General features: G+C 39.8%; 5 protein-coding genes across 10 annotated transcripts in view; 4 read left to right on the top strand and 1 right to left on the bottom strand.

Moving 5' to 3' along the window:
- The window catches only part of MISP3 (MISP family member 3), a 14,983-nt gene extending 8,170 nt beyond the window's left edge, over window positions 1–6,813 (top strand). For 2 of the 4 annotated variants that reach the window (XM_034434419.3, XM_034434420.3), the window contains exons 3-4: window positions 694–776; window positions 4,758–6,813. In XM_034434419.3, the coding sequence (XP_034290310.2) occupies window positions 694–776; window positions 4,758–4,853 (179 nt within the window). In that variant the 3' untranslated portion in view covers window positions 4,854–6,813. Of the gene's footprint in view, window positions 1–693; window positions 777–3,218; window positions 4,610–4,757 lie in introns of those variants that run through there. The other 2 variants (XM_087888594.1, XM_087888595.1) reach the window with 2 other exon arrangements.
- A 5,710-nt stretch (window positions 6,814–12,523) lies between these two features.
- LOC148115279 (uncharacterized) lies at window positions 12,524–22,818 on the bottom strand. Its single transcript, XM_087888593.1, has 4 exons — window positions 22,748–22,818; window positions 18,129–18,214; window positions 13,873–13,946; window positions 12,524–13,724 (listed from the first exon to the last, which is right to left on the bottom strand). Exons 2-4 carry the CDS (start codon window positions 18,163–18,165, stop codon window positions 13,440–13,442), a joined length of 396 nt encoding a protein of 131 aa, XP_087744719.1. The 5' UTR covers window positions 18,166–18,214; window positions 22,748–22,818; the 3' UTR covers window positions 12,524–13,439.
- Window positions 22,819–22,868: 50 nt separating this feature from the next.
- Window positions 22,869–30,098, top strand: CLPP (caseinolytic mitochondrial matrix peptidase proteolytic subunit). Its single transcript, XM_034434424.3, has 7 exons — window positions 22,869–22,938; window positions 24,320–24,421; window positions 25,418–25,489; window positions 26,034–26,130; window positions 27,289–27,476; window positions 28,556–28,661; window positions 29,652–30,098. Exons 1-7 carry the CDS (start codon window positions 22,921–22,923, stop codon window positions 29,819–29,821), a joined length of 753 nt encoding a protein of 250 aa, XP_034290315.1. The 5' UTR covers window positions 22,869–22,920; the 3' UTR covers window positions 29,822–30,098.
- A 2,326-nt stretch (window positions 30,099–32,424) lies between these two features.
- On the top strand, window positions 32,425–58,950 carry LOC117675602 (afadin- and alpha-actinin-binding protein A-like). 2 transcript variants are annotated; one of them, XM_034434427.3, is made up of 14 exons: window positions 32,425–32,501; window positions 34,108–34,182; window positions 35,388–35,563; window positions 38,329–38,544; window positions 40,958–41,068; window positions 43,856–43,991; window positions 46,379–46,454; window positions 47,559–47,709; window positions 48,123–48,207; window positions 50,577–50,716; window positions 51,605–51,778; window positions 53,034–53,160; window positions 57,166–57,337; window positions 58,414–58,950. In XM_034434427.3, exons 2-14 carry the CDS (start codon window positions 34,116–34,118, stop codon window positions 58,571–58,573), a joined length of 1,791 nt encoding a protein of 596 aa, XP_034290318.2. In that variant the 5' UTR covers window positions 32,425–32,501; window positions 34,108–34,115; the 3' UTR covers window positions 58,574–58,950. The 2 variants fall into 2 exon arrangements, with proteins under 2 accessions (XP_034290318.2, XP_034290317.2); XM_034434426.3 differs by having other exon boundaries at window positions 43,853–43,991.
- Window positions 58,951–59,526: 576 nt separating this feature from the next.
- ALKBH7 (alkB homolog 7, RNA demethylase) lies at window positions 59,527–70,368 on the top strand. 2 transcript variants are annotated; one of them, XR_004594249.2, is made up of 5 exons: window positions 59,527–60,642; window positions 63,385–63,558; window positions 67,803–67,927; window positions 68,994–69,265; window positions 69,355–70,368. XR_004594249.2 is itself a non-coding variant. In XM_034434428.2 (4 exons), the coding sequence occupies exons 1-4, from the start codon at window positions 60,367–60,369 to the stop codon at window positions 69,127–69,129; spliced, it is 711 nt and encodes a 236-aa protein (XP_034290319.1). In that variant the 5' UTR covers window positions 59,527–60,366; the 3' UTR covers window positions 69,130–70,368. The 2 variants fall into 2 exon arrangements, 1 of the variants encoding a protein (XP_034290319.1); XM_034434428.2 differs by having other exon boundaries at window positions 68,994–70,368.
- Window positions 70,369–70,902: the final 534 nt, after the last annotated feature.

Genomic DNA, 70,902 nt, shown 5'->3' with positions numbered 1-70,902 from the left:
AGGTTTCTAGGGTGTTATAGCAAACACTGGGTTGAACTTTAACAGAGGCAAGACTGAAAGGGAAAGCTGGGTGTGAATGTTTATGGCTCTGAGTATATTCTCAAAAGAGGTGTGGAACCCATAGAAGAAATGTGGCAGAAACACACGGAGGAAGAAGAATCCATTTCTGATTTGTCTGTGGCAGTGCTCAGGCCATGCTGAGCTCATTCTTATATTATGGCTAGACATAAAGTAGCTTGGAATTAAATGTATTACGCAAACCCAACCATCATGGCTTGTAATCTGTAGTTTTTTTTAACATGATGTACAGTATGGAGCCTGCAAGTTGTAAATCATTTCTTTAACCAAGTTTAAATGTACGTGTGAACCCAGATACTTGCTGAATTTAAAGCCCTTCCCTGTTATTGGTTCCTTTGTCTAGCCATGTCAAGCCCTTCCAAAGACCTGGGATAGGCAGATCTGGATGTTTGATAGTGTTACAGATATCATCTCAGGATGTAAGCTGTTCCAAGTAAAGCTGCAATTAACTGATGTTGTTGTTGTTGTTGTGTTATTTTGGCATAATGATGGACGAATGACTCTAGAGGTGGCTACAAGCTGCTAGTTGGGGGGAATGACCACAGAAGCATTCCCTTGCTAACAAGACTGTGTAGCTCCTAAGACTGATTTGGCTTCCTTTTTCTTTCTTTGCAGAGAGACCTTCCTGCAAGAAACTGGAGGTCACTTGGCCCCCTCCAAGCACTTCAGAGAACATTCAGGTGAATGGCCTCCACCAGGTAACAAGCAGGGTAGCCGCAATTATAGTCACAGCTGTGACATGTCTATGGAACAAAGCTAGATATAATATGCTCTTAGCAGTCCCAAATATGTCTCTCTGTGTGTGTGAACAGAGAGAGAGAGAGAGAGAAAGAGAGAGAGAGAGAGAGAGAGAGAGAGAACTATGATCCTGTAAGAGTGTGGGGCACAATCCTCCTGTCTCATTCATGAATTTATTTTAGAACGTCCAGATAACTTTTTCTTGTTTCTTTTTCAAACCTTCCCATGTTTTCCCACCATCTTTGTTTGTCACGTTTTTTAAAAAATCCCATTACTGTGGGTAGTACTCATCATTCTTAAAGCACTTAAAGTAGTAAGAGGCAGGTTAAAAAGGGAGAAAACTTGCAGGAGATGTTAACCACGGTTCACCATATTCCATCTGGTTCTTCACAATTATTTCATACTGAAGCTCTTAGTTCTCCTCTAAAGAATATAAGTGATTATCTTGCTACAGATCAAAATTCAGGTTCCTAGAGCCTTTCTCCATTCTCAATCTGCCCCTTCCTCAGTCGATGGCCTGGAACAAGGGTCCAAAAATACAAAGTATTCAATTCAACATTCCAACTTTCATTCTGTGGCCTCAGAGCAAGACCAAGGTTTTTAGCTTTTTTCCACAGTTTTTGCAATTCTCCAACCCAATCCAAAATGATTTAGAGAAATTATTTTGGTAGTGATCAGTCTGATCCCATCCACTTTCACTATATGGATCATGCTGTGTTGTAGAAAAACCAATACAGCCCTGAAACCAATAGAAATCTCTAAACTATAGGCTTTCTATAATCTCTAATTTATCACTCCCTCCAATTCCAAACAGCACAGTGGTATTGTCAGGGGTAATGGGCTTTGCAATCAACATATACCTAGGAATATTAAAGTTGAAAGATGAGGCTGCTGTACTCTATAGCAAGTTTTCCTGACTGCACTTGGAGATGCTGGGGATTGAACCTGGAATTATCTGATTGCAAAGTATATAAATACTATGAATGCAAAACCATTCCCTTGTTTTGCCTCCTATTTGTTCCTTCTCTTTGCCATCTTCCTCATTGTTAACACTGTGGTTCATTATTCCTTGGAGAAAAGAAACTTTGTTGTTCTTGTAACTTATTCTGCTGTTTCAAAGCTTTAAAATAACAGTAAGGCCCTGCTCACTATTTATCACTAGTAGCTTTGATTTGCTTTTGCAGTCATCATCTCCCCATGGTCTTTCTCCATAACCCAGAACTTTATTGCATCCAATAGAAGCAGTTGCAGGATTGTAGTTTTGATAAGAATCTGTTCCTTTGCAAAGATCAGATTCTGAAATTTACTTTGAAATATATGAAGCGTTTGCTAAGGATGTCTATGGTTAGCCAAGTCCCATTTTATGTCATGGTGTGATAAGTATGGATGGAGCTTGAATGAATTTATCTTTGTATGTTTGCATGAATGAATGAATGAATGAATGAATGAATGATCAATTGGCATGGGAGTCTAAGAGTGGCATGCAACCCTGGTTGGTGGCTTAGGGTATTCCCTCCATATTTTTTTTAACTTTTGTAATTCTTAACTTTTAACATTTTTAAACTCTATCTTTAATACTGTTTTAATTATGTCTCTTTTTATTTGCAAACCTCCTAAAGTCACTTATGTGAGGTGAGTGGTGTAGACATTGATAAATAAAATAAATATAGAGGGTGACAGAGAAAACTGAGCTCCTTACCTTTTATGTGGTAAAATGCAGCTAGGAGTGTACATGCTTAAAGTGAGGCGCCTGCAAATTCAGCTCTTCAATGATATGTCTGAATATGCACTATTCAGGTCCTTCTGTTGCATGTGCCTCTTTAAAAGAGACAAGAATGGTACGGTACCTAACTCATGTCTACTCATAGCTATAGTTTATCATACAAAAAGTGGCTCAACTTTGTCATACTCTTATCTTTTGCAGAGAGAGTTGTACAAGATAATGTCTTGCACAAACCATTCTCACAAAATGGACCTGCGTGCATTTCTGCAGAACACAAAACCCTTGCTGCTATTTAAAACAGTGGGGAAAAATGCTGATCCCCCCCACCTTTTTTTTAAAAAAAACAAAACATAACTCTTTCAATGGACTCATTGTACTGCAATACATTTACATTTGTTTCCTTTGTCCTTGATAGCAGCAGGAAAATAATTAAACTGTAATAGTAGTGCTGAGCTATTATTCTTACAAGTTTTCATATCTAATCTCATGTGGTTGCAGATATTGAATATTCACATGCTTCAGTTTCTTTTTGTCCTTTATTGAGAGAGTCTAAAAACAACAGCAGATTTTTCTGTCTGAAGTTCCAGTGGGAAGCAATTGACCTGTTACAAGACTGAAGGAGCTTCTATGGGGTTTACTTGTGTTTCTTTTTCATGCCTGGACTTCTCCCCTTTCCTAGAAGAGGACCCTGGAAGTGCCCTAAATGGCCAACATGCTGGTACCACCACTAAAGGACAAGATTGCAAGTTGTGCCTTTGCTGGAACGATTTGGAATTTATTTATTTATTGTTTGTTTATTTATTTATTTAACATATTTCTATCCTGTTTGATTTCAGTCAAGCCAACAGAGATACATGTTAAAAATACAAAAGAGCAACCATATAATTAAAACAATCACAGATTTTATAAAACTTCAGGGTTTTTTTTTACACCGGGGCTGTTAGAAATGCTGTCAAATGAAATAACACACAAGTCTTTAGACTGTACAGCTGCAGTCCTTAAACAAATCCATTCTATATTTTTCAGTGACATATCTGGAGCAGTGGATGATTTCTTGAGTTAAAAATAAGTTTTTAACTTCTTCTTAAAACAAGAGAATGAAGTAGTTCTAATTCTAGAAGGAGGGAATTGTGCAAGGTTGGTGCTGTCACCAAGAAAGCCTTACACCTAGTCAATTCTTGGTAAGCCTCCCTCTGGGTTAGTTCCTATAGTCAGCACTTCCAGGAAAGTTAGAAAAGTCAACTGGCAACAAATCTCTGTGCATCTTAAATTTGACTAAAATTTCAGGAATCTGGTGTAGCTTTGCCAGAGCAGGTGACCCATGATCTTGTCAGGAAATAACTCTGAGAAGTTTCATCATCAAAAATTAGGTGAACTGTGGTCCGTTGGCAGATTACAATCTAGCTTTAGTCCATAACTGCTGTACATCATGGCATAAAATTGAATGGGGCTCAGATTGTCATTCATCCATCAATCACCATGCCAGTCTCCACTTTGAATAGCTTGCCTAAGAGCGTGTAAATGTAAAGGAACAAGCTTACTTGGTCTCAAGCGTGTGATCTTTTTTGTGTAATATGAGAAAGCATGACATACCCAGCTCCCATTTGCATTAGAAAGAGAAGCAGATTCTGTCTGTGTTTTCTGCTAAGGCAGTAATCCTGATGCATTTACTGTGATGTGCATCCACTGAATCTAGCCATACTCTGGATATATTTATTTGTTTGTTTGTTTCCTGCCCTTAATATATTTGCAAATAACTCAAGGCAGTAATGCATTGCATAGACTTGTGAACTGGCAAATAGAAACCACAATTCCCAAACTACAGTAGCATTTGAGGTGGAAATTTTTCCTTTTAAGAGCAGATCTAGGAAAAAACTTAATTTTCAATAAAGCATACAAAGGGTATATTAGACATGTGATTAAGTTTTATGAATTAATTTTTTTTAGAATTTTTGAATTATGTTAGGATCATAATAATTGCCCATTAAAGGCAACTACTGATGTTGACAGTGCAATCAAATTGTATTCTTTGGAGGTTGGGAAAAATAAATATTAGCTTAATAGGAAAAATGATGCTGAGTGCTTTTCTTTGTTCTGAACTAGTCATGGCAGCATACTTGAACTTAGTTTGCACGCTTCCTTTTTTCATGTGTTTTTGAACCTCACAAACTATTGCTTCCCGTTTCCCACTTTTACCCCTCCCCATTCAATCCCACAGGTGGAGAGAAGTCCTCGAATTCTGCGTCGCCAGAGGAGTGCCTTAATCCAACGTTGGGAGTCTGGAGCTATTGGCAATGTGGAGACCCAGGATTAGTGGCTGCCACAGCCTGAAGAAGCAATGGGTTGACCTCCTTTCATAAGATACACCGGGATTTCTCAAGGAGTGCCCCGCACAAGCATAAGTGCCGTGTGCAAGCATCTCTCTGGAGCCCATCATGCACTCTTTCTATTCAGCCTTTTGATTTGACAGAAATGTTCCAAAGCCTGCCTGCGTTATCAGTGTGATCATAAGCAGAAAGGATGTTTATGGTTGGTTGCCTTCTTCTGAGAGTTAAATTGGAGCGAGAAGGAAAGACTATGGTTAGACTATGAGCTGTTCTGAGGGCTTATATAAGCAGAAAGATGGGGTGTCATTTTAGTAATCAATAAATCAAATTAAGCTCCAAATCCAAAGTACTGCAACTATTAGTTTGTATTTATGTAGGGACACCTGGATGGACACCAATGTCTCTTTTAAATCACTTTCCATTCATAACTTTTTTCCTACATTTTATAGCTTTGATCCACAGGGTCCCACCACGTGCAATTTTTTCAACTAGATCCATGGATGTGCAGGTACACTCCGAGCAAAGCTGGCTACTTTGAGGAGGTCTAGGTACACAAGACAGAGGATTACCTTTCAGTTTGGGAGCTTGGCAATTAACTGGTTGGCTCTCTGGGCTGATTATGTCTCTGGATACATATCCTCAGGAAAGAAAGATATTAGATTACCAGCTCCTGTGTGACTGATTTTGTCCTCAGGTTTGCTCTTATTTAACATGTTGCATGTGGATTTTGCCCTTGGGTATTTATATAGCACAAAAACATATGGTAGGAGTAAGCCCTTCATATTACTCCAATTCATAGGGGAAAAAACCATAACAAAATACTTATACCTTTACAAAGCTCCCTTCTGTTGCTCGTTTTACAGGAGATGCTGGCTTCTGTTCATTTTTTAAAAATTAAAGATTATTTTGTGTAGGAGTAACCTCAAATTGCTGGCTTTTATAAATGCAGCAAGAATCCTGATCTTTAAAATTATTTCTTTGGCCCTTAAAAAGAATTGTTGTCTGAGATTTTTTTCCTCACTGAGAAAATAAAGGACTGTCATTTTTCCTAAAAGCCATTTAAGGGAAAGAATGAACTTGCTTAATTAACTATTATTTAAAAGGCTAAATCTATAATAGCATTTCCTTTTGTAAGTAAATGGGATTTATTGAATTAACAGGGCATTTAATGCACAATAAAAGCTAACTGGCAAAGGAGCTCTCTGCCTTGACTATTATGCCTAGGCTATGTTTCCGCTTTGTGGCAACAGAGAAATGATTATGTCAACATCTTTAGCTTAAAAAGGTGGGGAAGGATCCTATTTCATCTGGCTGGAGTGAGAGTCCTCCACAAAGGCTTGGTTTGCTGAGGTGACTTTACTTGTCTGACTCATAAAACCACATTTTATGAGGAAGCAACAGGTGGCTGAGAAATATGTACAAGCTGATCTCATAGAAACGGAGTTTTGGTCACAGGTTCAACACTCACCAGATTCTTCATTTGCCACACCTTTTGCTCACTTCTGATGCCTTTCTGGGATCTGAGTAAGAGGCAGTATTTGATCAAGTAAAAAAACAAATGACCCCCTCCCACCCCAAAGCTATACTTTCAACCAGTAGATTTATTCCTAGCAGTGCCAAATCCAATGCTGTAAATTTTTCTTAAGAATTTACCCTACCATTTATGACCCTTCTTAAAATCAATGTGAAAGAATAGCCTTTATTAGTGCCACTTGTGTAACGCTTATTTGGTATCAGGACAGCTCAGTAGCCACACCCAAACTTTTTAAAGCACTCCTTCCTAAACTCCTTCCTTTTGGAAACATTTTTTTTTTACTACTTTTAAATGAATAAAACAATGTCTGTATGATCTCTGTATGTTTTGCAAACCACTCTTTGATAGTTGGCATTCTGTAAGTGTTTAAATAAATAAATAAAAGGACATTCTGCAATGTAGAACTGAAAAAAGCCTTTTCCAGCCTGAAATGAATTAACAGGTTGGAGTTGGGATCCTTAAACTCTAGAATTTTTTTTAAAAAATTTGATTTATATGTCACCCTTCTCCGGAGACTCAGGGCGGCTTACAATGCGTTAAGCAATAGCCTTCATACTTTTGTATATTTTATACAAAGTCAGCTTATTGCCCCCACAATCCGGGTCCTCATTTTACCTACCTTAGAAAGGATGGAAGGCTGAGTCAACCTTGAGCCTGGTGAGATTTGAACTTGCAGTAATTGCAGGCAGCTGATGTTAATAACAGTGCTTTAGTCTGCTGCACTACCAAGGCTCTTGGTAGCTACCAAGGCTACCATTGCCACTCTTTCTGTTTTTTTTAGTTTTTTGGGAAATCATAACCAAGTGTAATCTTTAATACTAATAATGAATCTCCCAGCCTTTTCTCTCTACCCCCACACCCATCCCCTTCCTGGGTTTTCTGTGCATGCATGTTCTGGAGAGAGAGCCAAGAATAGCACTGGGAGTTAAAGCTGGAGAACAGTTTCTTGAAATGTTTACTAGAGTGTATCAATCATGGGAGTTATAGCTACCATGGGGAAGAGAGTGATCCTCTCATAAAATGATGGCAGTAATGAATGAGAGGGGCCCCAAAGCAAAATGTGGAACAGAGAGCCAACTGGGTAGTATGCCAGCCTTAGAAGCAGAGCAAGTAGGTGACTGAGAAGGGAGGGAGCAATGCTGTATGTAGGGAACCAGAAGAAAAAAAATGCCACCCAGGCAGGGGTGGACTTCAAAAATTTTAGCAAGGAGTTCTCTGCCCAGTTGCTGGGTCGGTGTGGACATGGTGGGCGTGGCCTAGTCGGCTTCCTGCACCATGACAGGGGGGTGTTTTTGCCCTCCCTGGGCTCCGGGGGCTTTCCTTGAGCCTCTGGGAGGGCGAAAACAGCCTCCCAGCAGTGGTGGGTTGCCCCCGATTCGCACCGGTTCTATAGAATCAGTAATAAACCTGGCGGGAGGCTCTGCCCACTAACCCTGACATCATCAAAATGCTTCTGCACTTGTGCAGAAGAGCATGCGCGCGGCTCTGTTGCAAACTGGTAGCAAAGGTAAGTAGAACCCACCCTGACCCCCAGGCTCTGGAGGCCCTCTGGAGGCCAGAAATGGGGCTGTTTCCGGACTTCCCGAACTTCCAGTAGGCCCGTTTTTTTGCCCTCCCCAAGCCTCTGTGCACGCCCTGCACTTACCTGCATCCAAAACGGGCTGCGTGGGACTCCTGGGAGGGGAAGGTTGGGTGGGTGGGGCCAGCCAGGAGTGGGATTTGGGGGTTCTCCAAACTGCACAGAATCTTAGCTAGAGGTTCTCCCGAACCCTTGCGAACCCCCAGCAGCCCACCCCTGCACCCAGGTCATCTTTACAAACTTCATTTTATGTAAAGTATGTAATTTCAGACACAAATTATACATTTGCAATATATCATGGCATTGTGACATATGTGATACTAATCTCACTAGATGCTTATGGGTGGGACTATGTCCTTTCCTCTCTTACGTACGGTATGTATGTTATTGTTTAGTCATGTCCATCTCTTGGTGACTTTATAGGCAAGTGCTCTTCATGCTATTCTGTTAAGCACAATTTCTTTCAGTTGTTGGAAGTTCATCTTGTATCAGTTTTGATATCATCAAGCCAGCATGTTCTTTGTTTGCCCCTTCTTCTTTGTCTACTAACCATTCATTGACTTCTCCAATTAATTTGCATGCATGACATGGCCAAAGTAAACCAGACATAATGTTCTGGTAGGTGTTTCTTCACAAAACAGGAAATAAAAATGTGCAGTAAGCCTCTACTAGGCCTAATCCACTTATTTTACTATTAAAATAAAATAAGGTAACTTATTTTACTATTAAAATTGGCAAAAGAGAAGGAGAAGGTTTTGACCAAATAGCTAAAAAGATAAGAAAAAAAAAATAACCAGGGACAGGGACAGGTGGAGGGAATTGTCAGTGCTACAAGCAGTATAAAGTTTATTTGGCCTAAATAAACTAACACAAAGGGAAAGAAGACCAGTTTATTACAACACAAGAGGATAACAGGACTGGTAATGTTTAGGATGTTCATGTTCTCTCTGATATAGAAAAATCATGCCTTCTACCATGATAATTGTAATCATGGTGATTTTCATGGCTGATGGACAGGCAGAGATAAGATTGTGGGTCTTTTTTCTTGGTGTTTCCCCCCCTCTAATTATCTAGATTTGGACTTAAGTGCCTTCTCAGATCAATTCCCAATGAATTTTGGATTGTCATTGAAAATTAAAAAAATTCCACCATCATTATATCGTACTTTTCTGCTGAATCTGCACAGGTTCTGCAGGCCACAGAAAAGAGCTTTAGCAATTCCATTCTTGTTGGTGTGTATGTATGTATGGAACTAACATTGGAAAGCACACACAGCCTTTTTCATGAGTGAGTAGTGTGAGGGCCAAGATATTAGGATTTAATAGCAATGCTTTTAACATGGCAAACAAAAAATTGTCAGCGTATGTCTAGTTTAAGGAAGAGAAAGGCTAAGGTGACATGATAGCAGTCTTCCCATATTTGATGAGGTGTCAGAGAGAAGACAGGGTCCACCTATTCTCCAAAAGACCTGAGGGCAGAATAACAACTACGATAAATGGATGGAGGCTTATCAAAAAGAGATCCAATCTAAAACTAAGGAGAAATTTCCCAACAATGAGAACAATTAATCAGTAGGCACTCTATCGCTGGAGGTTTTAAGATCTTGGGCAGCCGTTTGTTCAGAATAGTACAGGGTCTCCGGCTTCAGCAGTGGGCTGGATTAGAAGACCTACAAGGTCCCTTCCAACTCTAATTGTGTAATTCTGTCATTCTTTTCAGACATTTTTATACCTGCAGTTATAGTACTAAGCCAAAATGGTGTGTTTCTTTTCTTTCTGAGACAAAGTTAGGTCATAGACTATGACTCACTAGGAATTTGGGTAATAAATATACCCAAATAATACCCAAGAGGGGGGCAGAGGTCGACCCCGAGGCCCCTAGTCTGTGGGGTGCCACAAGGGTCGGTCCTCTCGCCCCTCCTGTTCAACATTTATGTGAAGCCGCTGGGCGAGATCATCCGTGGTTTTGGAGTGGATTTCCATCAGTACGCTGATGATACTCAGCTGTACATTTCCACCCCGGGCCATCCCAATGATGCCCTTGACATGATGACCCGGTGCCTGGAGGCCGTACGGATCTGGATGGGGAGAAACAAACTCAGACTCAACCCCTCCAAGACCGAGTGGCTGTGGTTGCCGGCGTCCCGTCATAGTCAGCTAGTCCCATAGCTGACTATTGGGGGAGAGACCTTGACCCCCTCAGAGAGGGTTCGCAACTTGGGTGTCCTCCTGGACTCGCAGCTAGCCCTAGAAGACCATTTGATGGCTGTGGCCAGGGGGGCTTTTTATCAGGTTCGCCTGATCTACCAGTTGCGTCCCTTTCTGGACCGGGACTCCTTGCGCACAGTCACTCATGCCCTCGTCACCTCCCGCCTGGACTACTGTAACGCTCTCTACTTGGGGCTCCCCTTGAAGAGCACCCGGAGGCTCCAGCTGGTCCAGAATGCAGCCGCGTGGGTGATTGTCGGAGCGACTCGACGCTCCCATGTAACACTGCTCCTGCGCGAGCTGCACTGGCTCCCGGTGGTCTTCCGGGTGCGATTCAAGGTGTTGATTGCCATCTTTAAAACGCTCCATGGCTTAGGACCTGGGTATTTACGAGACCGCCTTCTGCCACCGATAGCCTCGCATCGACCAGTACGCTCCCACAGGGAGGGACTCCTCAGGGTGCCGTCGGTCAAACAATGTCGACTGGCAACCCCCAGGGGGAGAGCCTTCTCTTGGGGGCACCTGCCCTCTAGAATGAGCTGCCCCCGAGATTCGTAGGATCCCCGACCTGCGCACCTTTCGCCGCGCCCTCAAAACGCTATTGTTTCACCAAGCAGGGCTGGCCTAAATGCTATTTTAATGGGTGGTTTCTATTTTAGCTCTTTTGGCCAAATTATTTAATATTTTTAAATTGTCTTTTAACTTTCATATAGTTGTGGGTTTTATTTTTGGCTGTACACCGCCCTGAGTCCTTCGAGAGAAGGGCGGTATAAAAATTTAATAAAATAAATGAATAAATAAATAAAATATTGAACAAACAGCCTGACCATACAAATGCCAGAATGTAAGGCAAAGCTGAATATACTCCTCTAACCAATCACCCTGATTATATTCTTCAGACAAAGCAGGGAAAGGAAGAATTCTTGGAGTCAATAGGTTTCTGGATATTATTCATATTCTTGAACAGTTTTCTCAATCTGGCTGGATGTTGCAGTTGGAGTCCAACATACTTGGAGGCAATTAGGTTGGAGAAAAATGGCCTTTTTATAAGAATGGAGTTATGAAGACAAGTCATCACTTGCCAAATACTATTAAGGTTGGTTTAAGACAATTTGCTACTTCTCTACTTTGTAATGAGTCACCAGGATAAGTCTCTTGCAGAACAATTTTACCAGAGATGATGGAGCAGAGGTGAAATGCTCCCAGTTCGGACCGGATCGCCTGATCCGGTAGCGATGGTGGTGGGTGGTTTGGAGAACTGGTAGCAAAAATCCCTGCCCCCCACTTGCCCAGCTGAACTGCGCGATCATCAGAGGCTTTTTTTTTTACTTTTAAAAGCATTTTTTCTACAACCTGAGAAAATGCTTTTAAAAGTTAAAAAAAAAAGCCTCTGATGATCGTGCAGCTCAGCTGGGATCGTCAGAGGCTTTTAAAAGCATTTTTTCTACGACGTCTTAAGGTTGTAGAAAAAAATGCTTTTAAAAGCCTCTAACGATCCCAGCTGAGTTGCCTGATCGTCAGAGACTTTTAAAAGCATTTTTTTTCTGCAACCTCTTAAGGTTGTAGAAAAAATGCTTTTAAAAGTAAAAAAAAAAAAGTTGGCCACGCCCACCCAGTCACATTAACCCCCCACTAAGCCACGCCCACAGAACCAGTAGTAACAAATTTTACATTTTACCACTGTGATGGAGTCTACACCTTCATCCTCCAAGCTCTATAGGCAGTTCTCAACATATAACTACAACTGGAAACAGAACTTCCAGAAAAAAGGGATACTGTTGTTAAGTGAGTAGTGCCCAATTTTACACTCTTTTCACTATATCCATTAAATAAATCCAGCTTCCCCCATTGACCTTGCTCATCTAAACCCAGCTGGGAAGGTTGCAAATGGCCTTCATATGACCTCAGGATGCTGCAACCGTTGTAAATACATGCTGATTGCCAAGCATTCAAATCACAATGATGTGACCGTAAGGGATACCGTGATGGTTATAAGTGTGAGAACAAGTTATAAGTCAGTTCTTTCAATGCTGTGAAACTTCAAATGGTTGCTAAACAAATTGTCGTAAGCTAAGGACTACCTATATTGGTGCTGAAGAAGGGCTGTCTTATACTTTTTGAGGTGCTTGTTTGGGACAAGGTTCTACGTTACCCAAAGCTGATATTCTTCTTGGACACAAAATCCAATCTCCCTCAGCCAGCGCTGTCAGTTCTAATGTGGGCTGATGGGAGATTCACTCCAACACTTTAAGAGGGCACCATCTTGATGAGATATAGTAAAAAATGGACAGTCATCATTGGACAGCTTCATAATTTTATACAACTTCATACACAACATTTTAAAAATCCAGATTTATTTATCATTGTTTTAATAATTTCCAGCAGTTACATTAGTCAGGGGCAGTGGCAGTGCAGCAAAGCAACAACAAAATATTGATGGTATCTCCTATTATTGGGTCTGATCCATGGATTCTGTCACAATATGGTAGCAGAGGATGGTTGTATGACCCAATAACTCCAGATCACGCAACGAGGACACTTCACTACCTGCGAGATGGCGACACCTCCAAGGCAACGAGACAGCAACCCAACGGGATCGCCAGGGAAGGTAGAAACCTCAATCGCCCCCAAAGCCACCGCAACAGAAGAGAAGGGGGAGATCAAGAAAGGAAAAGTAGCAGACCATGACGACCGGGAGGAAGAAAAGCTGCGACTCAACGTCCTACGTTTACTAAAGGAGCGAGCCAGCGACAAGAACCTCCTCGCAGACCTGCGGAGCTTCATAATGGACCGCGAGGTGGCGAGAAGCGAGGAAGACTCAGATCCGGAGCTCGAGGAGCTGGACTCGGTGAGTGGATCGCCCCAAAAGGACCCCTCAACAGTCACCGAGCCCCGAAGCCCCGCTCAAAATTTGAAACGGCGGCCATCTTTGACCACGTGGTTGGACAAGATGACCGACCCCCATCCAATCGGCAGCCAGAATTCAAAATGGCCGGCGCACGAAAAATGCCCGACCATGAGTGATGAAGAAAGCGACCGGGGTGAGGGGACAGAATCCGATTCGGGCCCCGATTACACCCCGACCGAGCGGCAAGTCGATAAGGCCATGAAGACCCTTGCCGCCGCCTTCGGCCCAGGCCTCAAAATCTCTAAAGGGAAACCGGAGGGACCAAAACGAAAGGGGAAGCGAGGAGAGGGGCACCGGAATACCCACCCAAGGGCCACGGATGCCCACACCAGCGCGCCATCCCCCCTATGCACCCCAAGAACGCCGCGCCTCCGATCGCCCAGGCCGCGCACCCCGGAACGCAGGGACTGGGGCAGCTACCTGCATTCGTCGCCGGGGCCCCAACGCCACCAGGACCTTCACTTCGGAGAAGCCGCTGCGGGACGACACCTTCCGGAGCACACCTGGACCCCCAAGACCGAAGCCGAGGCCTACCCAACCGACAGAGGCCTCTACGCCGGAGCCGCGATGAACAGGTCCTTCCACGACGACGGCAGAGCTGAAATGGACCTCGCACATGCACTCTTTCACCTAGAAGAAGAAAAAAGAAAAAAATTACAAAGCGGGACTTTTAAACTACTGGCAAGCGTTCCCATGCCGTTTTGCTGCTATAGGCACATAAAGAACCATGGACAGCAGCCTGCAGTAAGTAATTTTACAACTAATGCTGGGAACTTACCAAGTGACTTTCCAAAGTTGAGGATGGATGGGGGCAATATCCTAGAGTGGTCACAGCAGCTTCAGGTGGTGTTCCTAAAAGAAAACATGTCACATTTTATTAATGACCCCCCAGAGAGACCATGGACTTTAGAGTTGGACTGTATGCACCATAGGGCATTTTACCTTTTAATCTCTAGCATATCTCCCACTATTTACCATAGCATTGGTCACAATCTTACCGTGTCAGAAATCATACAAAAAATGTTTGGGTTATTTTACAGTGAAAGTGTGGCAACCACTACACAGATTTCCAAAGACTTCTTCTCTGCCAGAGTTAAACCAGGGACCCCCATAAGTGAGCATCTGGTGTCCCTAAATGCTACCAGGGCAGAACTACATCTTAGGGGGGAAGTCATATCAGACCAGATCATGAAGAGTGTAATAATTAACTCTTTAGATCACTCATGGGACAGCTTCTTAGCACACTTAGATACCGTTAGTCTAGGTCTCCTATCCATTGAGAAGCTGTCTAACAAACTGATCGCTGAAGACAATTTGAAAAGGAGCCGCTCTGGCTCCTCCAGGGAACATAAACACGAAAAGAAAGTAGCCTTCCAAGACAGGCAGCATAGTATAACAGAGTGCTATAGCTGCGGGTCAAGGGGACATCTCAAGAGAGACTGCCCCAAAAACTACAGAGAGAGAAGTAGACCAGAACATAGGTTCAGACAGACAGAGAGGCACACTTCTGAGGAGAGGTACAGACGCAGGGACTCTCCCAACCCCAGAGACAGGAGAGGGAACAGGGATAGTTCACGGGACAGCAGAACAGGATCACTATATGGGATAGGGGAGCGCACCCACATAACATGTCAGGATAGGGAGACCAACTCGTGGCTCCTGGACTCTGGGGCCTCCCATCACACGACCTATAACCAAAGCCTACTCTCCTCATTCACGGAGGAGAATTTTTCAATCAAGGTCGCAAACCAAAGCGAGGTTAAGGTAACAGGCAGGGGGGTGGTTACACTGCCAGGCATAGGGAAAATAGAGGGGGTACTACTGGTTCCAGAGATACCCCACAACATATTGGCTGCGTTAAAACTCAGTGCAGAATCAGGGATCAAGGTAACCTTCGCAGAAGGGAAGGCTCACGTTAGCAAGGGTAGAGAAAGTGTAGGTAGAGTGACAGTCAAGCAAGGACTACCATACATAACATTCCATGAGAGCAACACACCCAGCATATACACCAACTCAGAATGCACAAAGGACACTGACCAGAACAAAGAGGGGGAAGAACAGGCGAATGAGGGAGAGACAGAGAGCGAGGAGAACATGACACATGAGACACACACCACCGAACACACCCAGGGAAGACCATCGATAGGCAAACTCATGCATGATGGCTGCGCTCACTTACTACACCGGGGACTAGGGCACGCCAGTTTCCCCGTAGTCCAAAAAATGGCCAACTGTACCGAGGGCATCAAAATAAAGAGTTGTGAAAATTACCTCGAGTGCTCGGTGTGCAAATGTTCTAAGTTAAAGGTCAAGCCCAGACCTAAGAAATCCTCATGCGCCTCCAAACAAGTGTTCAATTTAGTCCATATGGACCTTGTGGGGCCCCTAAGGCCGTCCATCAAATACCAGAAAAGATACTTCGTCACCATCGTAGACGACTACAGTTGTTATGGCTTCGTCTACACACTAAAACAAAAGGATGAGGCCTTCCAAAAATTCAAAGAGTTCTACAAAAGGGTAGAGACTCAAAACAACACCCAAATCAAACAAATCATGACAGACAGAGGATCAGAGTTTCTGTCTAAAGATTTCGCTCATTGGCTCAGATCCAAAGGCGTGCTTCACTTTACGTCATCCCCGTTCTCAGCCTTTCAGAACGGCGTGGTAGAACGACGGAACTCCACGCTACAGACCATGATCAGATGCGCCTTAGAGGACGCGGGAATTGGTCAACATTTTTGGTCTGAGGCCTTAGTCTACTCAAACTACACGTTAAACCGAACCTGGTCCAGCGTAATAGACAAAACGCCATATGAGCTCATGTACAACAAATAGCACACCTACATGTATTCGGCGTAACCGCTGATGTTCATATACCCAAACAGCTGCGCAAGAAAGGGGACAAGGTATCCAGGAGACTGAGATTCATGGGGTACGAGCCAGGTACCAAGGGGTTCAGATTTGTGGACAGTGACGATAGATTCGTGGTCTCTAGGACAGCGGTATTCCATGAACAGGCTAACTGGTCCAGGATACACCTCAACGAGGTATCCACCAGGCGGGAGGCTAGGCCCGATGAGCAAGTGCAGGACAAACACGAAACGGCAGATAGGCAGGTAAGGAAGGAACACAAACCTAAGCTCCAAGGCATCAAGGTTGAGGAATGGAAAGGGAATCACCCCAAGATAAGTGTAGACTCATTAACACAAAAGGAAGCCAGGTACTTACATGACACCGAACAGACGACAGATAGGCCAGTCAGGTCAACCAGAAACCAATTACCAAGAAGGTTAAATGACTACGTGATGCACATACACACGAACCATATCACACCTAACTCATACGATGAGGTATTGAGATTACCACTTGAAGAGAGGTCAAAATGGGAATCGGCCATGGCCAAGGAAATGGACAGTCTGAGAAAGCTAGAAGTTTACACTCCAGCCGAGGTTCCAGAGGGCAAAAATGCGATAGGCACCAGGTGGATCTTCAAAATCAAGAACCTGGAGGGTGGTCAGAACCTGTACAAGGCTAGACTGGTTGCCCAGGGATTTGCCCAGAGGTTCCCAGAAGACTACACTGACACTTACTCGCCAACCGTGAGAACTGAAAGTGTCAAGAGTGCCCTGGTCATCGCTTCCCTGCTGGGACTAGAGGTACATCAGTTCGACGTACAGACAGCTTACCTGCACGCCAACCTAGATAAGGAAATATACGTTAGGGCACCACACAGTAAAGAGACCAACAGGAGGGACACCTGGCTACTTCACAAAAGCCTATATGGACTGAAGCAATCCGGCAAACGCTGGTATGAGTGCCTGGTTGAGGTCCTGAAGTCAATGGGATTTACAGCAACCGTAGCTGACAACTGCTTTTTCACTAGGAGAGAGGGGGATTCACCAGAATACATCCTAGTCTACGTGGACGACATACTTTACATCAGTAAACACGAAGGGAACCGTAATGCTTTCACCAGTAAACTAAGTGAACACTTCACATTAAAGAACCTAGGGAAAATAAACAGATACCTAGGCGTGCAGGTCAACGAAACACCTAAGGGCTTTCAACTGTCCCAGAAAGAAAAGATAGAAGAAATACTACACAAATGCAACATGGCAGATGCCAAGGGATGTGAATCACCTATGCAGCCGGACTTCCTAAAAAACACGCATAGTGAATCACCCGAGTTTGAACACAACACACTGTACAGGTCAGTCATAGGCTCTCTCTTATATATTGCCAACTGGACCAGGCCAGACATTGCATTATCAGTTAATCTATTGTCCAGGCACGTGGGCAAACCCACCACGTATCACTGGGACGCTGTAAAGAGGGTGCTGAGGTACCTGAAGCAAAGTGCCGACGCATGCCTAGTCCTAGAGCCAGAGCCGTCCAACGAGCCCGTCCTCTCTTGCTTTGCTGATGCTGACTGGGCCGGTGACACCAAAAGCCGGAAGAGCACATCAGGATACGTATTCTACCTGAACAATAGTCCGGTGCATTGGTACACGGGTAAGCAAAACTTAGTGGCCACTTCAACCACAGAGGCGGAATACATATGCCTATCCAAGGCCGCAAACAACCTCATCTGGTTCGACGACCTACTCGCCAGCGTGTGGTGCGAACCTGCGTATCCGATAAACATCTACGAAGACAACAAGGCCGCTATAGAAATCTCCATGGCCGATGCGGTAGGGCAGAGATCCAGGCATATTGACATAAAGTACAAACATGTGAGACAGCTCTCTAAAATCGGATTTGTAAAGGCCATACATTGCGACACAGAAGAACAGACTGCAGACATACTCACGAAACCACTGCAGGGCAGGCAACACACATACCTGGTATCCAAACTCAATATTCGCCCTTGGGCAACATCCAAACAGTCAGGCACACAACCACAGGTCAGGCATTTAGAGGGGGATTTGTCAGGAATAAATGCCTTACCCATGCCAGGGGTTAACAGGGACACAGAAGTGCAAGGGTTAATTACAATGCTCACTTGGTCAGTACCACCCACTGACCACCCCTTACCTGAATCTCCGCCCACAAGCATAAAAGGCAGACACATCCTCCCTCGAAGCTCACTTCCAGATGTAGCATGCAATGTAATGATGAACCTGTAAATAAAAGAGACTTATTCAAATGATTGACTCGTGCCAGTTATTGGGTCTGATCCATGGATTCTGTCACAATATGCATTCATTCATTCATTCATTCATTCATTCATTCATTCATTCATTCATTCATTTTTCTTAACTTTTGTCCCACTTGGTAGTAAGGTCTGTTCTTTTGCACTGCACTTGTCTACTTCGTACAACAAAGCCATCAATGCACGATGCATAGAAAATTTTGTTTGTCAGCTGTCTTGTTGCAGAACCTGACCTGCTTAAGAGAATGATTGGCCCAAGCTCACCCATTGGCTTCCATGCCCAAGGGAGAGTAGAACCACAGTCTCAATGCTCCATGGCCAACATCTTAACTGCTACATCACACACAGACAGGTTCTCAAAGCCTTTTCTTTAGTTTGTAATGATTCAAGCAGTTTCTTGGACTTTGAGTGATGTGCATTTCCCTGCTCCTCCTAGGACTTAATTAATACTATAAGGTTGTTTACTGTGAAGCTTTACAAGGGTCTGCTCAAAGTCTACCCTGACTATTGAAGATTGCCAAGTCTTTAATCGCAGCATCAGCTGCATGCAGACATTGATTTTGCATGACATACTGTATCAGAAACTTGCCAAGCACATTTTAGTCTATTTTGTATGCACAGTCTGTACTGGATTCCTGTTTTACACTTCAGCATGTCTTGTAAAACCTAGAAAGTTGGGTTAACTAAGTAACTGGCTACATGTGTTATGGGAATGTAGTTATTAAGAGGCAAACATGTTTATTCATAATTTATACAATCTGGTGCACTCTGGAATTATTGGAATTCAATGTTCATAATCTACAGGTTTCATAAGAGAATTAGCGACTGAGGGTTAAATGCACTGAAACCCAATTAATTCATAAGGCACCAGCTTGTGGGAAGCTGCACTAGCTGGCTTTTGCATATCTTTATTTTTGTGGGATTGAATGTAACTAGAGAGGAAGAGAGAACAAAAAGGCACATGGTTCCCAGAGTAAAGTTCCATATATATTGTATCTTGTTTTATTTTTTGTTCCTCTCCAGGAGGCTAATACCATAAAACAGGGGCATGAAATTCTTTATTACGATGTTAGCATTCTTCCTTCCCATTGGCAATATCTTGTTTGAAAGATAAGATTGTTGCCTGTGTTTGAACAGTAGGTATGTTTATAACTGCAAGTCAAAAGGGAATTTTTATTACTAGTGTATTGGAAAGCCTTCTTCCTTGTGAAGGCAGCATAAAGCACAGTAGCAACAGCCTTCTGTATAGCTCATGAATACAGGCTATGGCAGCAAGCTTTGAATAAATTATTATATGTGGCAGAACAGCATTTCAGAGGTTGGAAATTTCCCTTTATCATTCATTGCTGGGATGGATGTATTGAGATGTGAATTATGGGGTGAGAACAGGTTTCTAAGACAGAAGCCTATCTGTGAAATGTAGGAGGGCATATTCTGACCTTGATTAGAGACCTAATTATGAATTATCACTCTGTTCTATGTCTGGACTGAATGTATGACAAACAGGAATTGTTGCAGAGCAAGAGCTTTTCTGTTGCTGTAATACATGGAATTGTTACATGAGGAGCAGATTGCACCATAATGTTATTTCCTTTGTCTTGGATTTGCAGTCAAAGAAAACTTTGACAAGCATCAAGAATATCCCAGGCTTTTTGGCCTTGACAACAAGGATGAGAACTGAAAAATGAATTCAACCAGGAACAAGAGCTTTACAATATGAGGAATGATTGTTGGTAAGAGCCCAGCGCCCTCAGGGAAACCTTTAGAATATAGAATATATAGAATAACAGAGTTGGAAGAAACTTTGGAGGTCTTCTACTCCAACCCCCTGTTCAGGCAGGAAATCCTATACCATTTCATTCAAATGTTGTCCAATCTCTTCTTAAAAACTTCCAGTGTTGGAGCATTCACAACTTCTGGAGGCAAGTTGCTCCACTGATTAATTGTTCCAACTGTCAGGAAATTTCTTCTTAATTCTAGGTTGCTTCTCTCCTTGATTAGTTTCCATCCATTGCTTCTTGTGCTGCCTCAGATGTTTTGGAGAATAGCTTGACTACCTCTTCTTTGTGGCAACCCCTGAGATATTGGAACACTGCTGTTTATGTCACCCCTAGTCTTTCTTTTCATTAAACTAGACATACCCAACTCCAGCAACCATTCTTTGTATGTTTAGCCTCCAGTCCCCTAATCATCTTTGTTGCTCTTTGCATTCTTTCTAGAGTCTTTTTTACATCTTTTTTTCCCTTGATTTGTTTTAAAAAATTAAACTGTATTAACTTTCTGCCTAAAATGTATATCAAAGTTAAGATAAAGTGTCCTGAATCCCTTCTGCACAGGAAATACATTTCACCAATTCCAGAAACCTAGAGGGTGGTGATAGGCATACATTCATTCAGCTACTTATTCTGAGCAAAAATCTGTTTGAGAAACCATTAGGGATCCTGTTCCACAAAATGGATTTCTGCTCAGAATATGAGTTCCTTTGTATATTCTGGTCTTATCACATCAAGATTTTCCAGGCCCGCTTGACAGCTATGGTTGCTCGCTGCAATGATTCTCAGATCTGGATTTCATAGTTGTACTACATTCCAGAAGGTTTCTGAACATTAAGAGTTTAACAAAACCATTACATATCGTAATTCTTACATATTACGATCATTTATCCCTAACATATCTCATAATTCTTACTATTGCATTCATTTATTTCTAAAGTGCCCATTTAAGTCTATTCTGTTGAATCATCCTAATTTATTTATTTAAAACATTTATATCGCCACCCATCTTAAGCCAAACTCTGATTTTTATAGAAAGATAAAAATAGTATGTAGAAACAATGAAATAAAAGCAGTAAAACAAACGAACAAACAGGAAAGCCCAAAACACCTTTTAAAACTGTAAAACCTCTTTGTAAGGAACCCCTGGCACATTTTTGGAAAGTGGACCTCAATATACTGCAAAAAGTTTGGCATGCCCCTGCAGCTATGCATTCCTGTCTTAGAAAAAGATATATTTATCAAGATCTTTTCTAGTTTAAATTCAGCCACTGGCTAGACCAGCAGCAGTCATGAGGGAGATATTGATGATTGTGGCCTTCTTCCATTTGATTCCTGGATTTCTTAGCAGATCATGAAATCTTTTGGGAGCACTGGAGAGTGTTGAACGTTAGAGGCATTGCTTTGTAATTATTCTGCTCATACCATATTGGATGCTATCAAAATGTGGTATTAGGAGATATCCCTTCAATCCTTCGGGACTTCTTCAGAGAAGACTGTCCTCAAGATCTTTCTTATCTACCTTATCAACTATCTATATAAAGCTATTGAAAAGTAATTGTTGATATCAGTGGTGGGTTTCAAAATTTTTTATTACCGGTTCTGTGGGTGTGGCTTGGTGGGCATGGCATGGCTTGGTGGGCGTGGCTTGGTGGACATGGCAGGGGAAGGATACTGCAAAATCTCCATTTCCACCCCAATCCAGGGGAAGGCTACTACAATATCCAATTTCCTCCAAATCAGGTGGGACTTGGGAAGCAGAGAATAGATGGGGGCATGGCCAGTCAGAATTTTTACTACCGGTTCTCCGAACACTCAAAATTTCTGCTACCAGTTCTCCAGAACTGATGAGAACCTGCTGAAACCCACCTCTGGTTGATATATGTGTAAAGTACATAATATTTCCTGGAACTCTGACATGGATATCTCCAGAGCACTGCAGTTCGATGAGGGAAAACAGGCTGAAGTTGAATTTGGATAAAATTGAATTGCTGTTAATTTCAGGGGCTAGATTTCAGAGTTCAAGGAATCTGGATATTTTCGAAAGGGCTAAATTTCCCCTTACAGAACAGTTTTTCTCAGATCTGGCATTTTTGCTAGACAGCCATATAACATTTGTGGCAAGGCTGACCTTTTATCAGCTTGGTTGGTAAACCAGCTGCACCCTTAGTTAGAGAAGAGACCATACAGGAGTGTGATCTCATCACTTGTTGAAACAACAGCATTTATTGATGGTTGCTTTCTGAGTCTAATTCAAAATATTCACTGAGGTGCAGTTAATTTTTTAGGAACGAGGCCCAAGTTACTTGCAGTTCTCAATGCGCTGTCGGATCCTCACGGAACGCTTCTGCAATTTCTGCTACCAGGTACATTTAACCACCACAGTTAACATTTGCATTTTCTGGGTGTCATCGTTATTGTGGAATAAACACTCTTTGGAGTCGAGGAAAGAAAATATTGTGTGCAAGAGACCCCAGACACGGTTATTTATTGTGAAAAGAGGAACAACAACACAAGAAAGATTGCTATCCTTTCTATCGACCCTCTTGCACGTTTACTTTTGAGTTCAGTAACCATGCATATGGCTCATGTTTGCCGATACACGCTAAATGCCCTTTCTATAAAACAAATATTACAATAAATAAATTCTACGTTGAGATAGCTCAACGTGTGCACGAGAATCTGCAGCCCCCTATTTACATTTGTGAAAAACGAAAAGGCTCTCTTACAAAGGGAAGTCGATGAAAAAGCAATTTAAGCAAGCTGTATTAGCCTCTAGGCACTCTGGCACTACATTTCCCATGATGCATCGCGACGCGGCGCATGCGACGGTTTGCGATTATACTCCACCCCGCTTCCTAACACGTGGGAAGCATCAAAAGGAAAGACCTTCCGGGGCAGAATGCTGCAGAGAATAGTGGTGAGGGCAAATGCATGTGTAGAAAGCTTTGCGGGAGCGGGTCGCAGTTGGCAATGCTCGGATGGGGGATTGGAGTGGGAGATAAGCCACTGAAAAGATCTTTGGTGCGAGACGTTCCCCTCCTTAAACTTACTAAAATATTCTGGGAAATAGCAAACGGCATTAAATAATTATATATATATTTAAACCAATCAAATCTCATTCTCCGCAACAACTACTAGTTCCAAGTATTACCGGTCAGATGTTTCTGAAAACCAGAAGCAGGATATGAAATGAATCTTTACCAGTCGAACCCACCCCTGCCCCCGTAGTAAAATACACTGGATCGGTATAGTCATATTATGCTGGCACATTTTATAAAAACTGGTACATACTTTTCCCCTGTAGCTTTCTGTAGTTTTGTTTAATCTCTTTGAAGATACTCCTCTAATGGTTCTCGCTTTTTGTGGCAGCATAGATAATATGGTGCAAGAAGGTATTTATTTTCTGTCTTGAAATTGCACATCTTCAAGTATACAATGTGATTAGAGGTTGATCATTATGTAAATAGATAATCTTTCCTACTTAGACTACCTTTTCTCAGATGTCACTGTGCAGATGAGAATAATGGGAGTAACTTGATGTATATCTGGATCATGTCAGATTATTCTTACAGGCTGCTCTTTCTGATTTTATACACTGTCATCCTTCACAAAAATACTTCTCTGCCCTTCTAGATAGTAGGCCAGAGTTACATTGGTAGGTTAGAGTTACTTTACAATCAGGTGGCATACAAATTGATTTAAAATGGCGCATTACGTTTTCTGCGTAAAAACAACCCAGGGAACTAATTTTTTGCTTAGCTCTTTGAAGCCTTTTCACTCAGGCAAGGAATTTTGCTCCCCTCACTTTCAGGATGTGAATTTGTATTTGTATATACCTGTAGGTAGAGGGGGCAGGTGATAAGTTTTTTGTTAACAACTTTTGAGAAAGAGACCCAACTAGAGCCTTGGTGGCGCAGCAGACTAAAGCACTGTTAAGTAACACCAGCTGCCTGCAATTACTGCAAGTTCAAATCTCACCAGGCTCAAGGTTGATTCAGCCTTCCATCCTTTCAAGTAGGTAAAATGACCCGGTTTGTGGGGGCAATAAGCTGACTTTGTATAAAAAAGAACACCGCTTGGGGGGGACCGAAAGCCCTACTAAGCAGGTATATACAAAAAGTATGAGGGCTATTGCTTAACGCATTGTAAGCCACCCTGAGTCTCCGGAAAAGGGCGGCATATAAATCGAACCAATAAATAAATAAATAAATAAACTAGGAATGAGAACCAGGCTGAGACGATAGATCAAAAATGGTAGACAAATGACAATATATTTAACTACTCATTCTTCTTCCTAGCACCCTATACGGCTGGGATGCCACCGGCTCTCTTTGTCCCAGAAGCTCCATCAAACTCCCAGGAGTTACGTTCCTCTCATCCCTATTGTAGTGGAACAGACGGTAAGTGGGTATCATTTTCTAAATATGATAAAAGGAAGCAGGCAGGAAACTAGACTATCTATTTTCTGTTGGTAGGTAACATTTTACTTCAGGCACATGATAAGTCATTGGAGAAAAGGGGAAGAGTTGAAGCATGGTGTGGACACATCAAGACAAAATTAATGGAGATCTAATAACTTGAAAATTCTTCAGAAAATAAATATTATTGCAGATAGATCTGTCATTCCATTCCTCTTATATTCCGTAATGAAATGTCCCTTACTGAATGATGAGATTTTGCCTTCTATTGCCTTTCATTGTTATGAAAAGAAGAATCGTGAATGAAACATCCAGTTATCAAGATGACAGAAAATGCATTAACTCTGTTTAAGAATCCTTGATAGTTGGAAAGCTCTGTTTTGATCATTGATCCTTCTTTCAATTCCTTTATACATAGCTCTATTGATATCTTTCAGGGCTGCTTAACTTTAGTTGTATGTGAAGAATCTTGTTCAGTTATCCTGAGCAGTAAACAGTTTTATTTGAGGTAGTGTCAGAGTCATCTTGCAGAATATCAGGATTCTTCTCCACTCTTGTATTTGGAGTGTACCATATTTTTCAGAATATAAAACACACTTTTTCCCCCCTAAAAGAGGGTGAAAATTTGGGTGCGTCTTATACACGAATTTAGCCCCGCCGGCCCTCACCCTTTGGCCTCTGCCTCCCAGCAATTTGCCTTCTTGCAGCAAACAGCCTGTTTCAGTTTCAGCAGAACCTGATTAGCACAAGCAGCTGATTGTTGGATTGGCCTCCTGAGGATCAGCTGTTTCAGGCTGCAGGGATTGCAATAGCCTATTGCCACCTCAGCTGTTTGCTACAAGGAGGCAAATTGCTGGGAAGGAGAGGCAGATTTTTTTTCTTGTTTTCCTCCCAAAAAAAGGTAGGTGCGTCTTATAGCCCGGAGCGTCTTATACTCTGAAAAATACGGTACTTGTCCTGACCTTTAGTCTGTTTCAGGGCCGTGGTGAACGAGCCTATGACATCTACTCACGCCTTCTGAGAGAGCGCATTGTCTGTGTGATGGGACCGGTAAGTGTATGAAATATTCCCACAGAAGGTAATAAGACCAGACTGTGCAATATTTTGAGGAATTTATTTATATTGAAAAATAGGTTTCTACTATTCATAAATGAAAAATGTGTGGATGATGCTGAATTCTGAGTACCTAGAAGAATGGCTTGAGAAAGCTTCCTTATACCAACAGACAAGTCTTAGACTATTCCATAACTAGCAAATCCAGAGGAAATTATGCAGACTTAAAAAATAAGCAAAGTTTTGTATAAGCATATATAATGCAGGATATAGAGTATTTTTAACCACATTAATTTTTTTAAACTCTAAGGCTTTTCTTAGATAATTGATTTCCAATTATTCACTTTTTAAAATGTCTCTTGAATTTTAAAGAATGTTTGCCTTTGAAGGCCCAGATCTTGAAGACAACTTCTGTCTCTTTTGAGCTGATGAGATTCCCTTTCTGACTTTGGGTTGGCCACTTCAAAGAAAGCAAAAAGACTGGGAAATTGAATTTATTATTCATGCTATAATCCATTGCTTTGTGTGATCTCTATTACAGATTGATGATGGTATTGCAAGCTTGGTCATTGCACAACTGCTTTTCTTGCAGTCAGAAAGCAATAAGAAGCCCATTCATATGTACATAAATAGCCCAGGTGAGTGATATTCAAAATGAAGGTGCTACAGAGGAATTCATTCTCTCCTTGCTAGCAAATCCACCGTCTTGTATCTTTTGTTTTGCTCAAATATATAGGGTTAGTTGCTTTCTAACATAATGCCCTCCAGGTGTGCTGAATTACAACTCTTGCTGTATCTCAGCCACCACTGGTCATACTGGCTGGCTGGGATGTAATCCATTTAAAGATTGCCAAGTTGGGCAAGGCCACTTTAGTCAACACAGTTACAATTTTTTAAATTAACATTTTCCCAGCATGGCAGTGATCTCTGTGATGGAAACACAAACAATTGTGATCTGTTTTAATTTCTCCCTTTTTTTTAAAGAGTGCTTCCTCATTATTGCCTGCTTCCAGTCTGCTTTGTTTCAGTCAAAAGAAGTGAATCACTATGATCTTGTGTTTCTTGTTCTGCTTTAGAGTGCAGAATTCTTGCTGCAGAAAAATTGTGAAGTTGAGATTGGAAATGCTCAGCTTTCTGTGTACAAGTCATCATCCCCAAGATTTAATAATAGTTATACCATACCCTAAACTAATCACATTGGCTGGTTTTGTGGAGGACACATAAGCCATAAACTAACTTCTTTTCAGCCTGGTATGTTGTACAAATCTAGCCATGTTTCAAAGCAAGCATGTATTTAATTGTCACAATCTTTCCTTACTTTGCTTTTCTTTACAAATAGCCACTTGCTTGCTTGTTTGTTTGTTTGAACATTTGAAATTACAACAACACTAAAAAAAGTGGAACTGGTCCTCATCATGGTCACGGGATCAAAATTTGGGCAACTAGCCATTTAGGATGGATACAGAATCTCAGGGTCAAGTGATTGCCATTTGTGACCTTTTCAGCCAGTTTCTAACAAGCAAGGTCAAAGAGAGAAGCTAGATTTACCTAACCATGGTTATTTATTTAATAAATGTGGCAAAAATTGTGGGTGCAACTCACTTAATGATCACCTCACTTAATGAAGAAAGTTCCAGCCCCAGTTGTGGTTGTAAGTTGGGAACTACCTGTATTCTGCTTATAAGCTTTCTTAGCTATCTTCAAAAATGCTCAGGGTTTTTTTTATTCTGAAATTTTAGGTTACTAAGGTTGTTCTATCCTTATCTGAAAATCACTATAATTGGTTCTCCCTGTAGGTGGTACAGTGACATCAGGATTAGCTATTTATGACACCATGCAGTACATCCTGAACCCTATTTGCACATGGTGTGTGGGACAAGCAGCCAGTATGGGCTCTCTGCTGCTGGCTGCAGGATCACCAGGCATGCGCCACTCCCTACCCAACTCTCGCATTATGATCCATCAGCCCTCAGGTGGGGCCCGGGTAAGTTTGGCCTTGCTGCTTCCAATTAGAGATGTCTGTATACCCCCATGTAGCCATTGTGATTATAACCTGCATTTTAGAAGAATAGAATAGAGCTGAAAGGGACCTTCGAGGTCTTCTAGTCCAGCCCCCTGCTCAAGCAGAGAACCTATACAATCTCAGACAAGTGACTGTCCAGTCTCTTCTTAAAGCCTCCAGTGATAGCGGACCCACGATTTCTGAAGGCAAGCTGTTCCACTGGTTAATTGTCCTTAGTGTTATGAAGTTTCTCCTTAATTTCAGGTTCCTTCTCTCTTTGATCAGTTTCCAACTATTGTTTCTTGTCCTGCCCTCTGGTGCTTTGGAGAATAATTTGACCATCTCTTTGTGGCAGCCCCTCAAATACTGAAATACTCCTATCATGTCACCCCTAATTCTTCTTTTCTTTAGACTAGCCAGACCCAAAACCTGTAGCCGTTCTTCATATGGTTTAGTCTCCAGGCCTTTGATCATCTTAGTTGCTCTTCTCTGAACTTTTTCCAGTCTCAACATCTTTTTTGTAGTATGGTGCCCAAAACTGGTTGCAGTATTCCAGGTGTGGTCTTATTAGGGTTTTTTAAAGTGGCACTAATACTTAATGTGATCTTGATTCTATGCCTCTGTTTATACAACCCAGGATTGTATTAACTTTTTTGGCTGCTGCTACACATTGCTGATTCATATTTAAATGATCATCCACTAGGATTCTAAGGTCCCTCTCACTGCTACTATTTTTGAGCCAGGTCTCACTTAATCTGTAGTTATACCTTTGATTTTTCCTGCCTAAATGTAAACTTTTGCTTTTCTCCACATTAAGATGCATTTTGTTGGATAGGGCCCATTTTTCAAGTTTGTCAAGATTTTTTTGGATCCTAAGCTTGTCTTCTGGGGTGTTGGCTATTCCTGCCAGTTTAGTATCTTCATGCACTGATCACATGAAGTTAGAAATAGAGGTGGGCAGGTACATAAATGAGATCATATGTTCCCCTCATATGCCTCAGTGATGCTTAAAATGTGTTAGCAGGCAGCCATGCATATTTTCTGTCCGCTTCCACTTACAGGGCCAAGCTACAGACATTGCCATCCAAGCTGAAGAAATCCTCAAACTGAAGAAACAGATCAATGTCATCTATGCCAAACACACCAAGCAGAACCTGGATGTGATTGGTAAGCACTTTCATTCCCCTGAAGTTGAACCAGCAGTCAACACTGCAAGAGGGCTGGGGAAGAGCCAGACCTATGTCTTAGTTAGGAGCAGTTGCAAGTAGCTAAGTGTAGGAAGGCCAACCTCCTGCCTAGATTGTTTCCCACTTTTAAAAGTCAATATTTTCAGATTGCAGCGTGATAAAACAGAAGCTCTTCATTAACCACTTTCCATCTGTCTTTCGCTTGGCACCTAGATGAATTTCATGGTTTGGGAGAGATGTCTTTTCTGCAACTAACAAAGTTTTTCCTTCCCTTCTTTCCAGGGGTGAAATGCTCCCGGTTCGGACCGGATCGCCCAATCCGGTAGCGATGGTGGTGGGTGGTTCGGAGAACCGGTAGCAAAAATCCCTGTGCCCCGGCCCCATGCCCAGCTGAGCCGCGCGATCATCAGAGGCTGTTTTTTCACTTTTAAAACCATTTTTTCTACAACCTCTTCAGCCGAAAAAATGCTTTTAAAAGTAAAAAAAAAGCCTCTGATGATTGCGCGGCTCAGCTGGGATCATCAGAGGCTTTTAAAAGCATTTTTTCTACAACCTCTTTGGCTGAAGAGGTTGTAGAAAAAAAAATGCCTTTAAAAGCCTCTGGTGATCCCAGCTGAGTTGCCTGATTGTCAGAGGCTCCTGAAAGCATTTTTTTCTGCAACATCTTCAACCAAAGAGGCTGTAGAAAAAATGCTTTAAAAAGTTAAAAAAAAAAAAAATTGGCCACGCCCACCCAGTCACATTACACCCCCCCACCAAGCCACGCCCACAGAACTGGTAGTAACGAATTTTAGATTTCATCCCTGCTTCTTTCCTCTCACAAATTTCTCTCTCTCTAAAGCTGCCCTAGTTTATGTACTTGAAGTCTTGCATGGGAGTAAATATATATAGGCCCATTAGTAAATGTACTTTTGAGTGAATGATTATCTGTATTTAACCAAGATCATGTTAAAATGTGTTGTCTTTACAGAGGCTGCAATGGAGAGAGATCGTTACATGAGTCCTGTGGAAGCCCAGGAATTTGGTATCTTAGACAAAGTGCTTGTCCATCCTCCACACGATGGTGAAGATGAACCAGAGCTGGTACAGAAAGAGACTCCACCTGTACCTACTGTTTCCCCTTCCTCGGTTGAGCCCTGAGGGATCTGTAGCCTTGTTTAGATGCATTGTGGCATCATGGATTATAACAGTGAAGTGGAAATGGGGCTGGCTGATCAAACTCAACTACAGTTGCTAGGGAATATCCATCTAACTAGCTCTTCTCTCAAGGAATGCTCCAAAGAAGCCACTCGGCAATGTTTGTAAAAAGCCAGTCTCTTGACCTTTTCACTCTGGGATCCAGTTGTTATCCCATCTGTCTTTTCTTTCCTAATTCATGGTATTCTTTAAATAGATTTAAATTAAATCTTGACTTGTATGGTGTGGATATTCTTTATTTTTATTTCTAAAAGGGTTCTGTAGTATGTAAAAGCCTATCCTGAGGATTCCCCCCCCCTCCCCATTTCTGGGTGTGTTGAGTATAGCCAGTTTAAAAATACAACTTGTAGACTAAAACTATTCAGGTCATAAATTGCAAAAAAGACCAGTTTGTACACATAATGTCCATAGCAGATATTTTTTTTCATCACCTTAATTACCTTCATCAATTGCTCTCTAGAAAGGGCAGGTACCCTTTCTTGATCTGGATCCTCAGTTGTCCAAACTTCACTCCTACCAAATTCTTGCTCCAGTTGCAGCTGGAAAATTGTTACCTGGTTTACAATCCTCTTATCACAGGCCTCGTGTAAAATAGGTATATTTTCCTATAACTGCAAGTAAGGCTTTTATGAAGCAGTGTGTGTTTATTGGACCCTGTGCAGAGATTCTTGCGACTTTGTATAAGAATGTGGGGAGTCATGTAGGTGCTCACAGGAAAAGTGAAAATGAAATACAAAGGAAAGTGAATACAACGAACCAGGATTGTTAGCTTCTTCTTTATTCCCATGGCATCAACCACAGTGGTTTTGCCTTGGCATACTTGTCATTCCTGAGTGATCACTGAAAAATAGTTCTATTTATTTGAACTTGCAACCTTGCATGGTCATACAGTACATACCATAAGAGTAAGCAGTTGCTCCTCCTAAGCTGTTGTGAAAGGAAATCATTTACTTGGAAATGATAAAAGTAAGTTGGGCAATCAACTACTAGAACCTTAATTTTGGGTTACATATATAGAGTCTTTATTCAGCATTAAGCCTCAAGGTAAATTGTTTGGTTTCTGGTTGATATATTGTAGAAACTCAGCTACTGGTAGTTATTGCTACCAGTTAGCTATGAATCAAGGTTTAACAAGATAATATGAACATGGTTCTAGATGAATATTTGTCTTTGGATATATTACATCGAGCAGTTGCAAAAGATGTCTCTAACTATTTCCTGCTGTACCTACTTGGTATTTTCTCTGGAGGGTTGTCCAAGGGAAGTTTAAAGCTTTTCCAATCTTGGGCTCATGAATATTCTGGGAACATGGTCAATGTTTTTAGTCCATTGATACCAGGTCGTTTGGAAAAGCTGGAACTCAACAATTCATACTGCAAATTGGGAAGTTTTAAATTCTCATTTTATGGATTTTAGTATCTGAGGTTTATTTATATCCCACCTTTATTATTTAGAGAGAATGACTGTCCCAAAGTCACCCAGCTGGCTTTCATGCCTAAGGCAGGACTAGAACTCACAGCCTCTTTGTTTCCAACTGGGTGCCTTAACCACTATGACATCTCATCTTTCATTTAGAAGGTCAAAACACTACAGAGCATTTCTTTTTTTATTTTTCCCTACAACAACCCTGTGAGGTAAATATTGAGCTCATCCTGTGAATCTGGGCCTTCCTAGTCTTATTCCTTGCATGTATTGCTTTTTGCTTACAGGTAGACCTTGACTTACAACCGCAATTGAGCCCAATTTTTTGTTGCAAAGTGAAACATTTGTTAAGTGAATTTTGCCTCATTTTATGACCTTATGTGCCACAGTTGCTAATCACTGCAGTTGTTAAAATTAGGAACATGGTTGTTAAGTGAATCTGGCTTCATCGATTTTGCTTGTAAGAAGGCCACAAAAGATAATTCCATGACCCCAGACACTGCAACCTTCATAAATGAGTCAGTTTCCAAGCATCTGAATTTTGATCACATGACTATGGTGATACTGCAACAGTTGTAAGTGTGAAAAATGATCAAAAGTCACTTTTTTTTTCAGTGTCATTGTAACTGAATGACACTAAATGAACTGTTACAAGCCAAGGACTACCTGTAATTGTTTTTCAGTACTCTATGACCTTTATTTCTGGCAGGTGGTTTATTCTTTCGCTGTTAAAAGATAAAAGATGTTCTTTAAAATAAATGGCATCTGGTCGTTTAAAAATATGGCCATGTAATCTCATCTCATGTCGTTCTAAGTTTTAAAGCAGTCACTGCTATCTTGGCTCTATCTTCCAAGGCATTCTCTTGGCAGATTCGATCTTTAAGCTCAAGGGTTTTTCACAGTTATTATTTTGGTTTTCTTGCGGTAGAGCAGATTGTGAAAATGTTGAGGTTGGTCCCTCCCCAGGCTGAAGGAGGACAATAAGCAGATTTGCTGTTTTCACGGTTTATGTACGTCAAATCACATATCTAGCAAATCGATGTTGTGGAACTACACATCCCAGCATGCCTTCAAAGCAGAATACCTCCCGAATTCGGATTTTATCCAATAGCGAAGAGCGCGGCCGAAGGGCGGGGACTTTAGAAAAGGCGTTCGAAGGGAATTCAATTACAGCTGGCGAGTCTCGGCTGGGGACGGCGTGGTGGGCTTTTTCACCAATCGGCATTGGGGGAGACTCTAAAGAGTTACATTGGGCTAAATTATCACACTTCGCCGTTTAAATCGGCGAAATTATACTGATAATTTCTATAGTCATTTCTACGGTTTTATTGTTTTAATTATAGTTTTCTTTGGACGATCTATAAATACTAGGCAGTTTGGAGAACTAGATTTATGAGGAATGGGTCTAGGTCCTTCAGCTTTTTGTTGTAGTTAAATACATTGCGTGTTGTGTGTGTGTGTGTGTGTGTGTGTGTGAGAGAGAGAGAGAGAGAGAGAGAGAGAGAGAGAGTGAAGGGAGGAGAGGACTGAAGATTGTTTTAACTCACTGAATGATTGTGACAGTTACCACAAATGTGGATTGTGACTACTAAAATATAGCTAGCTTGTTACAGTTGTGGTAAACCCAGTCAATTGTGTTTTTATAAACTATGGTTAAATTTGGTTTAATATGTCAACAACTTAAGGTTCAGTTGGCTTTAAAGATGTACATGTGCAAGATATATAAAAAGTGAATGGTTTTTTCTCCCTCAAATTTTGGCCTGTATGTTTTCTAGTTAAGCCTTTTCATGCACAGATCAGAAGAAATACCAAAAGAGAAAAAGAAAAATACAACTTTCAAAATTTTTGGCTACTGCATTCCAATGTATAATGTCGCTTTCAGATTTTTGGGATGAAGAAAAGCACTCATCATATTTGGATTCTTTAATATTTGTTCTCCCAAATTAATAAAATTGTTGGAAAAGATGGCAATCATGTTTCAATCTGATGCAGAGAGAATGATCAGATAAGGACTCTGAGGAAGATCTGGATATAAGCCCTTTACTATTTGCTCATATTTTTGCTTTGCAAAATTTTAAGAGTTGAGATGTAAATACATTAAATAACATCAACATATAGTTTGATCAATATGCATGCTGCCATACAGCAATGTACTATACCTTCAAAGGAGACCATTCACTAAATACAATAAACAATATAAGCTATAAACATAACCAATATGCTTACTATGACATACGGTTGGTTATCTGTTCAGTGAAGATGAGTCTCCTTTGAATGTAATCTGGATTATTGCATAAACTTTGGTGCTATTATTTAATGTGCTTACAGCCCAACTTCTAAAGAAATTTAACATGAATGAATAAACAGTACTTATTTAAGAGACTGAGCCCAGGGGTGAAATCCAGCAGGTTCTGATAGGTTCTGGAGAACCTGTAGTGGAAATTTTGAGAACCGGCAAATGCCACCTCTGGCTGGCCCCAGAGTGGGGTGGGAATGGAGATTTTGCAGTATCCTTCCCCTGCCACGCTCACCAAGCCACACCACACCCACCAAGCCACACCCACAGAACCGGTAGTAAAAAAATTTGGATTTCACCACTGACTGAGCCTCCTTGTTTGGAGTTGCCAGCCATCTTGTATCTTCTTGCAGACTAAAGTCAAGTCCACTTGGAGGGTGACTTCATGTCTGGGAACTTCATGCATATTCTGTAGTGGGTTTTTTTTAAAGCAACATTAGGAAGTAATTCACCATTTTCCCCTTAGGGGATTTTTTGGGTTTGGAGCTCTCATGTCTTGGTTTTTTTTAAGGTGTCTGAATGAATGCTAAGGAGAAAATGGAACCTTTAAGCATCCCAGCCACACCGAGAACAGAGTTTTTAGCAGGTAACTGTCTAATCCTAATTGGAAAGGCATTATAAAGGAGCAAATATTTGTTAATGTTTAGTTCTCCATCAATGTTTGCTAATTTGGTCAATTTCATTTCACCCTTTCTTTGGGAAGTCAAGAGCTATGCATGCTGACTACTCTGTTCTTAGAATAATGAGATTATTCGTTGTATGCTGAACTTCCACAGGGGTAGTCCTGTTAATCTGTTGTTGTAGAAATAAGTACAGAAGGTTCACACACCTACTATAATCATTCCATTCATGGGTGTTTGACTGAGTACAGTATGTTATTAAAACCAGCTGTTGAGGTTAGTAAGCGATGGTTTAGATGAGCATGTTGTGTGAACCCAAACATATTTTGGTTTATTTAATAAGTCAGGGCTGAATGCAATGTATGAATCCAGTTGTTAAACACCCCAAACACAAACCTTGTAAGAATCATTGCCTGAATGGAGGTTTGAGTTTGGGTGTCTATAATCCTTTTCTGACATCTGCTATTACAGCATTGGCTTTTGTATTTGTTGCTTTATGGCTACCAACTCTTCCTCCTCCTCTGACAAGAAAAAGGAGTATTACTGAAGTGTCTACATTATTATACTGTAGCTGGGAAGAAAGGCTAGTCTGATTACTGGAAAGCTTGGGGTTATGGTTTCAGAATGCAGTTGTCCATTCCCCATTCCCTTGATTTGCACTCAGCACTTGATTAATTTCATAGATACATCTATATAATTTTCCCAGCAGCAATACAGAAGTGATTTGTTATCTTTTTAGAAAATATTTTTCAACTGCCCATCTTAACTTTTTAGCTACTATAAGTTTTTCAGTGGATTTCCATCCAACAGCTAATTAAATGCCTAGTATTTTTGGATGGGGAATCTCTAACATTTGGTAGTGCTGCCATCTGCTGTGCTGTATGCATGAGTGGATGGCTTGCATTCAGACCTGGTTGTGTATTAGTGGCAGGACACAAATGTGTAGAACAAAATTAATGACTCTTGGTATGAGCAAGTTGCCTGGACATTGTTCTTCCCTACTTTGAGTCATTAGAAAATATTTCCTTTCTTAGGACTAACAAAGTTTTATGATTGGTACCCCAACTATGATAACTTGCTTTCAATATCCTTGGGCTCTTCTTTCTTCTTAATGGTCATAACCCCTTTTGTATACAATCCTTTTGTATTTTATTTGTCCTTTTCCTTGTAGATGAACAGTGCTTCATGAGCAAGTATATATCTGAGCTGGGTTTTTCATCAGCTGAGTCTGCATTCAGTCCAGCCCACTTCACTGACTCTTTGGAGCTACAAGGAAACTTTCATGAGTTAGATAATATTGTCTGCTGGAGTGATAATGTGGATCACTGTATTTCCTACCTCAATAAGGTAGGCATCTTCTGGGCAGAGGAGAGTATGTATGAAAAGGCATCAAGTCTTCTGAATGTTGATGTGTCCTTCCACTGCCTTTTCTGCTGTTCATTTGATTATGTCAAGTTCCACAAATAGCAACAGCCATATCTGTTCATATGTTATATGTGTTCAGAGAATTTTTAGATACTTCGAACATTTTGCTAGTTACTGCTTTCATTGGGGACAACTTTGAATAACAATAGTAAAAATTAATACAAACTTAAAAAAACAGAAAGAATAAAAAGAAAAGGTAAAAGGTACAGAAAAGATAAAGTGGTTTTAAAAAATCAAAGCAAAAGCATTTTCCTATGGGAAGGATTCTTTATCATTTAAAATGTTATTTCAAACTTCTCTGGACCCTTAGTTTATTTGTAGCTTTCCAACATTAGAATTTCAATCACCCTTTTGCTGTTTATTTTTAAAAAAATGCTTACACTTGTAGTTAAAACTTCTTCCCCAAAAGATTGAAAGAAACTCACCTGGTACTGTAAAACCTGTCAGTCCAAAGGTTCGTAATAGCTGAAGAGCAATTAACAAGGAATTTCTGAAAGTGATTAGAAAGAAAATATGCAAGTTTAATGTTCTTTCAAAGACACTAACCATAGTTTGAGCAAGATGTCTATTTCCCCATCTCCCAGAGTGCTAAATCCACCAAACTGCTATCTTGTGGTCTCCTTGCAAGGACTTGTGGACAGACTTAGATGCTCTCATTGTCTGGACTGGAATTAATTATGGAAGAGCCGGTTCAGTCACCAGCTCTTCATTGTTCCATAGTCATCACTCTCTTTTTCACAGAGCTGTCTTCAGTCCACCATTTCTTCCCCCAAGGTTCTCCTTCCCCCACCAAAAAAAGCTACACATTTTCCATGTAGATGAGCTGCTATGAAGTATCACTAAAGCCATATGTTAGTCTAGCATAAGCCTCTTGATCTCTGTTGTATAGCCTTACCAAAGAGAGAAAGGCCTTTTTTTTTTTTTTTTGCAGTCACTGCCTCATTCTGGGAAAAAATGCATTTATGTTTTGGAATTGTAGACAGGTTCTAAATTTTTATCTCCAGGAACTCCAAGTATCTGAATTGGAAGTGCTACATAGCCCTAATAATTTAAAGTGTGCAACTACCGTGTGCCTTCTAATCATTTGCTGAGATATTTTAAAATATTAAGAGTCTTTTTTATGTAACTTTTGGCAGAAAGTTAATTTCTAAGTGATTGTATCAACTTGCTAACAGAAAAGCTACACTAAATCATCTACCTGTAAATAGATCTGTTGGTGAGGAATTTCACTCAATTACACTCTTTAAGTATTTGTAATTTTGGTATTTTGATAATGCTGAGAACAAATCTAGATCTGGTCAATGTTTTAAAGTCTCATAGAAAGCTGATCCTTTAGAATTGTACTGGTGCTTGGAAAAGGATTGCTTAAAAACAATGAGTAACTTGATCAAGGAGCAGCTACAAAAACTGAGCAGCTAGCTGAAAAATAATGAGAGGAAAATGAATGGAGCTGAGTGGGCCTTTTGTGCCTTTATTAACTCTTTAGGAGCTCGGATGTTCTGTAGGTTGAATTGGGCTTTTTATCATATAAGAAAGACAAATTTAATTGGTGGACTTGGCCTGGGTGGGCTAATACATTCAAGTTCATGAACTTGGAAGCAGAAAACGGTGGATATCTGCAAAAGTGGTTTGCAGTTTCCTTGTGCTTGGACATGGACATATCATAGAGTGCGGTGTCCTTCAATTATAATTTATAAGGAGAAGAAAATCAATTTCTAGTAAGATCTTAAAAGTGACATTTTTAGATGTTAAGTACAAACTACCACACTTCCTTCTTTCTTTCTCTTTCTCTTTCTCTCTCTCTTCTGTCTCTCTCTCTCTCTCTCTCTCTTGTTTGGCCTATATGTTGAGGTCTTAAAACCTTGAGGATGCTGTGCCTATTGGAATTGTTGTAACACATTTGTGTATCATATAAAGCAGGGATGTTAAGCTCATGTCGTCACAGCAGCATCATGTGATGTATTGGGACTTTTCCTCCCTTCGCTAAACCAGGCATGGGCATGGTCAGTACGTGACGCATTCGGCCTGCGGGCTGGGAGTATGACAGCCCTGACATAAAGATACCATCCTGTTTCTCTTGTATATTCTTTTTTTTAAAAAATATATTTTATTAAACATTTTTTAAACAAAAAAAAAAAGAAAACAATACAAACAAACATGCAAACAACAACACAACACACAAACAATTAAACAAAAATCCATCTTTACATGTCGCAATGGTAATCTGTATTCAGAATTATACATTTTCTCTTTCTTATTCTAACGTATCTCTTATATCTATATTCCTAATACCTCATCTCTATGTGATCTCTTCATCTTCATGTTTGATTTACTATTAACCTAAGTTGGTACTTAATTCTCTTATGTATTCTTATGCTTGTTGTTTTTTAAGAATGACAAGCACTCTGTGAAATTTTTTAGGAGTCCTGGTGGCGCAGTGGTTAGAAGTATCGCAGACTGACTCTGCCCACAGCCTGGAGTTTGATTCTCACTGGCTCAAGGTTGACTCAGTCTTCCATCCTTCCAGGGTTAGTAAAATGAGGACCCAGATTATTGGTGGCAATATGCTGACTCTATAAACCACTTAGAGAAGGTTCGAAAGCACTATGGGGCAATATATAAGTCCAAATGTATTGCTGTTGGTATTGCTATTACCTCTTCTATGTTTCAACTGTACATTTGCCTAGGAATTGGTAGTACTGGGATTCCCTGCCCTTTATAAGGATGATGGTTCTGGAGATGGTATTGAGCACGGCTTTGACATCCTGGAATTGGTTAATGGGGCTTGCAGACTGCTGAATCTGTACCAAAGTGCATCAGCCAAGCTAGGTGACATGGAGACAGAGAAGATGCGGCGGGATGAAGAACTGGATTATCTGAGGGAACAGCAGGGTAAACTCAAGGTCAGAACTTCTAGATTCTGTAATGCGTGTGGCCTGTGTATTAGCTAATATCAGTGACTAACCAAAGATACTTTGGAATCCAAACATTAAAAACAACAACAACAACCCAAACCAATGGCAATGAAGCAAAATCTGCCAAGAAAATTTATGTACAATTATTTTGGAATGAACAGGAATTCATGCTGCAGAATTTATCCTTTCAGATAGTCTGCTAACAGGGACAATCCTGGAGTATTCCCCAATTTCTTGCCTGCCTGCCTGCCTGTCCAACAGCTCCATCAGAGTACCTTTCGATTTACAATGTTCTAATAATTACCAAAAGTAATATAATATAAATGTGGATTGCTCAGGTGTCCTTTTCATCATAAACTAGATCTATAAATAGAAGTAGTATGTATGTTTTTCTCAAACTGTCCATTGCCAATACATAGTGATTGTTGTATAATATCTTTCCTGATGCTTACATGCTCTAAAGGGGGATACATGTGAATATTAATATTTCTTAGAAGGCTTTAGTCATATCGCAGTCTATTAGATTCTTCTGTCTGGGAACAGGGACACTGGGGACTTTGAATATATCTATGATCCTGCCTACAGCCCCAAGCCATGCAATTTTCTAAGCAGGCTGGGTAGAGTTTTGGATTTACTTGTGATGACAGCACAGGTGAAGAGATAGGTATACTGTAATCCTGAATAATTAAGGAGATGGACAGTTGCATGAATTCAATTTAAGCCTTAAAAGCTCTTTCACTTGCTTGATTACATAGATATTTTTGTACTATCTACCTAACCAGAAAACTTTGTCAAATGCAAAGGTTTTTAAAATTTAGTGTTCTCTGTTTACACAAGTAAAGATATGGTGTTTACATGGGAGTCACAACAAGAATGTTTTCCCCCCAATTTCATTTTACTCATTACTCCAAAATATTATGAGATAATTTCTTGGGAATACTTCAGAAAAGTGAATATTCATGGTAGGTTGGCATTAATTATCGAAGTAGTAGTAGCAAAGAGTTGTGACTATATTTGGCAATCATTGATATAGAGCAGCTGCAAGTTTTGATACACTATTTCCTCGATTGTTTATATAAATAAAATTATTGTCATTCAACTGATTAAAATGGGCATATTTCCATTTCAAAATGCACATGATTTTTTGGCAAATATTTGAATTTTGGCAAAGATAGTTATTAATATCTTCCAGTATTTCATTAAATTAATAACTAGCGATATGACTGGCCCTTTCCATTCTGTTCCTGCAATACATCAGTACAATAAAGTGAATATCAGTTTATTGTTGTCCTGTATGGCAAAAAAGAAAAATCGGGAATAGTCATGGTGGCTCAGTGGTTAGAGTGCAGTACTGCAGGCTACTTCTGCTGACTGCTGGCTACTTGCAGTTCGGCAGTTTGAATCTCACCAGCTCAAGGTTGACTCAGCCTTCCATCCTTCCAAAATCAGTAAAATGAGGACCCAAATTGTTGGGGGAAATAGGCTGACTCTGTAAAATGCTTAGATAGGTCTGTAAAGCACTGTGAAGTGATATATAAGTCTAAGTGCTATTGCCATATACAGCAGTATTGATATATGCACTTGTTCCTTTATACAGTGTATGCATAGTAGATATAGAAAGTCTACATACCCCTGTTAGAATGCCAGGTTTTTTAGATGTAAAAAAAAATCAGATCAAAAGAAAAATCACTTCAGATATTTTTCCACCTTTAACATAACATATTTAACATTTTATGACAGCATACAGTCTTTTAGGGTAGGAACCTATTGGCATGGCACATCTTTCCTTGCGAATCTTCTCCCTTCTTCCTTGTAAATGTGCTCCAAATCTGTCAGCTTGTGAGGGCATCTTCTGTGCAAAGCTCTCTTCAGGTCACCCCATAGATTTTCAATTGGAATCAGGTCCAGGCTCTGGCTGGGCCATTCCAAAACTTTGATCTTCTAATGAAACCATTCTTTTGTTGATTTGGAGGTATGATTTGAGTCATTGTTGTATTGAAAGGTGAAATTCTTCTTCATGATCAGCATTTTACAGTAGTAGAGCACTCCTGGTTTTATGCCAGAACTGACTGATACTTGGAACTGTTCATAATTCCCTCTACCTTGACTAAAGACCCAAGTTCCAGCTGAAGAAAAGCAGCCCCAAAGCAGCCACTTACAATGCACACTTATGCAATCATATTATTGTACATTTTTGTTGTTATTTTCTCCAAGCCTGGAATTACTGCTGATAATGTTCCTTTTCTCCAGTGAGGATTTCATTCCTAGTAATAAGTATACCAATGTCTTAGTTCTGTAATATAATTAATGAAGTAATTTATATTGGTGTCAGGCAGGAGACTTGATTTAATTCTTAGCTATGATTCTTTCTCTTGTCTGTCCCCACATCCTGCCCTCATAGGAACGTGTGGAAGTACTTGAAAGAGAAATTGCAATTGTGCAGAATAAGGAACAACAGCTTCAAAACAAAAACAAACACGTGAATGATATGCTGAAAGAAGAGAAGGAGGAAGTGAGTGAAGCAAGGGAAAAATGATTGAATCAGCCCTTCTAATATTGAGTCCTTCGGGAGAAGGGCGGTATAAAAATTTAATAAATAAATAAATAAATAAGGTGATGAGTCTATTAAACGTCTTCTCTCTTGAGTTAACATGGATGCAGCCTGCTAGGAAGTGTTGGGCACTTGGGTCAACAAAAAGTATAGGAGCAACAGAAAAGCGACATGGCGCTCCCATGTAACACCCCTCCTGCGCGAGCTGCACTAGCTCCCGGTGGTCTTCCGGGTGCGCTTCAAGGTTTTGGTTACCACCTTTAAAGCGCTCCATGGCTCAGGACCTGGGTACTTGCGGGACCACCTACTACCACCAATAGCCTCCCACCAGCCGGTACACTCTCATAGAGAGGGGCTCCTCCGGGTGCCGTCAGCCAAACAATGTCGACTGGAGGCCCCCAGGGGGAGAGCCTTCTCTGTGGGGGCACCTACTATCTGGAACAAGCTCCCCCCGGAGATACGGAGGATCCCGGATCTGCGCACCTTCCGCCGCGCTCTAAAGACCTTTTTATTTCACCAGGCGGGCCTGGCCTAACTTTCTCCCTCTATTTAAACAATTTTAATATTTTAATATTTTTAATATTTTTAATACTCAAAGTTCAAATTTGTTTTAAATTGATTGGGGTTTTAATCTGTCTGGGCCAAACTATTTAATTCAATTTTATTTCTGCTTTTTAAATTTTGTATGTATGTATTTTATTGTTGGCTGTTCACTGCCCTGAGTCCTTCGGGAGTAGGGCGGTATATAAATCAAATAAAAGTAAAGTAAAAGTAAAAGTAAAAAAGCATCTTTGAGGGATGTACAGGTCAGCCTCCCATAGATTGCTTATCGCATCACTCTTGATCCATCTGGAGCTAACTTACACATAGTCTTCGACTTACAATAATTCATTTAGTGTTCAAAGTTACAACGGCACTGAAAAAAGTGATTGATGACCATTTTTCACAGTTATGACCTTGAAACATCCCCATGATAATGTGATCAAAATTCAGATGCTTGGCAACAGGTTCATACTTATGACTGTTGCTGTGTCTCAAGATCATGTGATCACCTTTTGTGACTTTCTGACAAACAAAGTCAATGGGCAAGCCAGATTCACTTAATAACCGGGTTATTAACTTATCAACTGCAGTGATTCACTTAACAATTGAGGCAAGTAAAAGTCGTAAAATGGGGCAAAACTAACTTAACAAATGTCTCACTTAGTAACAGAAGTTTTGGACTCAGTTGTGGTTGTAAGTCAAGGACTACCTGTATTGCAAATCCTTCATTTTAGCCCTAGATACAATCCCATTTTCTAGTTTTTATTTAATAAATTTTATATTATTAATGATTACTATTGAACATTGTAAGACAAATTTCCTGATCCTGATGAAATGTGTAGAGCCTAGAAAAATTGGAAGTTCTAAGACTTTTAGCCCAACATATCTGAAAAGCACAGGTTAGAGAAAATGAGTGTAAGAAAACAGGCTAATCTTTGAATTACTTTAAATGCAGTACAGCAAAAGAAGGTGTCATTAAATTGGGTTTGACTTGACCTGTACACTCACAGTCATAATGCAGACAAGTATATACACTGTAAACACCCTTTTGGACTCTCTCCATAAGTATAAATGTTGTCCAGGTTTAGTTGCTAAGATTTTATTTATACTAAAAGAATGTACAATAGGAAGAGGAAAGTGTATTGGAGTTATTTGTAAAAAATAATAAAGGTGGGAAACAAGCAAAACAAACAAATACTGATGGATTTGATTAATGATTTTGTATATTAATATTCTAATATAGTTAATAATGCATCAGTGCACCTAGGCACTGTGCAAAACAAGTAAAAGCAACATGAATTATCTGAAATATATTAGCTTTAAATTGTATGAAAACACATATTGGTTAGCATAGATTTCAGTAGATAATGATTATAGCAATACTGTAGTACAAAGACAAAAAATAGAAGAAATTCCTGGTTTAACAAGTAATAAAGAATAAGGACAAGATCAGTTCAAACTGAGGAGGATCAGAAAGTAGGTAGGCACTACTAATAACAGAACATAATAGAATCTACTATTTTACCCAATTGGAAAATTTTCTAAAAGGTACGGTATTTGTGATAAGAAAAAAAGGGAAAAAAGCTTAAGATAGAACAAAGAAGGAAGTATTGAGAGTTAATTTAAAAATGCAGTAGAGACTAAATGTATTATTTTCTATTCCTGAATGTTATTTTTTAACGGTATGTGGCAAGTTTTTTAGGTCCTTGTATCCCTTTTACAGATAAATAATGACAGACTGGTAGTAAGTAGCAAATTTACTTGATTCAGTCATGTTGGGCATTAGGTGAATGAGATTTGATTTTAAAATATTTTAGTTTGAATGTATACAGTTTTATTTGATAACTTTGTTACTAATCAATGGCTTTAAAATTGTCTACACTTAACACTTAAAAACTTCATAGAAGCATGTTGTCCTTGAATAAATATGTGATGCTTTTTCTTCCTCCTTTACCATAATCTCCCCCCCCCTCAATACAATGCTTTTTTCATTTGTTTGTTTCATATATCACTGTGTGGCCTGAAATTTGCTGGCCCATGGAGCATTTTATGTCTTGTGCTTGAGAGAAAGAAAGTTGATAGTGGTCTATTAAAGGAAAGACCGCTTGGATTGTGGGATTTCCTGGAAAACTAGTCCATCAAGGGAGCTGCAGAAAGACCCTATCTACTCTCCTAGCTTTGAATGTAAGTGTGTTCTCCCAGCAGATCACCAAGCTCCTCAGTTCTCTGGCTAACCAGAAGAACCAGCATGGTCATGAAATGAAGAGGAAGGAACAAGAACTGCTTCGACTGAAAGACAAGATGAGCCAGATTTTAACTAACAAGACAGACAAGAGAGGAAGTAAGTGAGCAGTTACAAGTGTGTGTGTGTGGGGAATTGCAGGCCCTTTTATTATTTGCTGTTACATTGGTACCAGAACCATCTGGAAACCCTGATATGGCTCCTGGATCATGGGACACTGATCTTATTTCACTCATATTCTAAGATGAGCTTGTGCTGATCTTAGAATGAGCAGAAAATAATCAGCTTTTCCTGCTAAAGTCTGTGTATAACTTTACTGTGCTTCATTCCCCCTCCGCCCCATTTTTTGGGGAGGTATACATATATGATCAAACCAGCTTTAATCAATTATTAGTAGATTTCCAAGACTTGTACCTGAGAAAAATATAAATGCAATCAGCTATTCATAAACCAACAAGAAGACTCAAAGTATTCTTCTTTCCCTTCCCCAAATGCACTTTGTTAGCCAGCCACGAAGCCATGACTTTTGTACAACAAGGGCTAAGATATAAGGATTACTAGTGAGGAAAGTTTTGAGATTTAAATTCAGCAAGGGTCTTTGCAGGAAAATGTGATCTTAAGGATATGCATGGTTTCTAAAATAATACTGCATAAATAAATAGTAGGTTTCTTTTAAAAAAAATAATGTTCATAATATTATTGTCTTGGATAGCCCAGCTATCAATGAGTGCTAGCAGACATACATTATATTTGAATTAAAACATAATAGGAATAAGAATAAGAATTGGAATGGAATGGAATAGAATAAAACAGAACAGAACAGAACAGAACAGAACAGAACAGAGCTGGAAGGGATTTCCTGGAAACTTCTAGTCTTCTAGTCCAGCCCCCTGCTCAAGCAGCAGAACCTATACCATTTCAGACAAGTGACTGTCCAGTCTCTTCTTAAAAACCTCCAGTGATAAAGGAGCCACGATTTCTGGAGGCAAGCTGTTCCACTGGTTTATTGTCCTCACTGTTAGGAAGTTTCTCCCTAATTCTAGGTTGCTTCTCACTTTGATTAGTTTCCAACTATTGTTTCTTGCCCTGCCCTCTGGTGCTTTGGAGAATAATTTGACCCCCTCTTCTTTGTGGCAGCCCCTCAAATACTGAAATACTGCTATCATGTCACCCCAATTCTTCTTTTCTTTAGACTAGCCAGACCCAAAACCTGCAGCCGTTCTGCATATGGTTTAGTCTCTAGACCTTTGATTATCTTAGTTGCTCTTCTCTGAACTTTTTCCAGTCTCAACATCTTTTTTGTAGTATGGTGACCAAAACTGGTTGCAGTATTCCAGGTGTGGTCTTACCAGGGTTTTGTAAAGTGGCACTAATACTTCACGTGATCTTGATTCTATGCCTCTGTTTATACAACCCAGGATTGTATTAGCTTTTTGGCTGCTGTTGCACATTGCTGGCTCATATTCAAATGATCATCCACTAGGACTCTAAGGTCCCTCTCACGGCTACTATTTTTGAGCCAGGTCTCACTTAATCTGTAGTTATACCTTTGATTTTTCCTGCCTAAATGTAAACCTTTGCTTTTCTCCACATTAAGATGCATTTTGTTGGATAGGGCCCATTGTTCAAGATCTTTTTGGATCCTGAGCTTGTCTTCTGGGGTGTTGGCTATTCCTGCCAGGTTAGTGTCATCTGCAAATTTGATGAGTTCCCCTTCTATTCCCTCATCTAAGTCATTTATGAAAATATTGAGGAGTACTGAGCCTAAAATGGAGCCTTGTGGTACCCCACTGCTTACTTCTCACCATGTGGATGTAGTACTTTTATGACCTACTTGTTGAGTATGATTTGTCAACCAGCTACAAATCCATCTGGCGGTGATATTCTCTATTCCACATTTTTCTAGCTTACCAAGAAGTGGTTATGGTCTATTTTGTCAAATGTCTTACTGAAATCTAAGTATACTATGTCTATAGCATTTCGCCGGTCTACTAATTTAGTTACTTTATCAAAGAATGAAATAAGATTGGTTTGGCATGATCTGTTTTTAACAAACCTGCTTCTAGTTGTTCACAGATCTGTTTTTTGATTATCTTTTCCAGAATCTTCCCAGGTATTGATATTAGACTGATTGGTCTGTAGTTTCCTGGGTCTGTTTTTTTTTCCTTTCTTGAATTTATTAAGTGCATAGGTCAAGAAAGCCCTACCGTTGTCTCAGCTATATTCTGACATTTGGGAAAACACCAGACAGTCTCTTAACCACTGGCTAGATGAGAAGCAGGCATAATGACAGTTCTGAAATGTTAAACTAGAGAAGTTTCTTTTGCAATTTAAATAGCGGAAATGAAAGAGAGAGGTGTGGAGCTTTTGCTAGCAGAACTTGAAGGCAAATGTTTACCCTCTGATTTTGGGTGTCAAATCTGGGGAAGTAGGCTGGGGAAGGTGAGTGGATTCACTACTTAGGCATATGGCTTACTATTTCCTAGCAATTGAAATTCTCAATGCCCTTCCTCGGATGGATGGCAAGAGGGCCACTTGGAAAACTGGGAGATCTCTGGGCAGGTAAGTTGCTGGCATTTACCTCCCCCTCTTGTTCAGAAAGATGTTGCTGGGCAAAACCTTTGGAAGAATTTGGCCTACCAAGAGGAGGACAGAACCTGAGATTTAGGTGGCATGGATATCTGTAATACAACAAAGTCAATAATCAGAGCCTTGGTAGTACAGTGGTCTAAAAGCACCCTGATATTAAGACCAGCTGCCTGCAATTACTGCAGGTTCGAATCTCGCCAGGCTCAAGGTTGACTCAGCCTTCCATCCTTTCTAAGGTAGGTAAATTGAGGACCCAGTTGTGGGGGCAATAACCTGACTTTATATAAATATACAAAAGGATGAAGGCTATTGCTTAGCGCATTGTAAGCCGCCCTGAGTCTCCGGATAAGGGTGGCATATAAATCAAATTTAAAAAAAAAAATCATTATGGGAGATATGCCATATTGAGATTATGGAATAGGTATAAACCTAGATTATGCCCCCAAATACCTTTGTGGCTCTCAGCATGAGAAGCATTTTATAGAAGAGAAATATTCTCTGAAATTTATAAAGAAACGGAGAGCACTGTACATATTTGAGATTTTGCTAAGTTTCATCCATCGTGCATTTTCAACTATAACATTCAAATCTAGGCATGGTGATTCCTAAGGACCATTCTAGGAGTGGCATGAAACTACTATGTATGCACAACCCTAGCTATACCTAGGGTGGTGAATTACAAATGATAAAGTAGATGATAATGCTCCAACAGGTTGTTATGCAATCAGTTTTGGAAAAGACTGGATGGAATCAGACCTGGTTAGAAATTGGATGGGAAATGAAAAAAAAAAAAATCCACAACTATATCTGAACCTGGCAAGTTGGGAAAATCCCAGAAGAAAGCAACAGCAAATGGCTCCCATATAGTTGCCAAGAAAATAACATGTATGTATCCATCGCTAGGAACTGAGCTCACATTTTATTTAAGAGATGATCAAGTACTGAGCTGAATCATGTGACCAAAAACGCAATGGAATGCTTTAGGAACTTCAGTTTTTTGCAAAAATTAGTGATTAACTAATTTCGCTTTATGCTGGCAATATTTTAGCTGTATATTCTTGTTTTCTACTGTTGTAGAAAGGAGGAAGAGCTCTACCGTATTCAATTGGCTAAGCAGGAACAACGAGAAGAGGGCCTGGCTTTTGAGAACGCCAAACTGAAACAGTTGCTGAATGAAGTGACCCAAGACTTGGAAGAGATGCTGGCCACCGATGGGGGCAGTGCCAGAGTAAGGGTGTCATAGGGATACTTCTAGCAGTTGGTAGTCCTGGTAGTCCTCAATGTATGACCACAATAGGGATCAGAATATTTATTGTTAAGCAAGACATTTCGTGATCCCGACTTACAGCCTTCCCTGTCAGCTTACTTATTGGTTTTTCTTGTTGCAAACTGGCTGAGAAGATTGCAAATGGCAAACATGTGACTGCAGGATGCTGTGACTGTCATAAATGTGCTAGAGTTGCCAAGCCCCTGAATAATGATCATGTGACCCTGGGCAAGTACAAGTTGTATGTACTGTACATCACTTTTCCAGCACCATTATAACTTAAAGCAGTCATTAATAGTCGTTAAGCAAGGAGTATCCATTGCTCTACCTTCTGGTTAACCTCCTTTAATCTTTTTGGTATTTTTGGTCTCAAGGGCACAGAGCAAAGTTGTCCATACAAGTCCTTCCAGGAACAGTGGGGTAGGCTCAGAAATACGATAAAAGCTGTTCATAACCAAGGTACAGTAACTCCCACATTATAGTCTTCAAAGAGAATTTCACTGCTGTTATCATAAGAGACTAAATGATGCTAATTCTAAAAGGCAATTGCATGTATTCATGGAGGTGATATGAGATAAGAAGGTATACTTTTTGCAATTTGTTTGTTTGCCACTTTGAATTATTTATTTATTTATTTAAATTTATTGGCCACTTGATCCAGTAGGCTCTGGGTGATGCACAAAACTAAAAAAAAAAAACCACAGAAAACAGTTAAAAATATTAAATCAACAGGCAACCTGGTGATCAGACCAAGCCTGAGGGAGGAGTCAAGCATATCATTAGTTTGGAATCCCTTCATGTGCACAGGACATCTAAGTCCAGCCTTCCTTGAATTCTGTTGACTTTTGTCTACCACCAATTTGCCTTCCCACTAGTAGTTCAGATTCTTGTTTAGAGGTAGCATGGAATAAACTTGTACTCATTTTGGACCCAACCCTCATTCCCGATTTCTTGCGCTTGAACTTGGATTAAAGTGTTCTAATAACAACATTGCAAAATAACAATAAATTGCCCTAAAATAAATAAGAACAATAAGCTCCATGTGCAAATAACGTATAACATAGCCAAGCAGAGAAGGAGCAAAGAAGATCCTCTTATGCTTGTTTGGGAGGAGCATCCAAGGGTGGCATTTAGATCCTAGAATGGAATGCTGGCATTTCTGGCCTGTTCAGAAAGGCAGATCTTTTTTCCTTCCCTCTATTTCCAGTGTATCCTTGGTGTTTAGTTAATCAAAACTGTAATATGCATACAAATACAGAGGATACCAAAGGTTTATAGCAGCACAATAAATATATGGAAAGGAAGAAAGGCCAAAGGGGAGAATCCCCAAAATCTGAGCTATTCAATATGTTCCATTACAAAGGTAAACTATGTGCAGGATGGCAACAGACAGCAGCTGGAATCTTGAAAAGTAATGCTTCATACTGTCATATTTTGTGGTATTCCATAAATAATTTAACAGCAATATATATAAGCTAAGAGCAGCTGTAAAGTATTGTATGGTGTTCTGGAATTGGCACTAAAGTGGTGTGTGAGAAATCTCCCCTTGTCGTGTACTTAACTCACAAAGGAGCTGTGAAGGGCAGGTTTTGCCAGGTTGACCTGGCATGGGACTTACTGTTTTTCTTTTAGTGAGCTTTGTTTCTAGTTGGATCTAATCCAAAAGCAATTTAAACTCAAGTTTATGAGTGAACAAGCCTCTCATTTAGGCATATTTACTGAAAACAAATAGCTGCTTATAATCAAAACATGGCCCAGGGTTCTTGCTAGGCTCCAGTGTGACTTAACAGTTGTTATGAAGGCATGGGGTGGAAGACAACCAGTGAAACAACCATCAGATTGTTGTAAAGGGTTTAATAAGGTTGGTTGTCTGCAAGGTTGGCTTTTTAAAAAAAGAATGTATAAGATAAATGCACGTTTCTGATTCTATTTACAGTTTCACAATTTGACCTAGTTTACAAGCCTATAAGATAGAACTCTGATTGTTTTGCAATACAAAGAAAGATTAGAGATAAACATTAAATGGCATAGAGCCAGCTTCCCAACTCTCTTAACTAAGTTATAAAGGTAAAGGTAAAGATTTCCCAGGTCAGTCGTGTCTGTCTCTAGGGGGCAGTGCTCATCTCTGTTTCCTAGCTGAGGGAACCAGCATTGTGTGAAAATGCTTCCATGGTCATGTAGCCAGCATGACTATACATTGAGGCTGACAGAACATCGTTACCTTCCCACCAAAGTGATACTTACCATGTTTTCCCGAAAATAAGACACTGTCTTATATTTTTTTGAACCCCGAAATAAGTGCTTGGCCTTATTTTCGGGGAGGTCTTATTATTTTGGGGCACGTGGAGCAAGATGGGGCTCCTCTTGCTGTCTTACCTGATTTCCAGCTCTGTCTCCCTAACCCTAACCAGAGGAAATGGTGGGGACCGGCTGCGCATGCGGTTAAATATTTTCAGGGAGGACCTATTTTTTGGGGAGGGCTTATTTTCAAGGGAGGGCTTATTTTTGGGGAAACACGGTAGTTATATCCTTGCATTTGCATGCTTCTGAACTGCTAGGTGGGTGAGAGCTGAGGCAAGGATGGGAGCTCACTTCATCACATGGTGTTTGGGTCTCAAACTGCCAGCCTTCCGGTTGAGAAGCCCAGCATCCTAACTGCTAGGCCACCACATCTCTTTAACCAAGCAATACTAGTTTCAAAAACACTTAAATATGATTCCAGTATTTACATTTCTGTGTGTCTATGTGTCTGAATGCGGGCTAAATTTTTCCTAGTCCAGGTTCCTGAAGTACATCAAGCCAGTCTCCATTTTTATCTTTTCCCACAGCTCTTAGTTGCCAAATGTCTGAAGGAGATGGTCCAAACCATGTGGTCATTGTGACAGATCATGACAAGGAAATAATGAAATTAAAGAAAGAGATTGAAGAGAGCCGAGGGCTGATTGCATTGCAGCAGCAGTGTTTCCAGGTAAATGGCTGCTTCCAAGTGCTTTGCTCTCTCCTGGTATTCCTAGCCTTTTGTGCAGTTGGGATATCAAAGGCTGGTAGTTGTAAGGAGAACTATTTGTATTTGTCATTTACCCTCTAATTCAGAGAAGGGAGAAAGCAACCCCATACCAAAAAATGACCTGATGGGTTAATGTTGATGTTTTGAATTTAGATAAGAGGGGGTCAACCTATTCTCCAAAGTACCTGAGGACAGGACAAGAAGTAACAGATGGAAAATTATCAAGGAGAGATCCAGTCTAGAATTAAGAAGAAATTAGTTTGATATCTCCTAATTACATATTCAGTTACTGAATTAACAAACACAGAATATTTATTTGCATATAAACAGCCTTTTTGAATGAGTCCAAGAATGTTTTAAAAAAGTTTTATTTATTTATTTATTAAAAAAGAATGTTTTATTTTAAAAAAGCGATTTAGCAGCACAGTAAGTAAAATGCTGCTATAAAACCTACTTAAACACTGAAAATGTCTTTCATTCTCATAGGTTGGGCATTTCAAAGAAACTCTCATTCTTTTTCCTTTTGTTAGCCTTCTAGTTCCCTCTATTGGTTCATGCAACAAAAGACACTCTGTTCATCTAGTTAATAGCTTTATTGTTCTTCCCAAGAATGCTGGGAGCTGTAGTTCTGTGAAAGACCCACTTCACTCTTCATGGCAGAATTCCAATCATCCTTGTCAAAGTATACGTCCTAATTTGCTGAGGAAAGTTGTAGCAGTTAAGCTATTGTAAAACAATAGCTTAACTGTAGGTCTGCAACAAAGACTTGGCCTCTCTATAATGAAAAATTCATGTTTTTGAACTCTATGGATCTGTTTGTAAATTTAATTCAAAAAAAATTATTTCCAGGAGCAACTGATGTCTGCTGCCAATTCAGAGTTGCCTGCCCACCTGAAGGGTTCTTACTTCTTAGAGGAACAACAGCGGCTACAGGAGGAGCGAGAGCTGTTTGAGGAGCAGAAACAGACGTTTGAAGTGGAACGGAAGAACTTTACTGAAGCAGCCATTCGACTAGGATGGGAGGTAGACAACTGTCATCATCCCCTCCCCCCCCCGCTTCCTCGAGGCCAAGTTGATAATTTTAGATTATAGCCAACAGCAGCAATTCCTCTTTAAAACCTACAGTCAATTTTCATCTGGACTTCTCCCTTCGTGTTTAGGAGTAATAGTAGCCCATAAGAAAAAAATCATCATCTTTGTTAAAATCAACCAATATTCATGGGCAGGGGAGAAGCAGCTAAGTAACTTGGAGTAAATGAGGGAGAGATAGAACATTTAGAATCTTTTCTTACATTTACTTATTAAATTTATTTATTTATTAAATTTATTTATTTATTTATTTATTTATTTAATTAATTAATTTGTATACCGCTCTCCGAAGGACTCAGGGCGGTGAACAGCCAAAAGATAAAATACATATAATACAAAGGTTAAAAAACCATTAAAATACAATTAAATAATTTGGCCCAGAAAACAAAATTTAAAACACCCCAAATTTATAAGACAAGTTTAAAATTTAAAAAATTTAAAAACAGTTTAAAAAAGAGGTTAGGCCAGACCGGCCTGCTGGAATAGGAATGTTTTGAGGGCACAGCGGAAAGTGCGCAGGTCTGTAATCCTCCGTATCTCCGGGGGGAGCTCGTTCCAGATGGCAGGTGCTCCCACAGAGAAGGCTCTTCCCCTGGGGGCCACCAGTTGACACTGTTTGACCGACGGCACCCTAAGAAGCCCCTCTCTATGGGAGCGTACTGGTTGGTGAGAGGCTACTGGTGGCAGAAGGCGGTCTCGTAGATACCCCGGTCCTAGGCCATGGGGCGCTCTAAAGGTGGTAACCAAAACCTTGAAGCGTACCCGGAAGACCACAGGGAGCCAGTGCAGCTCGTGCAGGAGGGGAGTCACATGGGAGCGCCACGTCGCTCCCATAACCACTCGCGTGGCCGCATGGCAGCCTTTTAGTGACAATGGCACATGGCAGCCTTTTAGTAACAATGCTCCCTGGTTATTCTCAAATTTTGAATATGTTTGTAGGCCCCAAAAGAAACTTCTGAAGGTCGTTCTTGATTTACAACAGTTCATTTAGTGACTGTTCAAAGTTACAATGGTACTGAAAAAAGTGATTTATGACCATATTTCACACTTACGACAGTTGTAGCATCTCCTTGGTCATGTGATCAAAATTTGGATGCTTGGCAAGTGACTCATATTTATGATGGTTGCGTCCTGAATCCAAAGCTCTGCACAATCCTAATAAATATATGCCTTGTTTGTTTCTTGATAGAGGAAACAGTTCAAAGAACAGAAGGCTCAGTTCCTGAAGCAAGAATTTTTGAAGTCACTGCCAAAACTAGACAGGAGAAATACTAAGTGGCGACTTTCTGCACCACTTCCTCTTGGAGAAGAGCAAGGTAACTACTGTATATTTCCCTTCACAGGGTTGTTGGGGGAAAAATGGGAGGAGGGAATGCTATTTCACCACTTTGAGTTCCTGAAGGGAAGGCAGAAGCTAAATTGAACAAAGAAATAATATCTTTAAACAGTTGCCTATGGCCACCTACAGCACTTAGACATAGCAATATACCGCTTATATACCGCTTCATAGTGTTTTACAGCCTTCTATAAGTGGTTTTCAAAGTCAGCATATTGCCCCAAACAATCTGGGTCCTCATTTTACCCACCTCGGAAGGATGGAAGGCTGAGTCAACTTTGGTGAGATTTGAACTGCCAAATTGCAGGCAGCTAGCAAGCAGCAGTAGCCTGCAGTACTGCACTCTAACCACTGTGCCACCAAGGCTCTACAGTCTTTTCTAAAACAAATATTTATTTATTTGTCAAATTTAGGTACTGTCCATCTCATTTTCAGAGTGACTCTGGGAATTGTACATCTAAAATATAAAAGCATATAAACAATATAAAAAGACAAGGTATGATAAAAAAAAGGAGAAATGGGTGAGAGCCAGTTAAGCCCTGGCCTACAAACCCAGAGAATGTGAGTTCTAGTCCTGCCTTAGACATGAAAGTCAGCTGGGTGGCCTTGGGCCAGTCACTCTCTCTCAGCCCAACTCACCTCACAGGGTTGTTGTGAGGAAAATAGGAGAAAGGAGCATTATGTATGTTTGCCACTTTTAATTATTTATTAAAAATGATGAAGTTGGGATAAGAGTAAAATATATAAATGGAGCGAGGTAAAAAGAAGGATAAGATAAATTTTTAAAGGTTGGGGAGGGGTTTCAAGGCACTAACCACTCCTAGATTGTGTGTCATTTTGTTATTCCCATGCAAGTTGGCAGAGCCAGGTCTTCAAACTGGTTCATAAGGCCAGGAGTGTGAGGGGTCTGCTTCACCTCTCGGGGGGAGGTTTTTCCAGAGGGTAGGGGCAACAGCAGAAAAGGTTCTCTGCCTGGACCCTGCCAATCCAAATTCTTTTAACTGGCAGGATCCATAACATACTTAGCATGACTAAGTGGGACAGCTGATGTGATGGGGGTATTGGGAAATGTGGTGGAGGCATCCGGCAGGCCATTGTGATGGGAGTGATGGGATATTTAAAATGGTGATATATTTAAGCCTTTCCCAGCTTCTACATGCTGGCTGAGGACGATAGATATTGTAGCCTAATACATTTGGAGAACATCAGATTGGTTCTTAAAAGAACTATGTTTGGTTCTTCCATTTTGTCAAGTAATGCTGTAGAGGAGGGGTCCTGGGCCTTAGCCTGTTTGGGTGCTCTCTCGTGTGCAGCTCCTCTTGAGTGAGCAGCAGATTCTTGCATGCCCGTGCAAAGTTCCATTTGTGTGAGTGGTGGGTGCATCTTCTGCTTGCGTAAATGGACCTGCATGCACTCCTGCGTGGGCCTGCCACTCACATAGAACCATCCCCTCTCCCCCACCCCCCACCCCGATCTGCCAAGACGGAAAGGTTGGGGACTGCTGCTGTAGAGCTTTGCTGAAAAAGACTCACATTTCTTGGAATATTCAAGCTCTATGAATTCCAAAACATGGAGCCTGGATTAGTAGTCTGAGATTTATAGAGGTTACCATTTACCTTTCCCCTGTTCCTTCACCAGGTCCTTTGCAATTGCTGGAGGACATGTCTCCATTTGGACAGACTCTGCGAAAGGCAGTTATAGATGTGTTCTGTTTCTACTTTGGGTTTTAATTCTTTTTTTTTTTTGGCATTGATGCTACGAATTAAACTTTGCCTTCCTTCTAAGTCCTGTATATCTTGCAAATAGGGACCAAGATATCTTTGCCCTATGTGGAGTTTACTCAGTATCTGTGAAAGGAGGCATTTCAGTTGAGTAAAGCATCTGTTGCAGAAGAGCTGCTGCCCCCGTCCTCTGCAAATCCAGTATAAAGAAAAAAAAATACTCTTCCATCTCAATATTAATTGCCATTTCTGGACAATTTTGGGAGAAAGCATTTGATGGAGTCTTTCCCAGCCTTTTATCAAAATGTGTTAGATGACAGTTCCTTAAGCTTAGTATAGCGTGGCTATTGGAAGATGTATAACAACAGATTTGGAAAATAGCACTTTGGGGAATGTTGATCTGTGACAAGTGGTGACAATGAGATTATACTGATGAATCTCCAGGATTCCAACAATCAGAGCTGCAAATGATTAATGTATCTCTATCCATCTCCACAAATTGTTTCCACATTCCAATTCTGGAATTTCCACAAGCATTTCCCTCTTGATAATAGTTGTTTTAGGGCAACATTTGTTTGCTTTGGAGGAATAAAAAAAAAAAACTATTCTTCCTTATTTTATATTGTGCATAGTCCCTGCCTTATTCCCTCTTCTTTCTCCTTGTTATTCTCTTGCCTTCTTTTCTACTCCAGAAGCTGGTCACTTTTTCTGAAGGTGTAGTGCCTTTTCCATTCTAATTTCATCTCAGGTCTCCCAGGGGATAAGATGCTTTATTTTGTAATGTCCCAGGTTCAGTAACATATTCATTTGTTTCAACAGAAAGGGACAATGATCAAGGGCTAGAATCCATATGCCTTACAAGAAAAACTAAAAAGATCATTTATTTGTTAATTGATTATAAAAATAAGTGAGTGTGGATACTATGTAAATTTATGAAGCTACGTTTATTTGTTTGTTTGTTTATAATTTGAATTTATGTCTGCCCAACTCATTCCCAGTGACTTCAGGTGGCTTACAAGAATAAAATCCCAATGGAAAAAAAAATACAAAAAGCAATAACCACCCCACCTCACTGGTGAGAACAATATATGATTGATGGCCTCCCTATCATTCTGGGGTTCCTATGCTCATTGGCAGAACCATGTCTTCTCAGCCTTGCAAAGTGTGTCAAAAGTGGGGGCCAATTTTATCTCTGCAGGGATGATGCAGAGGGAGGTATAGGGAGGGAACCACCATGGAGAAGACCCTTTCTTTTGGTTTCAGCAGATGGATCTCTAAATTTAGAGAGGGGGCCGATAGCATTCCCTGCCTCCACACTTTGGTGGGCCGGGTAGATCAGATTGGGAAAAGATGGTCCTTCAAATAACCTAATGCAGACAATATACTTTTTTAGTATGTAATGCTAGAACTTGGATGTTCAAAATTATTTATTGGTCATAAGTCAGGAGCAATATAATGGAATTTGCTTTATATAGAACATAGCTTACCTTCTGAAATGCACTTCCATAAGGTGTTGTAGACATAGTTTTAGGTAGCTTTCTTTTTAAATGGACCAATTCTTGGAGATAGATCTAAAGGCAGTTTACAGCTAAGGTGGGCAACTCCCAGGCTGACAAATGCCTTCTAATTTGCCATTGATTCTTAGCAATTTGGATAAAATGTCTTGTTATAATAAAGAATCAGAAATTCAAAAAGTGGAAATTTGTCAAATCAAATATTTTGATATTCAAATATTTTGAATAGGGTCTTTTAAGACATGGATAAATTTTACATAAATCTGTGCTTCAGAAATATGTTTGATTGATGTAAACACTTGATGAGTGTGTATGTATGGTAAACATATTACCATATAAAAGTATGCTATCTCTCTGAATTGTTTTTCCGTTTCTATAGCTTTTGGAAGCTTCCAGTTAATCATTTTTATCAAGATACATAACTTTCTGTTTGTTTCTACCATGCCCCCTTTTATGATGTTTTGCCTTTCCTTTTTTCATGCTAACTTACATCTGCAATGTTAGTGAATGCAGCTATTGACCCGAAGAATATCAACTAAGCTTAATGTTCATTATGGTAGTAGCTTACCACTATTGTAATGCCAACTGTGGGGAGTCAGAGGTGTTTGTGTGGGGGTGGGGTGGGGATAAGAAAGTTCTGCTTGTAGGTTAGCTGAGAAATCTATCTCTGCTAGACAGGATGCTAAACAAAACAAATCTTTAATCTTACACAGTAAACTTCAGAACTTCTTTTTTTCTCTCTGACTGCAGACTGTGAAGAGTCACCCAGAGTAAAAAAGTGGGGCAGACCCATCTGTACACCATACCCCAAATTTCTTATCACACCATGCCGTACCCCAACAGACCTCTTTAGAAGAAAGCAGCTTTCCTGTAAAACTAGCAGCCCTGAAATAGGCAAGGAGCAAATTCTTTCAGACAACTGGTAATATTTTATATTTTTATATAATATAAAACTTTTATTTTATTTTTATTTTATATTTCCTGGTTTTGTTGAATAACACTTTTAAAGTACAGGAAGTGCTCAACTTATGACCATAACTGAGCCCAAACTTTATGTTGCTAAGCGAGACAGTTTTGTGAGCTTTGCCCCATTTTATGACTTTTCTTGCCACAGTTGTTAAGCAAATCGCTGCAGTTGGTAAATTAGAAACATGGTTGTAAAGCAAATTCGGCTTCCACATTGACTTTGCTTGTCAGACAGTTGCAAAAGGTGATTGATCACATGATCCCAGGACACCGTAACCATCATAAATATAAACCAGTTGCCATGCATCTGAACTGATCACGACCATGGGGATGCTGCAATGGTTATGTGAAAAATGGTCATGTCACTTTTTTCAGTGCCGCTGTAACTTTGAACAGTCACTAAAGAAATAGTTGTAAGTCAAGGACTACCTGTAGCTTTATGATCATAAAGCATAAAAGCTTTATGATAGCTTTTCCTATTTAGGAATACCTTCTAGCTTCTGTGATTATATCCAGATAGTGTATCAATTTATAATTAAGATAATATATCTGAACCTGATCTCAGTTGGTTGTGTCCATCTTTGCTTTGGCATTTTTTTTAAAAAAATCTTTGATTTTTAAAAAGTTCTTAATAGCATATTTAATAAGTATATACAGTAACTTGGAATTTGTCTATTTTCTCCCTCTTAATTTGGGGTATTCCCGTTGCATATGAAAGACACTTTCTTTCTGGCAATGGGAAGAGTGACATGATGAGGTTCATATACTGTATTAAATAGGATTGTTTTAACCATGGTATTTTGAATAAACCAAGGTTGGGTTCAGATTCAATTAAACTGAAACCAACTTGCATTATAGCATAATACATAATATGTAGTAGTCTATCAGTTAATTGCACTGAGAGAGACTGATTTAGGATTTTAAAAATAGATATTATGGAATAATTAAATTTTGTCCCCTCTCTGGATTTGGGGGTATCCATAAGGAAGAGTAGAAGCATATTTATTTATTTGTCTTTTTACCCTTTTTTAGGCCAAATTCTCCACAACAGCTCAAAAGAAGGGAAACCTACCAACCTATCAACAGCTCAAAAGAAGGGAAATCTACCAATGCAGCTTGCCAAACAGAAATAGCTGTGAAGGATGATCTCCAGAATGATAGTTTGGATCGCTTCCTTAACAGCTTCTTCTAGGGATTTCTTTCACTACGGTCCTATTATTTTAGTTTCAATGCATGTTGTCACGAAAGCTGTATCAAAATTTATGTTCTATTCAACTGAAATTGAGAAACATATTTCCTTCTTTTAGTTGTATTCTAGATGTAACTTTCTACTTAAGAAAGGTCAACAGAAATAAATGCCTATATTGGGAACTGTTTTTTGACATGCAACTGAATTTTATTACAGCACAGAATATACAAGTGAATATAGTTTTTATGAACTTGCTGGATTATATTTATTAGACTGTACTTGTTAACATTTGAACCTTTGTATGCATGTGGAGATACGGACCAAAAATGAAGTAGGTTTCTTTTGGGTGTTCCTATTTTAATAAACATATATATTAAGAATGTGTGATTTCAATTCTAATTTAGTTCTGTTCTAGTAAGATAACTATTGTATTCTAACAACCATTCTTTTATGTCAGCACCTTGAGGAGAACAGAATTTCAAGTGCCTTGCCTAAGATCTGTATAAAAATATTTGCAGTGGTTCAAGTATCTGGAGTAATATCTCCATTCCTTTCAAAATTGCGATTTCCATACTGATGAGGTTCTAAAAACAATTATAAAACTGAGCAAAGTCTTCTAATTCAATTGCATGTTTCTGTTTTCATAATGCTGTGGGGAACAATGAAGAGCAATTGAGGTCTCAAGGATTTTTGCCTTGAATTTTACATTCATTGAAAAATGAACGTAAATTGAAATGAAGTTGAAATGAAGTTGATCTGGTCTTTAAATTATCTGGATGAGAGACTGCTCAAATTTACCCATACCTATCCAAATTTTACAAACAAAATATATAAATGGGCAAAAGAAGCTAATTGCAAAATCCTTGCAATCCAATATACAGCTTGAATCTCTGCTCCTCCCACAAAATAAGACTGCACAGAAGAGATGATCATCCATGGCTTAATTAACCTTTTTTTTTTTTTACTGAACCCAATTAATGGCTTAACACAGTAGGCTAAAATGACACTGCCCAGTTTACAGTTAAGTGTATCATGAACATATCTGTAAGGTGGCTCTTATAATACTGGATAAGTACAGGTATTTCTCAATTTACAACAGTTCACTTAGTGACCATTCAAAGTTATAATGGCACTGAAAAAAGTGACATTATTTTTCACACTTATGACCTTTGCAGCATCCCCATGGTCTCTACATTCAGATGCTTGACAACTGAACTGTAAATTGACGATTTCAGTATCTTGGAATCAAGTGATCTCCTTTTGACAAGCAAAGTCAATGGAGAAGCCAGATTCACCTAACAACCTTGTCACTAAGTTAACAACTGCAGTGATTCACTTAACAAATGTGGCAAGAAAAGTCATAAAACGGGGCAAAACTCCCTTAACTAATTTCTCATTTAGCGACATAAATTTTAGGCTCAATCATGATCGTTAAGTTGAGGACTACCTCTATGCAATTTGATACAAGCCACATTTAGTCGACAGTGAAGGCTAGCATATCCCACATGTTCTTTTCAGTCCCAGAAAGCTAGCAATGATTTACCAAGACCTCTAATTGTTCTAGGTGCCAGGTTGACTAGGCCAAGTATCGTCTTTAATGTGTGATACGTAAACACAATCACAGATAAGTTTGCAGCCTGTCTTCTGAGTCCAGGTAGAAAAGGCACCTTGAAGGACGTTTTCCACCACGCGGGATCCTTTGCTTGTCTGCCGAAGCAGAACGTCAGTATGCAAATGAACGGAGTTCGGCCCATCATGCACCGCGGGCGCTTTAATTTCTCAACGCTCTACCTGCGATGCCGTCGCGCGGTCAGATTGCCGGGCGACGGTTGCTGCGGCTTCTATGGCGACCCGCGCCATCGCCTCGGGCCTTCTGCGCGGCGGAGGAGGCGCAGCTGAGGCCATGGCCGGCCGAGGTCCGTGCGTCGAGCGAGGCTCTCTGGCGAAAGCTGCAGGCCGGCGGCGCTTCGGTGACGCGGGACTTCATTAGCGAGGAAGAGGAGGCGTTGCTGGCCCAGGAGCTGGAACCGCAGCTGCGCCGTCACCGCTATCAAGACGAGCATTGGGACGGGGTGGGTGGCTCTGCGTGGCTTCCAGGGAAACTCCGTGGGCTCCGATATTGAAGCCGAAGTGTAGTTGACTTAATGTTTTGTGCGAGCCTCCTTACTGGCCTTTGCGCCGTTCAGGATTGGAGTGGCTTATTCAACAAACCAGTTATCGGAGTGAACCTAAGCATATAAGGCGTTTCAGGCTTCCTGGTTTAGAACATATTTGGAGAGACCAATTAGACTTAATGGATCTTATTAAAGATGCCTATGGGTTCCCAACCAACCACACGTTGCGGGCTTCCACGACATAACTAATAAACCATAAACAATCCTCTTGGACTACTTTGCCCAATGCATTAGGTTAAAATAATGCTAGCTAGTTTGTAGTTTATTGTGTCTTGTACAGACAACGAATATTGGGTGTTTGTTGTCACAAGATGGGAAGATGGGCATTCTAGTTTTTGTAAGATTATGGGACAATATTACTGTGTGGAACAACATAAGTATAAAGGAGATATCATGCCCCCCCCTTTTATAAACAGTATGCTTTGTATCTCAAATGTGATACAAACAGTAGTATTCTACTATTATATAGCCATTCTAGCCTGATACTGTTTTTACTTGTTTCTTTTCTGACTGGAAATGGTAGGGTTGAGTTTGAAGAGATCTGTAGCCTGGCCATGTATACTTCCTCTGAATTTTGATTTCTTGCATTCATCCTCTGCCCAAGAGCTGCTGATACTGGCTGCTCCTTGGTGAAGCTACTGTGAAAGCTATTTGCTTTGATGGCAATATGCTAACAAGTATGTCTTTGATGCTGGTTGTTGAGATGGTACAGCAGGAAACTATATGCATATCTTGTGGGATTCTCAAGGGTTCCTGAGGTTATAGTACTAGGAAACTGCACTCAACATTCTGTAAGTTTTTAATTTTGCCTGGGTTAATGTTTCCTTATTATTTGTGACTTGAGACATAGACAATATAAATAATAGTTTACTGAAGGTTCAGTCATTCAGAATAATGATAAATACATCCAGTTCAGATGTTGTGCTGTTCATGGATTAGAAATATAAGTATCAACTGAAAGAAGGTGGGATATGGGAAGATCCAACATATTAGCTATTGTACCCAATCTTGCCTATATGATAAGTTTCTTCGTTGCTTGATTAGTGATGGATAAAATTATATACTTTTCATTTAAATGTCCTTTTTAATGAATTTGGCTCAGGTGTTTAATTGCCATTCATTTGTAAACGAGCATATGTTAAGTCTGAATAGAATTTTAACTTGATGAAGTATTTTCATCCTACTTTAATGATTATTTCAGATATACTTTTTATGTGAAGTACAGGTAGTCCTCCACTTACAACAGTTCATTTAGTGACCATTCAAAGTTACAGTGGCACTGAAAAAAGTGACATAACCGTTTTTCACACTTATGACAATTGCAGCATCTGCCTGGTCACAACATTTATATTCGGTTGCTTGACTCACATTTATGACAGTTGCAGTGTCCCGGGGTCATATGATCACCTTCTGACAACAAAGTCAATGGGGAAAGCAGATTCACTTAACAACCATGTTACTAATTTAACGAATACAGTGATTCAATTAACAAATTTCTCACTTAGCAACATAAATTTTGGGCTCAATTGTGGTCATAAATCGAGGGTTACCTGTATTTGGAAGATACAAATTGAGCAATTTTATACAAACTATTAAATAAAATAGATCTGGGCTATATCTTAATGGCGTGAACTAGCTCTTTACTAATAAATCAGGATGTGAATATTAAATCTAAATCTTGTATTAAATCTAAATTCCTTTATTGGAAATTTATTGCTTTAATGTTAATTTGCAAATAAGTACGTACAGATCATTTTTAAAATTTGTATTCTCCTTCTTTCTCTTATCTCCTACCCATCTTTTCTCTTCACAATAAAAACAGCTTTTTTAAATGGTTCAGTAATACATAATTATGTACTGTAATTCTTTATTGTAATGCTGTGTTCATTTCTTACCAACCATATATTTGTTGGTATTTGTTTGGTCGGTTTAAAACAAAACCTGATAGCTTTGGGGCAGTTTATTTCTATAGCAGGGATTATTCTTTTCTATATTCCCCAAACTACTGGCTAAAGATCAAATAAAACTTGGTTCATGGAAAAGCCCAGTCCTTGACTGAGTCCACACATGCTAAATTATATTTAGAAATAGTTTAATGAAAAAGCTGTAGTTGTCTGGGTTCATATTACATAATATGACCAAATATTAACTAAATAATCATATTAACTAAAGCTAAACCACAGTATAGTGGGATGGGGGACCCTATAATGTTATAGGAACACTTATCAAATTGTTCCCATTCCACAGCCTTCTTTAGAAGAAGATGGTACCATGTTCTCAAACTGATTACCCAGAATTTGATTATGAGCTGTTTCAACTGAAATATGTATGTGAGGCAATGTAAAAAGGTTATCTATGACATTTGGTGTTTTATCACAGTGATTAGCATGAGATTCTGTAGTCATTACAGGAGTGCATATATATATGGGTGATCAAACTTGTGGATGGCTATCTCATTTTCTTTCTAGATATTTTTTTTTAAATTTGATTTATATGCCGCCCTTCTCCGGAGACTCAGGGCGGCTTACAATGCGTTAAGCAATAGCCTTCATACTTTTGTATATTTATACAAAGTCAGCTTATTGCCCCCACAACTGGGTCCTCATTTAACCTATTCATTCCATCTCTTCATTCCTGTAGGCTATTCATAAGTATCGGGAGACAGAAAAATCATACTGGAGCAAAGAATGTCATGAGATCTTACAACGAGTCCGGAATGCTGCTTTCCCCCCAGGAGTGCCACAGCTCGCTCAAGTCCATGTTCTGGATTTGGATAAAAGTGGCCACATAAAGCCTCATGTAGACAGTGTCAAGGTAAGTTAGCATAGAATCTATAGATGACTAGAAAGTGTTCTTTTGTACCGTATTTTCCGGCGTATAAGACGACTGGGCGTATAAGATGACCCCCGAATTTTCCTGTTAAAATATGGGGTTTGGGCTATACTCATCGTATAAGACTACCCCTCTTCCAACACACACCAAATAAAAATTAAAAAACATCAACTGGCTCACCCACAATGTAAAAGCAGCTGTGCTAGACCCAAAATGGCCCCTGAAACAAGCAGGAACCACACACAGCCACAAAAAGCCCCAAAAAACAATTTTCACACTTTACACACACACAACACAACTGGCTCACCCACAATGTAAAAGCAGCTGTGCTAGACCCAAAATGGCCCCTGCAACAAGCAGGAACCTCACACAGCCACAAAAAGCCCAAAAAAACAACGTTCACACTTTACACACACAAAATTCCACATACAGCTTTGTGAGATTTTGTGTGTTTGTGTAGTTAGAGTGAAACACCACAGAAACACACTAAATCTCAGAAAGCTGCTCAAAAATATATATATATATTATATGAAAACTAAATTTAAAACTTCCTAAACTTTAAATGGCTAGGTCTAAAAAAGAACAACTAAAAAAACCCCAATTAACTATTTTTTTTAAAGTTCCCAAAGGGGAAAAAAACTTACCCAATAGAACAGGGGTCTCCAACCTTGGCAACTTTAAGACTTGTAGACTTCAACTCCCAGAATTCCTCAGCCAGCTTTGTTTTGCTGGCTGAGGAATTCTGGGAGTTGAAGTCCACAACTCCTGCCTGCATGATTGCAGGCAGGGAGTGGCTTGCTGATGGAATGGATTCAGGCAAGCGAAGCAAGGCAAGCGTTGCGATTAGCAGCTAAGGTAAGCAAGCTGGAGGGGGAAAACTTTTTTCCTTTTACAGGGCTCTGGGCTCTGGCGATCCCAGCTGAGTTGCCTGATTAGCAGGCAACTCAGCTGGGATCGTCAGAGCTTGGATCGCCAGAGCCATTTAAGGCTCGTCAGAGTCTTTCGGGCTGGTCTGCCTGGTTACAGGAGAACGACACCCGGCGTATAAGACAACCCCCGACTTTTGAGAAGATTTTCATGTGTTAAAAAGTCTTATACGCCGGAAAATACGGTAGTTTTTCTGGTAGTTTCATAGAATTGCATGATGGACCTTGGAGGAAGACTTGATAAGTTGTTGCACATACAATAAAATCTTTTTATTGCAATTTATTTCAAATGACTTTTTTTAATACTATTCCTGTGAAATTTGGTTTTGTTCTTTAACTTGTTGATTGTTAAGAAAAATTTCTCATTGGGAAAAGGTGAATCTGTTACTTTTGGGAAAGTTATATAATAAGAATGTTTTGGCTGAATTTCTGGAACTTCCTCCAATATTAAGGGTCAAACATTTTTTCTGTAACCCTAGTAGACTTCAGGATAAGCAAACCTGTTTCCCCAAGTTTCTGGGCTTTTTGTATCCTGCTGAAAAGCAACAACTCTGTGCTGCAATTTGGGAGACTCAAATAGCTATTTCTGCCTTATAAGGCGTCATCAGTGAGCCACACCCTCTTCTCAAGTATCCTCCCTAACATCAGTGGCTCACTGATGACGCCTTATAAGGCAGAAATAGCTATTTGAGTCTCCCAAATTGCAGCACAGAGTTGTTGCTTTTCAGCAGGATACAAAAAGCCCAGAAACTTGTGAATGAGATTTCACAGAACTAGGGCTGAAGAACAACTTAGCTTACATAGGTGGAACCTGGCTAGAAAGAATATGCATATACTGTATGTATGTATGTATGTATGTATGTATGTATGTATGTATGTGTATATATATATATATGTGTGTGTGTGTGTGTGTGTGTGTGTGTGTGTGTGTGTGTATAGTAAATATTTCGGGTTTCTTCCCGTGTAATTGTGGATATATCCCTAAAAGGGTAGAAGCGACGTTTCGGCAGAATCCCATCTGCCATCATCAGGCTTATGTCAGCAGTCATTTTGCACTTTGATGATGATGATGGCAGATGGGATTCTGCCGAAACGTCGCTTCTACCCTTTTAGGGATATATCCACAATTACACGGGAAGAAACCCGAAATATTAACTATACACACATACATACCCGTGAAAACTTACATAAACAATATACACACACACACACACACACACACACACACACACACACACAGTAGGCATCTGCCCTTTGAGAAATAATATTTAGCTGAAATGCCATTACTGCTGTTTTAATCCTAGTAGTCAATTCAGGACAGTGGTATAGACTTGCTGTCTTTATTCTGATGTCTTCTGGACGCATTGGACTTTAGTTCTTATAATCTCTGGCCAGCATCAATACAGCTTGACCTCATCAGTTTGGAAGATTGTTTTAGAAATTTGCTTACCAAAGGAAATGTGTATTTTAACCTAGATCAGAAAAACAAATGCAAAATGAAGGCGGCAGCAGCAGTTTTAGAAATTAATCAGATTAAGAAGAAGAGATCCCAGAAATGGGATATAGGTTGAAGAGATTATTCTTGAAGATAGTGCAAGAATCCATTAATTTTTAGCAATGTCCTTACATTCAGTTTGTCTGTGGAGATTCTCAAGTCATCCAGGTTTTCAAAGGCAACTGGGCTTTGTTTTTCCTTGAAGACATTTTGCTTCTCATCCAAGAAGTTTGTTCGATTTTGATTTGAATGGTGGAGGATGGAAGAATTTATATTCCTTGCAGTTGTCTGGTCATTAGCATTCTTTCTGAGGGTCATTGAGATCATTATTTGTGCCCAGAGTCATTAAAATGACTGTGTTGTAAATAGGAGATAGGTGTTGTTGTATCCCTCCTCCTCTGTTGAGAGAGGGCTGTTTAATCTTATTGTTTCAATCCAGCGGTCCTCTCATCTAGAATGCTGTCTTCAAAAGAGTGACTTTTGTCTTTATAACACAATCTTTTCAGCAGTTCCAAGAAGGTTCGCACTTTCCGACGTGCCCTAAAACCTTTCTGTTTCAACAAGCAGGGCTAGCATAAACATCTAAATTCTATGCCAAGGTCTTAGCAGATACACTAAGTTGACTCAATTTATTATTTACTGTTTAAAAAAAAAATTATTATATGTATATGAAATCTTATTCTGTTCACCGCCCTGAGTCCTTCGGGAGAAGGGCGGTATAGAAATTCAATAAATAATAATAATAATAATAATAATAATAATAATAATAATAATAATAATAATAATAAAGGTTCCACACCCATTTGTGTTATCCACAAGACCCTGAGGGCACAGATAAACCTCCAAGTGGCCTCAATGACTCTCAGTAAGAGTGCTAAAAACCAGATGACTGCAAGGAATATAAATCCTTCCATCCTCCACTATTCAGTCAGAACTGAAGAAGTGATGGAAAACAAAATGCTTTCAAGGAAAAACGAAGTCCAGTTGTCTTTTGAAAAAGCACCTTTGGAACTTAAATTCAGTTACCTTTTTAATGAGAAAAAACAGTTGGCTTTGTAACTATGTATGATGTACTTTTATCTTGTGGCTGTTCACCGCCCTGAGTCCTTCGGGAGTAGGGATGTATATAAATTAAATTAAATAAAAAAATAAATAATAAAAAAACTATATTCATGTATAATGTACTAGTGGCCCTTAGTTGTTAAGATAAAGTAGTAAATTTCTATGCAAAACAAATCCCTGAAATGCAATATTATCTCTGTAAGCAAGAAACGTTCAAGTTGGTAGTCTTTCTTATATTCCATATCTGTCTGTGTATCTATCTCTACAGAATTTAGTAATGTGAACTTCCATATGCAACTTCAATGTAGTCAATATTTTATAAACTTAAACAAATCTCATTGACAATTAGACTCATCTATTCCTTTGTGGATTTATTGGTTCCTATCCGAACATTGATTGTTCTGATAAGGAGATTGTTGTCTATCAAGTCTTCTTCCATAATAAATCAACTGTGCAGTCCTATATATACCTACACAGTAGTAAGCCCCATTTTTGACAGGATGACAATGTGATTCAGTCACTGGAAAAAGTCTGCTTCTGGTATTCATGTCATGAATCTGATGGCAAATCTTTCTACTCCACAGTGCCCTAATATTGTTTTTTTCCTAGGTAATAGAAAAAGAATGTCTGTGTCCAGTTGCAACATGAGACTCGGGGCAACATGATGCCCTAATATTAGTTAATAAGTGCTGGATAATTTGTATTATTCTAATCCCATAATGTTTATATTTCCTTTTGCTTAGTTCTGTGGCTGCACCATTGCAGGCCTGTCCCTCCTGTCCACAAGTGTAATGCACCTGGTTAGTCAGCAGAATCCACAGGACTGGCTGGATCTTCTGCTGGAGCGCCGATCTCTCTACATTCTTAGGTAATAAAAATTGCTTTGTTAAATAATCAGGTTAAGAGGCCATTTAGTCTAGCATCTTGTTTCCCAATAGTGACTAAGTAGATGCTTCTGTGATAGTGGTTTTCGGAGATACACTGTTTCTATATATGGAGTCCTGTGTAATTACTGTATTTAGTAGCCTTTGATAGACTAATTCTTTCATGATACCCTTCACCATCACTTTTTGGAATGTATTCTGTTCCCAGGGTCAGTCCTGGGCTCAATATATATTCTATGCTGCAACTACTAACATAAATTCTACCTTTTATTGGCTCAAAGAAATTCATTGAGCCATGCCTGTTTGTCCATAAGTTTGAGACGCACTGACATTAAGTAGACATTTCACTTAAGAATAATTTTCTATGACAGGTATGCAGCTTCATGAGTCTTGAGCTTGTACACTTCATATTTCCCTCCTCTATGGCTAAGAGAAGATTGGAAATGTCTATTTCTGTTGTTAATATATCATGGTACCCTGTTACATCAAAATATAACAAACACTGGTTTGTTAGAATAAAACAAAATCAAGTTGTAGTTTCACATTTGGGATTGTTCTGTCAGATTGCAGTTCCCTAACTTTGGAACGAATGAAAATCTGCTTTGTTTAATAAGGAGGAGTTTATATTGTTTCCCTGCAGGTGCTTGGTAGTTAAGACTTGTCCATGAAGTAGGAAATATCTACCCTGTTTTCCCCAAAGTAAGACATCCCCTGATAATAAGCCCAATCGGGCTTTTGAGCGCATGGCAATAAGGCCAAGTGCTTATTTTGGGGTTCAAAAAAAATATAAGACAGGATCTTATTCTCGGGGAAATATGTTAATTTGATTATAGCTTACAGAAATTAATGAGCAGCTATAGCTGTTCATATGCATGAAATAGTCTGGGTATTCACTGAGAACAGAACTAGAATTCTTTTAAGAATTCTGTTTCTGAATCATGAGTCATTTTTCCAAGCTCTTAATTGTGTATGGTGTCAATTGGGACAAAACTCTTTTCCAAGTTATGGTAACTTACTGATGTCTTCTCTAATGTTTTCTTTAAATAAAAGAGGGCCTGCTCGTTATGAATTCACTCATGAAATTCTTAAAGATGAGGAGTCCTTTTTTGATGGAAGAAAGGTCGCCAGGGAACGAAGGGTCTCTGTCATCTGTCGAAACCTGCCCTTACCAGCAGAACCATCCTAGAACTGCCAGGTGATACTGTGAAGGCTAACTGTTGCTGCCAGTGGAATTTAGTTTTTTTGTCTAATTGACATGGTGCTCTTTCTAAAGAAGTTACTTTGACCTACTGTTCCAGAGAGCTTTGGTTTTCTATCCAACGGTAAGCGATGGAACCTTTCCTCCATGCAGTAAAGGAAGCCTAAAAGTGTACATTGTCTAAGAAAGTGTTCTCCCTTTTGCACTTAACAGGTAGGAAGAAGGAAATCTGCAACAATTTGGCAAGTAGATCTAACGAAAATGAACCGCAACACTGTTAATCTCAGGGAATAAAATTCTTCTGTAATGTGTGTTCCTGCGAACATAGGTAGAGGTGAAATTAAGAATTGAAATGTAGGGGGGGGAAGGATATCAGTGTATTGTAGTTTTTAAATTATCCTTTAATTGCTTTTCCAGTTGCTGAACTATTGAACATTGTTCTCTTTTCTGCTCAGTATTAAAATTTATCACACATACTGAGACTCAAAATAGTGAACTTGGCAAAGCAGATAGACAGATGTTCTCCAATTCTTTCTATAAAAGAGATTGTCTGAAAAAGAGAATTACATCTTTGATGCTTGTAACCATCAAATATGTAGATGAGAGCAGGGCCTAAGCTAATTGCACCATTATTTCCTTATAAATATATTGCTAATTTTTCAGATGGTAAAAAAAGTATTTGAATTTTTAATTTTCTCACAATTGATGCTGCAACTGAATATGTTATCATTTCTGTGAATTAAATAATTTCAGAATGATTCTGATAGGTGTCATAAGCACAAGATTAGCTTTAACATGTATGTATCTAAAAATAAATAAATAAAAAAGCTAAATTGGAGTATCTCTAAATGAGGATTTCACTGTGGTGGGTATTCAGTGAGTGGGAATAGGATAAATTCCACATTTTGACTTGCAGCATCAAAATGCTGAAGAGAAAAGAGGTAAAATGTAGAAGTGGAAGACAAGTGAATAATCTTGATTATAAAAAAGGAACTATTGAGGAATGTGAAAATAGGTAGTACTTGTCTTTGAATAATTTGGGATGTGGTAAAATATGAAAAGTATAGGGCTGAATCCGTGATCTCCTATTGCTCAGGACTAGAATCCAGTTCTTTTTACAACCCAGAACACCTGACTCTGTATGGCCCTATCTCTTCTCTGTTGTTTTTTAAAATTATTATTCCCCTCTCCATTTCCTAAAAAAAATAAACCTCTTGAAACCCTAAATTATATCTCTGCAGTATTATTGAAAATCTCTGTGGTGCACCCTTATTTTGCTAAACAAAAAAATGGCTGAGATAGCTTTGTTGGGATTAATGAATGATATTTTGTTTTTAAAAAGAAGTATTATATGTCTTTTGCTAAAGATAAAAGCATGTGGCTTTAGTCTGACCTTGACTGCTTATTTTCATGATGTTTTGAGTGACTTAAAGTAATCAATATTAAGATGCAAATAACGCAAAAAAACCCCACACCTCCCAATGAATGTTCCTGACCCCAGAACCGGAGACACTGTTTTTCTCTTTGCTTTACTTTTACTTTATTGACACCAGTATGTACATATCAATCAATCATTCATAATGTAAGTTTGGAACGAATAACTTCAGCTTTCCAAGAGAAGAAATAGACAAATAAATTAAAAACAATAATAAGGGGCAGCTCTAATTGGGAAGGAACATGCAGATGCCAGACCCTCCTTGAATTCAGGAAAGAAAGAAATTAGAAATAACCCATAAATATTTTGAATGGTTGCCTGAGCCT

The sequence above is a fragment of the Pantherophis guttatus genome, chromosome 2, assembly GCF_059756535.1.
Source record: "Pantherophis guttatus breed Tessera chromosome 2, ASM5975653v1, whole genome shotgun sequence".
Lineage (NCBI taxonomy): Eukaryota > Metazoa > Chordata > Lepidosauria > Squamata > Colubridae > Pantherophis > Pantherophis guttatus.
Note: the sequence above shows the minus strand (reverse complement) of the source record. Positions and strands in the feature narration are given on the sequence as shown.

Coding starts and splice junctions, on each gene's coding strand:
- CLPP (XM_034434424.3), top strand. Junction 24,422..25,417: donor CTATTGTAGTGGAACAGACG/GTAAGTGGGTAT, acceptor AGTCTGTTTCAG/GGCCGTGGTGAACGAGCCTA. Junction 28,662..29,651: donor GCAGAACCTGGATGTGATTG/GTAAGCACTTTC, acceptor TTGTCTTTACAG/AGGCTGCAATGGAGAGAGAT.
- LOC117675602 (XM_034434426.3), top strand. CDS start 34,116: ATGAATGCTAAGGAGAAAATGGAACCTTTAAGCATCCCAGCCACACCG. Junction 51,779..53,033: donor CCATTCGACTAGGATGGGAG/GTAGACAACTGT, acceptor GTTTCTTGATAG/AGGAAACAGTTCAAAGAACA. Junction 53,161..57,165: donor TCCTCTTGGAGAAGAGCAAG/GTAACTACTGTA, acceptor CTCTGACTGCAG/ACTGTGAAGAGTCACCCAGA.
- ALKBH7 (XM_034434428.2), top strand. CDS start 60,367: ATGCCGTCGCGCGGTCAGATTGCCGGGCGACGGTTGCTGCGGCTTCTA. Junction 63,559..67,802: donor CTCATGTAGACAGTGTCAAG/GTAAGTTAGCAT, acceptor CCTTTTGCTTAG/TTCTGTGGCTGCACCATTGC. Junction 67,928..68,993: donor CGATCTCTCTACATTCTTAG/GTAATAAAAATT, acceptor TTTAAATAAAAG/AGGGCCTGCTCGTTATGAAT.
- LOC148115279 (XM_087888593.1), bottom strand. CDS start 18,165: ATGTGTCTGCCTTTTATGCTTGTGGGCGGAGATTCAG. Junction 13,947..18,128: donor GCTTGTGGGCGGAGATTCAG/GTAAGGGGTGGT, acceptor GTTTTCTTTTAG/GAACACCACCTGAAGCTGCT. Junction 13,725..13,872: donor CAACTTTGGAAAGTCACTTG/GTAAGTTCCCAG, acceptor TTCTTCTTCTAG/GTGAAAGAGTGCATGTGCGA.